Genomic DNA, 71,358 nt, shown 5'->3' on the forward strand with positions numbered 1-71,358 from the left:
TAGTGATGTTTTGTGAAACTACAAAACATCAGTACAATTGATATTGAGATAGTATGTGTTGTGAATCTACAAAACATAAGACTCAATCGTGTCTCTGATTGAGTCTCTGATTCACAAAACATCAGTACAATTGAGTCTTATGTTTTGTGAATCTACAAACATCAGTACAATTTTCATTTGTTTAGCAGAGACAAGATGCGAATCTACAAATCGTAATCTACAAACCGTAGCATTACTGTAATGTATGTGTTGTGGATGCGAATACTATCTCAATATCAGTTGTACTGATGTTTAGCAGTGTAGTGCTGCTTGCTTTTGTGAATTTCATCTCATCTCCTAGTAAGGAAGTGAACAAACCAAATGCAATGCGACTGTTTCTACTTAAAAAATTTGATATTCTGCTTATCAGTTTATTAGTGCATCTAGTGTTCTTGATAGGGTTTTGTATTATGCTGCATTTAGTATGGGTGTTCAGTTGGTTATTCAAGTCAGTGTTGTAGCTCTTGAGATTTGGCTGTACTGTAGGTTGTTATTCATCTCATCTGCTAGTAAGAAAGTAAAAAATCAATCCTAAAGCAACACTTTCTTGACTGTTTCCTGCAAATTATATGAATTTGATCCTCTACTTATCAGCTTATTCAAGTCAGTGAGCCAGAAATGCAGCTAAATTAAGCTATAGATCTTGAGTTTTGGTTGTGTTGTAGGTTGTTATTCACCTTCTGAGACCTGCAAAGACGTGGATGTAGTAACAGAACTTATTGAATGCACCAATTTGAACTCAACAAGGATGAAGCCTCAGGAAGAGTATGAATTAGATTGTGATAATGTCTCATCATCAGCTTTCGAGTTTCAAAATACCGAATGGACCCAACAAAGAGTTTCAACGGCACCCTTCTCTAAACCTGCACCTTCAAAATGGGATGATGCTTAAAAATGGATTGCTAGTCCAACTTTCAAGAGACTGAAAACGGGGGCCTGTCAGGGTGGTAAAAGGGCGAGCTATTTTCTTAGCCATGGAAACAAGCAATTGTCATTGAAGAATTTTGACGTAATGGACCAAAGATTAATTGTTTCAGAGTAGCCAAATACTATAAGGATGGACCCAAGGCAAGGTAAGAAGGAGAATGGTTCAGAGTCTCAACTTTACCCATCTGATGATTTGTATGGTCCGCTTGTTGACAAGAAATCTTTCGGCGTTCCTGCAAGTAAGTTTATGTTTGATCTGGTTTGGTGCTTTTCATTGTCTTTGTATAATAAATTTTGATGAAATTAGAGTTGCTTGTGAAAAGAATCATATATCTGGTGCTTCATAATCATACCTTAATACGATTCTTTAGTTAATGTGGTAATTGAATTAAAGGCGGTTCTTACTGCTGGATAGTTTACATCAGGTTTTGAAGCCCGAAATTCGCTAGAGTGAAAGTCTACAAGCTCTTTTAAGAAGCATAATACTGTAAAATTATATGCAATGTAGACTAGAGTTTCAACCCTCCTTGTTAGTTTTAAAAGGCAGTTTCCATGCATAAACAGTAAAAGGATGGTTTTCAGATCGTCATGATGTTGCTGAATCTGCATCTTATCATAGCTTTGGTCAAAACGGGTCTCTAGAATCCCACTTGTAAGATGCAAATTCCCACAATAACTATGGTGATGTTCCATATCAGAGAAGAATCCTTTTTTCAACCAGGAGAAATATGCAGACCTTCAGGAAAACCCAAATGAAGATTTTAGTACTTTAGAACAGGTATTTCTGTTTCTCCTAAAATATTATTTCTTACTGGAATTGAGTTTTGAGTAAAAATAGTTCTTACTTTCCCTGATTTGACAAACAATGATGTAAATCCTATACCATTCTTCCTATATTTATACTGGTTTTGTATCATTTTATAGTGATAATAGTGAATTCTGAGAGCAGTGATTATTAGCTAAGAAAAATATTTAAATGGTTTTAAAGGGGTAGGAAGTGGAACAAGTATACGTTTTTTTAAAGGGCATTGAATGAACAACCAGTTAGAAATTGTATTCAGTAGGATTAATTCCTTGAATTTCGATAATCAAATCACTAGACTAAACTTTGACTTTTTATTCTTCTTCAGCTTGAATTCGAAATTATGATTAAAGATCTATGTTGTGGATGAGTTGGCCATCAATACAGTGGTCTAGTTGTTCGTGATAGGTTTGGTACTGCCCTCTAGAGTTTCTTTTATGTAGCATGATGTGCATATGGTGGATTTCCATGTTCAGTCTAATGATAAAATTTGGTGAAAATGAGATTTCACCTTTCTGTATCTTGCAGCATATTGAAGATCTGACACAGGAAAAGTTATCATTACAACGTGCCTTAGAGGCTTCAAAAACTTTAGCAAAGTCTTTAACTGCTTAAAATTCATCTTTGACAGAGAGTTATAACCAACAGGTTGGCTTAAAAATGATGTGTAATTTCTATGTTTCTGTATTTGGGAAACACTGTTGTAACAATAATAAAATCGCTTGGTCTTGCTTCTTTAAATAATGTCTTTGGCATTACTGTACTATTGTTTAACTTTAATTCACTGTGCTCTCCTGAATTAATTTTATTTTTCCAGGATGGTGCTGTTTCCCAATTGAAGACTGATATTCAGAGTTTGCAGGTTGAAATCAGCATCTTACTGGTTTGTGTTGAACCGTTTATTATGCTTCTTTCTTTTTGTCTGTTCTTTGAAAATGATGTGTCCCTGTATTTATAGTCTGCTTGCATTCTGGTTTCTATCCAACATAACTCACTAGAGTTTATATCTAGCTATGCACAAGAGAGATATCAATATTATTTAAATGGTCAATACTTTGAGTTGTAATTGTGTAAAGCTTTTATGTCAGTAGGCTGAGCATGAGTCTATCAGGATCCAGTATATGAATGCCCAGCTAGAGTGCAATGCAGCAGATGAGGGTGCTAAGCTTCTGGCTTCTGAAGTTATTGGGATACTAGTATTTCAATATTTTCTCCAAAGAATCACTATTCGGGAGGTCAGTTGATGATCCCCTCGTATATCATTGATACCTTGAAGTTGGGTATTTTTTAAACTCATATGCACACTGAAATTGTGATTCTTTTTACTGTGCAGATTTCCATACTTCTTGCCATGCCTTTGTATTTCAGTTATTGCGTTCAGAGTTTTTATCTCCACTTTCTGGCTTGAGGTAATGTTAACCACTATGCTTGTATAAAACCGTGTATCCATCATGATCTATATGCATTATTATTTATAGTTGTCAACTTTTCAATCGAGTTTATTAGGGATAATAAAAGCTATTAAAATCGAGCATCTACTTGCAGCCATTACATGCAATCTTGTGTTATTATATACACTTCCAGACCTCAAACATAATCCTGAGCATATTATCATCATTCAAATCCTCTCGTTTTTCATAAATTTCTTGAGACTAAATGCCTCAGGACTTAGAAATTGGAATATTTCAAATGTTGCAGGAATCACTTCACAATCATCCTATATCAACATCACATGATAAATCTTGTGATTCTCTTGAGGCTGTAACTTGTCAACCAACTCCTAAAAAAAGCTTACTAAAGAATTGGCCGTTAATGTCGTCTATCATGGTGTACTGTATCTTGCACTTGTTGACATGGCTTATGGAGAGGTAATTCATCTAAACCAGTACTTATTATTCGAGTAATAATAAATTTTAGTTTTTTATTTGTTTTGTACCCTGGAAAACATCTCAATAAGAAAACTTTGAGGTTTTCTGTCTAGCAACCCGTATTGAGACAGATAGTGGATTTGTAATTTCTAATTGAACTCATACTATGTGAGAACTGTATGACAGATTAAGTATGGTAAATTATGCAGAATTTTTTCACTATGGGATGTCAGACCACGTAGTTTAGGGGGATTAAGATATTCAACTAATGAAGTTGGTCAAATTCTTTCAGTCACTGGTATGTCAACTAATGAAGTTGGGTTAACAAGATAATTATACATTGACCTGGTTAACATTCCTCTGTTTTTTCTGCTGTAAAATCAGGTATGGGGATGTTAGTATATCAGTTCTTTGGCTATCCATACTTGGACAGATTATTAGGTCCAATTACCACAGCTCGAATAGCTAGTGTAAGTTCATTCTCAAAACCCTAAGTGCAATACTATAACATTCAACTAATCAAAATCACTTTGTACAGATTCTTTCAATACCCATTTTACAAAGCTATCCATTCATAGCACTTCTCTCTGGATTGAGTCTTACACTAACACTTAACTTCGCGTTAGTGATCAAGAACATATTCTATGTATGCCTTCATTCACTTTACTCCATTTCCTCGACATCATAACTTCTTCCTCTAAGTTAATGTCATTTTACCATGTCCAGACGTCGATCATCACCAACACATTCATTCTACAAAACAGGGCCGTGGTAAACCTTCGATTCTCTCACCATACTTACATTAATATTATCTTCATTTCCTGAGTTTGTCGGTTAAAATTTGCTGGCTTTATTGGAGAACAATCCGTCAATTGGCCAACCAGAAGGTAAATTTTTGCATAAATTCAGGACATAGGAAGTTTTTTCTTTCTAGTTTCCAGACTTCATGTACTTTGTGTTCTACTTCTAATATATCAGTTTACTGAATGATACAAACCCTTTTATCCATATAAATATTTAGCAAAAGTTAATTTTCTACTTCCTGCATTGGATTTCATGTGCGATTTGTCTCAGTTTATGTCATGTTGCATGTGATTCTAATATTTGCTTGCACTGTTTATCCTGCAGGTAATTCTGGATCATCCATCAAGTGCACTGGACGGATTAATGAAATGGATATTGAAGATGATGATGAGTGGCTGAAAATAGCACAGATGCAAGGATTTTTGGATCATCTTTCTAGTTTCAGTTTAAGCTCAAAGCCAGTTTAAGGAGAGAAGGTAAAGCCTGCTCAAATTTGTAGTTGCTTCAGTATTGATAAGAACTTTATAGCCTCTGACATGCATATACATTACAACACTGCCACAAATGTTGAGATTGAGCTTCCTATGCCTTCATATGCTACCGGTCCCAATATTAGAACATCAATGGGATCTGCTTCCTATGCACCTGAAAAGGATACACTTGTCTGGAAGATTTGCTCTTGCTTATATTCTGAGCAAAAGGCATAATATTTTGAGCAAAAGCACTAAGTTATGGCTTCAAGATATTTTGGTATGTAAGATGTGCTCTTGCTTATATTCTGATTTTTTTCAAAATGCTCATTGAATATGCTACTCTAACATTATTTTACCTATGGTGTTATATATTTTTTTGGCTGAAATGGCATGCTTATGAGCTTAATAAAATACCATTCGAAATGTATGATTTGAAGGTTCGCTATTTGAAGATCATTGAAAGATTGGGTACCAATCTCTCCCATGGGTTAGATACATAACAATGGATGTTGAATATGAACTTAGACTGATGTAAACACAGTCATCACTCATCTATAATCCCTTACCAATCTACTTGTGTTCATGAGATGTTTGACTCAGTTTTGCAGGGCCTACTATATTAAGTAATGACCAATACTATTTATTTTTCTTTAAACATTTTTTATACTCATTTTTTGTTTCAAACAAGTGTTATGATCTTATGAAAACTAAATGTTATGTTTTGATTTTTTGACTTAAGTACGTCATTGTGATGTATATTCTCCGACCAAAAGAAAACACATTATCAAGCAAAAGCTGTAATAGCTTTGCAACTACGGTGTATATCATTCCCACAAAACAAAACTCATGGGGTATAAAGAATATACCTCACATTATATGGCAAAGGTGTATTTAGGTTTACCTCGGATTATATGGCAAGAATATACCCCGGACTATTTAGGTTTACCTCGGATTATATGGCAAGAATATACTATGGTGTATATTCCATATACCTCGGATTATATAGCAAAGGTGTATTTAGCTTTAGGAAATATACCCCGGATATTCAATTCACCGGTGTATATTGGAACCAGATACCCTGGATAAGTGAGAGAAAATACACCGGTTTAGTTTTATATCCGAGATATATACAATAAATATATATCGGACAACTTTTTTTTACCCTGAAGCGCGATAGAAAGAATAGAGCCAATACATCGGGCTTAGTTTTGGAATTAACCGAGGTATATAGCATAAGACTATATATCTCTATGAGCTATACACCGAAGCCGATCCGGGATATATATGGTCAAACGCCTGGGATATTTGACTCTTTTTTGTAGTAGTGACATGAGGAAGGGTTTTATGAAGGATGGACTGATCATGATGAACGTAATGATAATCCTTCCCAAAACTATTATAATATCTTATTCAAAGAATAAGAGTGGTAATATTTTTATATTATTAAGTCTTCAAATATTTTGCCATAAAGATTGAGACATCTCTATCATAAATTAATGGACATGAACATAATTCCAAAAGTGTAAATTAAGTATGATTAGATGTGAAGTATGCGTCCAAATAAAACTCACAAAAATTCTAGTTCCCCGTGTAGAGAGGACGACCGTACCTCTATGCGTAAATCACATAGATTTATGAAATTTAAATTGTGTGCAAACTAGAACGGTAAAAAGTCATTTGTTATCTTCATGATGATTGCACAAGATACTGTTGTGTGGATTTATTATGAAGGAAAGATGAAGCCTTGGACAAATTCAAAGAATACAAGTTGGAAGTTGAGAAGCAACGATGTTGGGAGAATCTCGGTTAGCTCGGAACAGGTTTGGGAGGAGAGGGGGGAATCCAAACTAATCGTCACACATGAGGTTACACCTTTAATATAATAGTTCTAGTCTTTTAATTTTCATATTAGCAATGAGAGTCTATTCAGACTCAATACACTAATTAGAGGAATCACACTTGAAACTCTAATGTACACTATAAAGATGATTTAAACACGCCTCCATGAGATAGTGATTCTTATCTTGTATGATCTATTCAAGTTTGTGCATGGAACTCTTAGTTATATGTTAAATGTTCCCTTAAATTATGTTGTATGAATCTAAACCTTATAGTTTTTTTCCCGATAATTTTATAAATTTCACTAAAAATCCTCGGGATTTACTATTCATATACCACCGGTTAAACTATGCCCAAAGCATACATCTATAACGGAGCTTGTTATAGTCTATACCGACTCACATGAAAAAGGTTACAGAGTTTAAACTTCAATGATATTATAATGTGATTGGTACTTTGGTGTGATTAAATATATATTGACTAGTTTTTTACTTTCCCAATTGTATACTGGTGGATATATAGCACTTATTTCGGGTGTATTCACGTTATCAACTTATCATATATAACTAATGAGATATTAAGCAATTTTGTTTTCATGCTGGTAATATATTAGCAATTAGTTATGCGGACACACAATAAGAAACTTCAAAATAAAAAAAAACTTTTTCACTACTCCCTAGGAAGAAAATAAACAATTCCTAGATTAAAATGTAACTATTTAATGAATTTATTTTTATTTTTGATTTCTTATTGGACACATACTAGAAACATTGAGCAAATAATAAGTTAAGGTAAGTGTACAAATTATAATATTCCCTCCAATTGAATATAAATGTTGTTTTAGGAGTTTTAATATGTAATTTATCCAATTCAAGTTAAGTTTTGTTTTAGGAAAAAAATTCACACATATTAAGAAAAAGTTAACTAATAGTTTAAAACCATTGAAATACATAGAATCATAATGAGAATCCCACATAAAAAAGCTTTTAATATTTCAATAGTCAATAGAGATTCATAAAGTAGAGGAGTAATGAAATAAATGGTATTGGAAAATATATTTGTATAATATCTCTTGAAACCTTAGAAAGAATAGTAACTTGATCTTATAAACACATAAAACGCCACTGTTTTTTTATTATATACTAATAGAGGGAATCTTCCTCAACCCTGAGGCAATCCCGCATTATCATGCTTGATAATACTTATAAAATTATACAAAAAATTAAGGAGCAAAGACTACGAAACGCGCAACCTTTCTTGCATAGCCCTGATATGACTATCAGGTACGGTACAAATGTTACAAATATACAAAAGATAATTTACGTCTATGTTCTTTACTTCCTTCGAGGCAATCAGGTCTGCATCCTTATTATTCTCTCTGTAATAGTGGAAGATTTTAACATCTTCGAAATGCCTAATTTCCATCTCCATCTCCATCTCCTTGATTATTGTTTGAATACTCCAGGGTACCTTCCAAAATTTTCTTATTCCATTTATAACCGTTAGGTTATCCCTTCTATAATATTTTTTTTTTCAAATTAGTTTCCCTAACTGATTTTAAAGCTTCAATATAGCAGCCATAGCTTCTGCTTGGATTGGAGAGGAAACATGAATTTGTTTATGATTAATTTTAACAACATTTACTCTGTTATTTCTAATAATATTGCGAATATAGGAGTCTCATTAGGATAAAATGAAGCGTAAAAGTTAATTTTATACCAATCTTCTGGTGTTTCTTCCAAGTAGAAATGTTTTTCCTCTTTTATAGGTTTATTTAATTTTTTTATTATTTAGTTGTTATTAGAATTAACAAATTTAGTAGATAAGTGAAATTGAATAAAGGCTATGTCAATAGGCGATGTATTAGAATGATTATTGAAAAAAATCCGCTCCTATCTCTCCATAATTCATACCATAAAATATATTATATCTATATTTTTGTTATTGGTATGGAAATAAGTAAAATAATTAATAAAGTTATTAGTGCGGTTGTAAATAATATTTTAACCAGTTCTTTGTTCAAGTTTATTAATCATACTTTTAGTTATCAGGCACTCAAAAAAGAAAAGAGACCATGCTTCTATTGGGCCATTACAAGGAGTACAATAATTTGGAACTCTATTAAAATGTCTATTTAATCATTCTGTGATTGGAAGTCAGTCAGACAAAGCTTTCCAAAGAAAGTTTTTATTTTTATTTTTGGAGGCATATTAAGGTTCCACATTTTATTGAAAATTGTAGTGTTTGAATTGGTTGTAATATTATTAGTTAGTTCAATAGCACTCTTTGTACTAAATTCTCGTGAGCTTGATAATCTTCAAATTAATTTATCTTCAATATCAGTTGACGGAATATAAATTTTAATTATTTGTTTGACGATATTTATCGTAAGGTGAATAGCTAATTTAATTGGATCCCTTTTTTATTATTAGTAATAAATTCTGAAACTTTCATATTATTATTAGGCGTTTTTGCACGGAATCACCCCTTATATGGCCGAATTTGCCAGGAACCACCCTCTATATCGATAATTATTCCGAACCACCCATATTTCAACATTTTATTACCAGGATCCACCCTTGGACGGATTCCGTCAAATTTCCAGTTAAAATTAGGAAATGTATAAAATACCCTTGATATTTTCTTACAAAATTACAAATAACCCCTCTCCTTTTATTAACCTTCTTCTTCAATTAACCTTCTTGGGGGTGAAATTGGGGGTGAAGGTTTGAAGCTTGATTTCCAAGTTCAATTGACCTTCTTCTTCATGAAATTTCACAAGTACTCCATTTCCAGGTTCAATTCACAGGTTCAATTCCAGGTTCAGTTGAGCTTCAAACCTTCATGAAGTTTCGAAGTTTAATTCACACTCTTCCAGTATAATTCGAATAGAATCCCTAGCTTCTTCCCTTCACCCCTAATTCGTCCTCGCCTCTTCCAGTACAATTCACGCCATTATCAGCCTAGCTTCTTCCAGTACAATTCACACGCCATTATCAACCTAGCTTTTTCCCCAAATAGAATCCCTAATTCAAATCCCTAATTCGAGTTCCTCTATTCTTCTTCGTTACTTCGATTTCCAGAGATTTGCAGTTTAAAACATTATTGATCTGATAAAAACTGCATGTCATGTTTAGTTTGGCTTGTGGAGTCCATGGAAAGGAGTAAAAGATCTGAGTCACTGAGAAACCATACACCCGCAACTTGACAAAACAGAGTCCGGAAAAACTCTTGTTGCTTCAATTTGCTCTTTTGATTGCTCAACACCAGTATATAGTTCAGGTTCGGACAATACAATGATTTTTGTTCCCCCTTAGTTCTTAGTAAAGGAATTGGTTGTTGTGTGTATCGGACATGAAAATAATATCAAAGGTTTATATAGAATTGTTGTTCAATTCAAAATATGAACATCTCTACCAATTTACACTAGATACTATACAAGCCCTTTTTTCCCTGTAAATACACCCTAATCTGTATTAGTAAATCAATTATATTCCTTTCATTATTTGTTTGCCTTATCTAGTTGTTATAAGATATTGTAGTTTCTTATGGATATTCTCCATCATTATAGGCTGATTTAGTCCTCTGTAAAACCGATCCTAAGGATATCTATTGATGTATATATTACTGTAATCTTCAATAAATACAATTATCAGTTTATCTCAACTTATATGGTATCAGACTTGATCTCGATGCTTACCTAAACTCGATCAATCAAACATGGCGGCTGAGCCATTATCAGCAAATCAAATACCCAATCCTTTTGAGCCTTTGAAACCATTCACGTTTGTAACTCTTTCCAATTTTACTCCCCTCAAAACTGTGAACTATCTCAACTGGACCAGACAGGTTGAAGCCATTCTCGAAGGCTTCGACTTATTCAAGTTTGCTGATGGGACCTATCCTGCACCTGCTGAGACGATTCTGTCTACCACCACACCATCGGAAAGAATTCCGAATCCAGCCTTCAGTTCCTGGAAACGCCAGGATCGCCTAGTCTATGGGGCGATTTTGCCAACGCTTTCCGACTCAGTGGCTTCATTAGTCACGCAGACCCGCACAACCGCAGAACTATGGTCTGTTCTCCAGTGGACCTTTGCCAAATCATCGAGGGGACACAAGAAGCAGCTTAAAGACAGGCTGCGTTCCATCACCAAAGGCGACCTCAGTATCACTAAGTTCATGAACCAAATCAAGACCATTGTGGATCTTCTCGCCCTAAGTGGCTCTCCAATGCCCGACGAAGATGTCACCGATCAAGTCCTCCGCGGTCTTGACTCATCCTATCAAGCTGTAATAGATGGGGTTAATGTCAGGGACAATCCAATAGCTTTCGATGAATTACACGAAAAATTATTGAATCATGAATTATCAATCCGAACTGAGCAACGCCTTGCTGCTGGACCCGCGACTCCGTTGGTGGCAAGAACAAATGCTCCTCCCAATTCCGCTGCCCAAACCCCCTGGTTTCCGCCTTCTCAGCTGCGCGACAACAATAGCTGGAAACCCTCGACGAAACAAAACAATGGAGGCACTGGCGGGTATTCTGGCAAAAAATCTGGACAGCCCAAGCCCTATCTAGGGAAGTGTCAATGGTGCAAGGAGGTGGGTCACATGATGCCCCAGTGTGCTCAATTCAAGGCTCAATATCCTAGTGTACAGATTCCCCAGCATCTGCAGCGTCCACTGGCAAAGAGCCCGCAGGCCAATTTAATGGCGTCTGGCAGTTTGAGCAATGCTTTCCTGGTGGATTCTGGTGCCACGCATCATGTGACACAAGACTTGAGCAACATGGCTGTCTATCATCCTTATAGCGGACCTGACTCGTAATTTGTGGGAGACGGTACAAGCTTAAATATTTTACATCCGACACTCTAAAACTTCATGATATTTCACTACCTAATGCTTTACATGTCCCCAATATTAGTCATAATATCTTATTCATCTCAAAACTTACAAAACAAACCAATAGTGCTATTCATTTTTATCCTGATTGGTTTATTATGACTGATATACAGACCCACAGAGTGAAGGCTAAGAGACCTTGTATCAACGATGTTTATGTGTGGCCCTCTGTATCACCGTTCGTCCATCACCTCCACCTCAATAAGCCTGAAGCTTGGCACCACATATTAGGCCACCCCTCTACATCAATTTTCCAATTTCTCAATAAGAATTTTTTACAATTTGATGTTAAATTTGAGCAATCTGATCGTCGCTCTTGTCAAACTACCAAAAGTCACAAATTGTCGTTCATGAATCTAGCCTTGTTTCTTCTTATCCTTTGGAGATTATATTTTCAGATGTTTGGAATAGTCTTGTTTTATCTACTGATGGTCTCAAATATTATTGTTTATTTTTGGATCACTTTACTAGATATATTTGGTTATATCCTATGAAAAATGAATATGATGTTAAGACTATTTTCCCCAAATTCCAAAAATTAGTTGAAAATTATTATTCCCACAAAATCAAAATTTTATACAGTGACAATGGAGGTGAATACATTGGGCTTCGCACGCATCTTAATGAGCAAGGTATAAGCCACTTTACCACTCCCCCCCCACACACCCGAACACAATGGTATATCCGAACGCTGCAATCGACACATAGTTGAAACCGGCTTGTCACTATTAACCCACTCTCATGTGCCCATCAAATATTGGCCTTTAGCTATGACTACATCGGCTTAACTAATTAATCGTCTACCCACACCAATCCTAAACTACAAATCACCATACTCCAAGCTCCTCAAAACTCAACTGGAATATCATAAGTTGAAGAGTTTTGGATGTTCATGTATTCCCTGGTTAAGGAAATATGCTAATCATAAATTGTTGCCAAGGTCTATTGAGTGTGTGTTTGTAGGATATGCTCAAGATCAACACAGTTTTCTATGCTTGGATCCAAAAATCAGGGAAGATCTACACTTCCAGACATGTGAAATTTATGGAGTCTATTTATCCATTTGCTCAACAGGGGGCGGTAGCTTCGGATGATCAACCCGAACGGAGGCCCAGTCTAACCTTGCCAATCATTTCTCCAACCCGTCCAATGCAAAATCCTCCAGTCCAAGCCCAGCAACAATCCACTACACAGGTGGCCCAATCCGAAATATCACCACCAAGCTCAAATAATCCACCCGCTCATACTCCCACATCACAAACATCTCCACCATCAGAGACCAGCCCTGCTCCAATTTTAGTCCACAAATTTGCCAGCCCAAATAAATATTCCGAATCCATTCCATACGGGTGTCATTAGAAGGTCGAGAAACAACATTACAAAGCCAATTCAAAAATTAAATCTCCAGTTAACCAAAGCGGCTCCTATGGAACCCCGAACCCTCGCTCAAGCGCTAAAGGACCCCAACTGGAGGAAATCAATGGATGCTGAGTTCGACGCGTTAATGGCTAATCAAACTTGGGATCTTGTGCCGGCTACACCAAATCAAAATCTCGTAGGATGTATGTGGGTTTTTCAGGTCAAGCAAAAGGCGGATAGATCGATCGACAAATACAAGGAGAGGCTCGTTGCCAAGGGGTTTCACCAAAGGCCCAGGTGGGATTACAACGAGACTTTTAGTCCTGTGGTCAAACCAATTACAGTACGCGTTGTCCCGACACTTGCAACGCACAATCAATGGCCTCTAAGACAACTTGACATCAACAACGCGTTTCTCCAGGGAACTCTCAAAGAGGACGTCTTTATGCATCAACCTCCGGGCTACGAAAGCAAGAGTCAGCCTCACAATGTTTGTCGTCTTCGAAAAGCCATCTACGGGCTCAAACAAGCCCCTCGGGCTTGGTATACCGAGCTTAAAGAGTTTCTACAGTCCACAGGTTTTATTAATTCAGCTTCGGACTCTTCTCTCTTTGTTCGCAGGAAAGACGGGACCATTCTTTACATATTGGTTTACGTCGATGATATCATAGTTACTGGCAACTCTACTTCATCGGTCACCAACACTGTTGCCACACTTGCCCGATGATTCTCCTTGAAAGATTAGGAGAGCTTGCATATTTTCTGGGCGTAGAAGTACAAAAGAGTGCGGATGGGCTATTTCTGACTCAACGCAAGTACATTACAGACCTGCTCACCAAAGCTGGCATGCTGGACACGAGACCTACTTCAACACCACTCTCCCCAACAACCTTGCCCAGTCGTGACATAGGTGATGCCCTGCCAGTACCCAAAGATTATCGTGCCATTGTCGGGAGTCTTCAATATTTGAGCCTAACGAGACCAGATGTTGCCTATGCAACGAATAAACTTTCGCAATATATGCAATCACCCACAACTGAGCACTGGAGCACCTTGAAGCGAGTTCTGCGATATTTGCAGGGACGGCCAGTAATGGAATTCGCATATCTGCCACAGCGCCATTGCACTTTCATGCCTTCTCCGATGCAGATCATGGAGGAGATAAGGACTCATATGTCTCCACTTCTGGCTACTTATTGTACCTAGGACCGACACCCATTTCTTGGAGTTCACGGAAACAGAAATCTGTGGCAAGATCCTCTACTGAAGCCGAATACAAGGCATTGGAGGACACAGTTGCGGAGGTAATCTGGACTACTTCGTTGCTATTTGAACTTGGTCAGCCCATCCAAAATCAGCCAGTAATTTATTGTGATAACTTGGGGGCGATAAGTCTAAGTGCAAATCCTGTTTTCCACTCCCGAATGAAACATATTGCCATCGCATATCACTTTGTACGTGAGCTTGTTCAAACAGGACAACTAAGGGTCTCGTACATTTCAACGGATGATCAACTTGTCGATGTTCTCACCAAGCCACTCCATGGGCCTCGTTTTCAAGAACTCATAACCAAGTTGCAACTCCATTTTGGGTCGTCTAACTTGCGGGAGCGTATTAGTAAATAAATTATATTCCTTTCATTATTTATTTCCCTTATCTAGTTGTAAGAAGATACTGTAGTTTGTTAAGGATATTCTCCATCATTATAGGCTGATTTAGTCCTCTGTAAAACCGATCCTAAGGATATCGATTGCTGTATATATTACTGTAATCTTCAATTAATACAATTATCAGTTTATCTCAACTTATAATCTGATGAAAATTTGCCATGATTTGGTGTCTGCGCATCAGATTTGCGTGATTTGGTGTCTTCGCTTCTATTTCTCCTGTTTGTTCTTCGTTTCTTCTTCGTTTCATTTCTTCGTTTCTTCTTCTTCACTTCTGTTTCTTCTTCGCTTCTATTTCTCCTGTTTGTTCTTCATTTCTTCTTCTTCGCTTCTATTTCTCCTGTTTCTTCTCTGTTTCTACTACTTCGCTTCTTAGATTCATTTCTTCAATTTCTCCTGTAACATTGTAGGTTTTTTGGGTTATTTTAGAACTATGTCAAGGGTAAAATGGTCATTTAACGGAATTGGATGGAATAACTAACGGAATATGGGGTGGGGTGACTCCAAATAATAAAATGTTGAAATCTGGGTGGTTCAGAATAATTATCGATATAGAGGGTAGTTTCTTACAAATTCGACCATATAGAGATACTTCCGTACAAGAAAGTCTTATCATATACTAGTGGATTATAGTAATTTTTCACATAAAACGCCATTTAATTTGGGTGAGAGTGAGTGCAATGTAATAGATATTTTAGATTTTTGGAAGATAATATATGGAGCAGTATAGTTTCCAATCTCTATATAATTACTATACTTTTCAATTAGCATTGATGAATACCCTCGTCTCTTCGTCGAATTTCTAATTGCAGAGTTGTAATCTAATCAATCCAAAATAATATCTATCTAATTTCTCTTTTTTATATATTATAATTTTAACATTGTTCAGAAATATAAAAAAACTATTAATAATTACACAAAGACTATTAATAATTAAATCTAAAATAAAAGAATAAAAAAATAATGCTTCACCCATATACATAAAACTGCACTTATTCTGGCGTTACTAAACTTAAGCACTTTCTCCCGCATTTATTCGGGTGTTATAGAACTTAACGACTTCCCCATTGGATGGCTAATTCATTATATAAATAATTCTACGTCGAATGGAGAAATTCAAAGATTATCAGCAGGCACTGAAAATTGGGAATCACGATTCTAGAAATTGAGAATCACATGACATTCATACTTGTCAGGTTCAGTCCAATGTTAATGGAATTGGTATTATATATGATTGACTAGTAAAAATATTTAGCAATGTTGTCAACATAGATATTAAATTAATTTCAAACTCATAGTTTTATCTCATAATTATAATATATTTTTAATAGCATTAATATTATATCAAATTTCTTATTAAATTTATCAAATTGTCTAAATTATTTTTATAGTAATATAAAATCAAAATATATCATTTATCACTTATGAGTAATTTGTTTTATGAAAACAAATATGCAAAGGTTTTATTATATACATTATTATAAAGTTTATATTATTTTATTTACTTTCGAGAGATAGGGTTATTTTTATTACAATTGTCGGACAAAAAGGCTTGTGCGAAGCACAAACTACAAACCTCTAGTCCTATTCTACCTATATGCTATAATTTTAGGGTATAAAAAAAGACTAAATGATTATCCTAATAGTCATTATTTACACATCTTAGCATATGAGATCACCACTAAATGCATCATTAATTATTTTAAGTTACTTATATAAACCCTCTGATATATATATATATACTAAAATCCTGTTGCTCGTGCTTCGCACGAGCCTTATATATGTCAATATTTTAGCTTATGTGATGAGTTAAGTTTATATTTCATGTAGGTGTAATTCTAGTTTGTTTCATACAATGTTAAATATGTCTAATATTAATACTATAAATATATTCATGTAGGTCTAATTCTAATTTATTTTATACAATTTTAAATAGGTCTAATTATAATATGATAATCATATATTTATTGTATACACGAACATATATTTATATTATATAATATACTCTCATATTAGATGATTAAGTGATATATATAGCTTGTATGATATAGTTGTGAATAATTAAGCGTTCCAAATATTTGAGACTCAAATATTTCGATGATTGAATTATTCATTGAGCCTACTCTTTTTGTTGGGCTTAGGTGGATGATACAAATACGAATCTATTGATTTTAATTTTGATTATTAGTTTGTTTTAGATTGAATATTAGATGTGAGCCTTTTACATAATTAGGGTATAATTAATGTGTATTAGGATCACATTTAGTGATTTTTACATCCCCTAAGATTATAGTATATATATCAATATTTTATCTTATGTGTTGAGTTTAATTTATGTTTCACGTAGGTGTAATTATAGTTTATTTCATACAATATTAAATAGGTCTAATATTAACACTATAAATATATTAATGTAGGTCTAATTCTAATTTATTTTATACAATTTTAAATAGGTCTAATTATTATATTATAATTATCTATTTATTGTGTACACGAACATCTATTTATATTATATAATATACTATCATATCAGATGATTAAGTGATATAATATCTTGTATGATATAGTTACAAATAATTAAACGTTCCAAATATTTGAGACTCAAATATTTCGATGATTGAATTATCCATTGGGCCTATTCTTTTTGTTGGGCTTAGATGGATGACATAAATAAGAATCTATTGATTTTGATTTTGATTATTAGTTTTTTTTAGATTGAGTATTAGATGTGGACCTTTTACATAATTAAGGTATAATTAATGTGTATTAGGATCACATTTAGTGTTTTTTACATCCCCTAAGATTATAGTATACTAGGACCTTCGGGCCCCTGCGCATTGTTGTTCTTTTATATATACTTTGTTGTTTTTTATCCCATTTTGTGTAATCTACCAACTTTATCTCATTACGTTCATGTAATGACATTTTTCACGTTTTTTTACCACATGCTACTTCGATTCCGTCATTGTTGTCCTTTTATATATACTTTGTTGTTTTTTTATGCCATTTTGTGTAATCTACCAACTTTATCTCATTACGTTCATGTAATGACATTTTTCACGTTTTTTTACCACATGCTACTTCGATTCCGTAATATATTTGTTTACTAATTATCATTTTTCCCGGTGAATCAAATTATGTACATTCTATCCATCCTCTCCAATTTTCTCCAAAATGTTGTTTACATTTTTATATTTTTAATTTTTTTTCTATTAAGTTTTTTTCTCTTTTCCCTTTTTTCCTATGTCTTTTTTTTATTTTTTTATTCGTGGCATAGTTGTCTTTTTGTATTCTTTTCTTTTTTGAAAATACTATATTTTACAAATCCTCTTTTATTCTATCTTTATTTTGAATAATCCTGCAATCTTATGTATTTAAGTCTATGTAAATGATATTCATTTACTTTGTCCTTTTTTCATAGTGTTTATATTTTTCACGCAACACTAAGAATTGACTCCTATTTGTCATTTTCATACCGTATATTTGTTGTTGGCATGTATAATTTTTTCAGCCATTTCTTTCTGCTACTTTAAAAAAAATACTTAAAAGTAGTAATTTTTCTTCAAAATTAGAAACACCAAATGTATACTTTTAAATAAAAATATAAGTACTCATTTGTTTTCTCAAATCCTTTCTTCCCCAAAATATATTCCCACGCACTGTCTCTCCCCGATACCCATAACCCTTTTGTTTCTCTTAACTCAAATCTCAGTATTGTCCTCTTCATGTTTTTCAGCTTCGGTTGCTATGAGGTTTCTTTTATCCACACAAAAAGGCTCATCTTCAAGGTTCAATCTCTTCAGTTGATGGTCTTCAATGCCAACACCAAGACACAGTACACACCACGAAGGGCGGATCCAGTATACACTCGATTTCCATTATCTAAATAAAAAATCTTGCCCTAAAAACATAGCACACAGGAAGAGAAAACTTTCCTCTTCGCAAGGCGCATCTCCTCCCTCTCCTCTCCTCTCCTCTCCTCTCCTCCTCCTCCTCCTCTCCTCCGGCATGGCTTTGTTGACACGGTGACAGCCAGGTGATAGACGGGCGTGGCTTCGACTTAGCTTCGACTCTTCCTCTCATCTTCGATACGGTGATAGCTCTTCCTCTCGTCCAACCAGCTCGTCCTCTCCTCCGGCTAGCTCGTCCTCTCCACCTGCCAGATCTTCCTCTTCTCCTGCCAGAGCTGCCAACAGGTATTTCAATCTTTCAATTTCTGTTTTGCAATCTTTGAAATTTTGTTTTTCAGCAACAATATGCAGTAATTTTGTTTTCGGATCTTTCAGTTTCTGTTTTTGAATTTTCCAATGGTGTTATTAATTTCTGTTTTTCAATATCTGTTTTAACAGTAATTCAATGGTGTTGTTGATAATTGATGGTGTTGTTTGGTGTCTTACTGGTGTTTTTGAGGTTACTTGGTTCTTAATGGTGTTATTTGGTGTTTGTACCGGTGTTTTTGCTGCCTGTTTTGTGTTTCTTATTTTCTGATGCTTAATGGTGTTATTTAGTGTCTATACTGGTGTTATAGATACAACAATTCTATTTCTGTCTATATTGGTGTTTTTGCTGCCTATAATGTCAGCAGAAGGGGAACGGGTAAGATTACCTTAGCTTCATTGGACAGTATGCAAAAATTTCCTATTTTCTGTTATGTATTTGGTGTTATACAGACTTTTGTAGTATTTTGCTGAACAGCTCTGTATTTCAGGAGAGTCTGAAGTATAGACTGCTAGGTATTTTGATGTCTTTTTTTGGTTGTTGTGTGGATTTTTTTTCTCTGCTGCTGTTCTTTCTTTTTTACTTTCTTGGTTTTTTATCACAGTATTTCTTCATTTGTTTGTCCTGCTCCTAATCCAGTCAGACCCAGTCCAGTTCTTTCTATCTTCAACCTTTACGTTCATGCTTTGTTGCTATCCTTAACCAATTCCTTCCTTTTTTCAAGCATTTATTCTTTTCCTATCTCTTTTTTAGGTAGACTATTGCATTTACAGTCATTTTTTGTTTCATTGTTTGTCTTTTTAGTTGTGTTATTAATAGTTTGCAGTGTTAATAATATTTATTTCCCTTTCTTTATTAATCCTATAATGTGTCCACTTTGTTTAGCCTGTTTTTTTTATTTTTTCACGTGTTCTTTCCTTTTTTTCTTTTTTTTCACAGAGTTGTACTCTAACTATATTTTCCAATGTCTTTTGTTTTTCCCCGCTTAGTCTTTAGACCGGCCCGAATGTGCAATTCGGTTTGGTTTCCCGGTTGATAATTTTTCTTCTCTTGCATTCCATTTTCCTTGCGGAATAAGTGGTTGTCTGCTTCATTTGTTGTGATTGTTTTTCATGTTTGTTGTAATTGAGTGTTACAGATTCTTCGCTGTCGTGTTTTTTCGGCCGTTTTCAATGCGTGGTTTATAGATCATATGTGTACCCATATGATCCCGTGTTCCGTCAATTGTTGAATAATTTATATTTTCCACTCTCTTAGTTTCTTTAATTTGTTTATGGTTTTGGTTTTGTATTTTATGGGTTCTCTATTTCTATCTACTTTGCTGGTTTCCCTTTTTTTTTGGTTTCTGTTTTGAACTGTGTGATTTTGTGTTTGTGTTTTATGTATTCACCTAATTAAACCGAACTGTGTTTCCACAAAATTATGTTTGATGTCAAATGCAGAACACATTTTGTACATTTTTCTCTCGTTCTTTTCCCTGTAGTTATTATCGTGCAATTCGTCGTCTTTCAGCGCCTATGTTCGTTCTTCTTCCTTTATTTTTCCATCTACAACGAAACTGCTGCGAAATTCCTTCCGTCCTTTAGTGTTTCATGTATTGTTATTCTTTATATTTTTTTGCCCCCTTTATTCGACAACGTTGTATTTGCTTCAGTTATTGTTTCTAATGTGGTCTGCCCGGTTTGTCTTTTTTCGTTTAAGCTTTGTTGCACTTTGATCTGTTGTGAACTCCAATTATGTTTCATCCTTTTTGTTTGTTTTTTGATTCTTCACTGGTACGATCTTTTTTTCTGTTAAATTTTTCATTACATTCAGCCGAACAATGTAGAATTACTGCACAAAAAATGATTTGCAGTCTTCTCCCAGTTGGTTCCTTTCACCCTCCTGTTTCACCAGCTCCTAATACAGTCAGACTCCGTCCAGTTCATTATAGTTTCACCTGTCCCCCAACTCAAGATAAGCCTACTATTAAACTCATTTGATTTGTTGAACAAATCATACATTACGAAACAATTCTGTTTACCTTTACTATTTATACCATTGTGCATAAGAACCTCTGTAGATCTGTCTGTCACCATCCAGGTTTTGGTTTCCTCTTTCATCTGCAGAATGGATTATATGATCCATTAGTCACTATCTTATTTCCATTTTACTGCAAAGATCCCCCGTTTGAAAACCCCCTCCTTTGCAGAATAAGTCGACATGCAGTTTATACCCTGTTCAATATCAGTAAGTTTTTTGAACCCTTAACTCGACAGTGCTGAATTTGTGTATGTTTTTTTTTCCCATTATGGATCCTTTTTTCTGAGTTTTGTTCATGTCTTTTGTAATTGGGGGTTTATAGAATATTCTCTGTCTCGTTTTTCTTACGTTATTGTCGTGGTTTTTGTAGATCCTATATGTCCCAATCCGATCCCGTGTTCCGTCCTTTGTTGCAAATTGTGGCCTTTTCCCCGTTTTCCGTTTCTCCATTCTGTTGTGTTTGTTTTTATTTAATTCTCTTTGTTGCTCATGTACATGTATTATGCTGGTTTCCCCCTTTTTATTTTTGGGGTTCTGTATTGAAATGTGTTATTGTGGCTTTGTGTTTTTTTTATGCATTAAATTAAATTTTCCCTGTACCGAACTATTGTTTACCTAAATTTGGTTTGATGTCAAATGCAGAATACATTTGATAATCTTTTCACAGGTTTTTTCCCTGTAGTTGCTATCGTGCCATTCTTCATCTTTCAGCGCCTCAGTTCGATCTTCTTCCTTTATTCTTCCATCTACACGAAACTCTAGCGATATTCCTTCCGTCCTTTATTGTGTCATGTACTGCGTTTCTTTAAAGAGTTTAGAACCCATAAATCGACAGCGTTGCATTTTTATTATTTATTGTTTCTTATGTGGGCTGCCAGGTTTCTCTGTTTTCCTTTTAGCTTTTTTGTAATCTGATCTGTTGCGAGCTTCATTTATGTTTCATACTTTATGTTCATGATTTGTTGCGATCCTTAACAAATTCATTCCTTTCTTCAACCATTTATTCTTGTCCTAGCTCTTTTTAAGGTCGACTATAGCATTTACAGTCATTGTTGTTTTAATTGTTTGTCTTTTTAGCTGTGTCATTAATTGTTTTCAGAGTTAATCCTTTTTTTTCCTTTCTTTTACTAATCCCGTAATGTGTCCACTTTGTTTAGCTTGTTGTCCCTTTTTTACCTGTTATTTCCCTTTTTTACATGTTTCTGTTGTGTTCTTATCTTGACGTTTCATCTGTGTTCACTTAAAGCAACACTCTTTTTGAATAACACTGCTTGTTATGTTATTAGATTAATTATTGAGTTGGTTGATTTTGTTGTGCCTATTTAGTACCCCTTTTTTTTCCACGTACCAATCAGATCGATGTTGTATGTTTTTATATTTTCCCTCCATAGTTTAGTGTTTAGTAGTCGATTATGTCTTTCACATTACCTTGTCCACGCTTATATTATTGGTTTTATTTTTATTTTTTTAACTATTGTTTGAATCTGTGTAAACAGTCAATCACTCACAAATATTTAATGTGCATAGTGATTCAAAAGAATGAATACAGCAATGAAGCAACAACATAATTTTTAAAACCAGTATTCCCATCCTAAACCATTGTTGGCTGCTCAATTCCATGTTGTTTTTCCGGTCAAGCAGTCCTCTACCAATCCTCATGCCAGGTGCGTTCTGTCTGTCATTAAATCTATTTAATTAAAGACTCAATCATCCATGTTTTTATATATGTATTGAATTAATGTTTTTTACCTGTTTTGGGTTGTTCAGTTTGTTGAATGCCTCCTTGAAAACAATGTTCATCGTGTAGTTTTCTTTTTGTTCTCCTCCCGGTAGCAACATAATCTTTAATCCTTTTGGGTTTGTGACCCTTGAAATTGCAACGTATAATTGTCCGTGACAGAACACCGGTTTAGGTAGATATAATCCAACATAGTTAAGTGATTGGCCCTGACTCTTATTTATTGTCATTGCGAAGCATGGTTTGACCGGGAATTGCCTTCTCTTCATTATGAACGACCATTTTAATTGTGGTGATGTTAGTGCGATTTTAGGTAATAACACTCTATTTCCGGCGCTGCTTCCTGTGATTATTTCTGCTTCGATCACCCACTGTCCCAGTTATTATTATTAGCCTTGTTCCGTTGCATAATCCCTTTGCCGGGTTGACATTCCTTAAGAGCATTACCGGCATTCCTTTCTTCAGTTTAAGTAGGTGGCGTGGCATTCTTGTCCATTCAAATTCAGAATTAGTTTTTTTTTGGCTTATTTATGGATTTTATTTTGGTACCTGCGAACTCTAGCGTGTTTAGAAACTCTACTGGGAACATTCTTTACTGATCCTCGCCGTCTGTTGATGCCATACATACATCATCAAAGCTTATATATGTTTTCACCTCCCCCTTTATCATCTCAAACATTTCGTCATTTATTCTTTCGGCATCTTCATTTAGCGGTGTTAATATTGCCCTTTCTTTGAGGTATTGATGATCTGTGATCCTTTCTTTGAATCGTGGGTAGATTTCGTGTATTAGTTCCTGTACGGGGTTCTTTGACGTCTTAATCAAGTATTCGTTTGGTATTTCAATCCAGGTTGCCTCGTCCTCATTTTCCAGTTGTATTTCCTTTGCCTTCCCTTCCCCTATTTGCCTAATCCACTCGTTGAATTCCTGTTTCGCTACATCAGTTTCACCGTTTGCATTTGTTTCTTTTACCCTCATGCTTCTTGTGAGTATTAGGACCTCGCATTGGTCCCATAATGGTGAGTTGTTTATTGCCACATCCACTATCTCTTGCCTTCTCCCCTTTGTAATTACCGGTAGTATCTGACGAAAATCACCACCCAAGAGTACTGTTATTCCACCAAATAATCTATTCCTATTTGTGATATGGTTGATGCCCATAATATTCTGCAGTGTCCTATTGAGTGCCTCAAATGCGAAACGGTGTGTCATTGGTGCCTCATCCCATATAATTAGCTCCACTTTGTGCATAAGTTTTGCTAGGTCTGAATTCTGGCTGATTCCACATGTACTGTCCTCCATTAGCTCTAGTGGGATCATGAATCTACTGTGTGCTGTTCTCCCTCCCGTTAGAAGTAGCGCTGCAATTCCTGTAATATTGAATTTCAATTTTGATTGTCAGTTTTTTTCCGATCTTTATAATTTTTTTGTAGCTTTGATACATTATGGATCTGAATTCTTACCCGATGATGCTACGGCTAGTACTATTTTCCCCTCCGATCTCATCCTCGCCATTATTGTTCTGTAAAGGTATGTCTTTCCCGTCCCACCTGCTCCGTATACAAAGTACATTCCGTCTTTCTTTTCCATCACGTCTCCTATAATCTTGTCGTAAATCAGTTTCTGTTGTTCGTTTTGATTGACCACCCATTTGGCATGTATTGTCTCCATTTCCCTTGTGTTGTATGAAAGCTCTTCCCGTATTAGCCTATTTTCCATTTCATTTAGTATCGAGTTGTCTGGTGTTGGCAGGTCTGGATAGTCTTCTAGCTTTTTTCCATGTTTTGCTAGAATATCCTCAATGTGAATCAGGCAGTACGTTTTCTGTTGTTTCTCACTCAGATGTAGTCCCGGGATTCTAAATTGCCTTCTCTTTAGGTATAAGCTGTCTTCTGATAACACTTCCCAATTCTCGTCCCATAGTTTTCGTGGTGTTGACACGTCACAGAAGAGTAGGATTGTGACAAACAACTCCCTTAATTGTTTTCCCGTAGCCCACACTTTTGCCTCCTTGATAGCATCTGTCCATTCTGCATCATCATTCAGCATTCCACGTGCATAACATGCTTGTCTGTATGTGATGTAGATGACTCCGTTTACTGTCCTTATGTCTTCAAACGATTCGGCACCCCTTACCACGTTTAGTAGCATTCTTAGATAGTATTTCTCTCCTCCGGCCGTGTGGCAGTAGAAAATTCTCCCAATTGGTTTTTGGCACACACGGGCTCCCCATCGTCTTTCCTTCATGTGCCACACATAGTTGTTTGCCACCTCTGCATAAGTATACTTCCTTTCACTTTGGTCTCCTTTATTCAGGTTCAGCCATTCCGTGAACATCGTTTTCTTGTTGGTTGCACGACCTATTGTGTTTGTTAGTGATTCTGTGTCCGTGATTGTTACTGTATTCTGCCCTTCCAAGTGGAACGATAGTCTGATCACCGCTGGCCATGAGATGTCGAATCCATATATTCGCCATATTACCTCACATGCCGAAATAAATCTACACATCAAGTATTGTTTAATCTCATCCATTCCGTTTCGACCAACCGCTTTGTCATGACCTTCTTTATCACTAGTTTCTATAAACTCAATCGTTGCCCGGTCCGGTCCTTTGCTTATGTACTTGAACAGGTACTTGATCGCCCTTGATTGGTTGCACCATTCAACGTTTATGTGGGCATCGTACTTTAGTAGCAAGTATCGGTTGTAGGGCACCACATAACGGTTGTCTAGTTTTGCATTTCCCTTTTTGATATTTCTGCCATTGTTTCTTCTCCGGTACACCGGGAATCCCACTTGGTCAAGTGTTGTTTCCCTGTAAAATTGCTTAGGGAAGTGTTTGCTGCATTGTTCATTGTTCATGCATGGTGCGTGTTTGTTATTCTCACCACATGGACCGTGAACCATGTGGTCCTTTACGACACGATAAGCTTCCGGGTCATTCTCCTCACACGGTATTTCAGCACATATGAAGTCGTCTACTTCTTTTCCCATCTTAACCTGGTTGGCGTCGTTTATCCATATTAGAATATGCGCATGTGGAAGTCCCCTCTTCTGAAACTCAATAGTGTATATGGCTGCAATAAAACATAGTGATATGTTTAGTTTCCGTATTAGTATAATTCCCTATTTCCTATCCTTTAGTATTGATTCTATTCTTCTTTTCCTTTTCTATTTGACTTTGAAACTTGTATCATGTTTTCCAAGGTGTCATTGTTTCTTTTGCTCATGTTTTTAAATCGGATGTAATGTTTAAGACAATGATTACCTGCTTTGATCTTCCCAAATACCTCCTTATTCTTAATGTCGTCCATGAACTGCCCTAATTTGAGCCTGAACAGTCTTGTCATCATCTCTGGCCTGTCGTTTGCCGTCATCCATGGAATGTCGTGGATGACCTCCATCATTTCTGGCCATTTTGGATTAGCTGTCATTGTTATGAATAACGACGGGTTACCGTATGCCCTACATAGAGCCATAGCATCTTGATAATTTTGTGCCATATATCGTGGACTCCCTGTGAATGTTGTCGGTAGTATTATTCTTTTCCTGACAGATGTTGCATCTGTATCTCCCCTTACTACTGCATCATAGATGTTATTGTAAAGGTCTGCACGCAGCTCCTTTTGGTTGAAACATATCCATCCTAGCCTTTGTTCTTCTATTGCTGTGTAAGCATCTACATTGTATTGGTGTAGCAATCTCCCTGCTTGTATTAGCGTCCCTCCTTCATTACACTGTTGTTGTAGCCTATAACAATAGTATTCTTTCATTTTCATGTACCCTGTTTTGGTTTTTCTTGTGCCCCCATCCTGCTGGTACTCAATCTTTTCGTTAAAACCGTCTTCTCCGTGTGGGAATAGTAGTGGATATTGTAGTGCCATGTATAGTGGGTGTAGTTCAGATATCCTTTTTGGAACACCACTCTTGCTTTCAACATATACATCCCTTGGTGCGTTGCTCTATCCTAAATCCCCTATTATTAGACCCGCTACTTCTGGCATTTTTGGCGCGGTATATTGCTGCATTTGTTTTGATCGATGTCCAATCAATCTGATTTTGAAATCTAATTCGTGATTCTGTCTTGCCCACTCCCTTGCCATCCTAAATACTTTGGCTGCAACGCTATGTTTGTCTAGCATTTCGATCAGCCCTTTCACGATTTTAGGATCGACATCTGTGTCTTGAAGTTTCATACACCCCATCCGCTGCTGCACTTCTCCCTCCGTGTCATAGAAGTATAATTGGGCATAAAGTGGTGGTGTTCCTTCTTCCGGTATGAGACTGCCAATTTTGTGGTAGTTCTGGCCGTTTATTCGGAAAGTGTACGGCCCCCTAGTTTTGTTTATTTTGTCGTCTATATTGGCACCGAAGGATGTGAATGCAAACATGCTATGGTATATGCGTATTTTTTCCGGAAATTATCAGCATCTTTATTCGTACCCGATAGTAGCCGTGTCAAAGGTTGAGGTGTTCCTGGTATGAGAGGTAGCTTTACCCTTCCTTCCTTGCAGCATAATGGGAATCGCGGGTTTTTTTGGGCGTGTCTTTTACTCTTTCCTCCACCCACATTGTTGCACGACATTTGGTACATTCTGTTGTTGGTGTCTCCAGCTTTTTGTAAGCAATGTTTTCCCCTGTTGACATTTGAATTATTTTTTTTAATCCAATTCTGCAGTCTTTATTGAGAAACAATCATGTTTTTCCTTACTTACTATTTGCGTTAGATGCCGGTATTACATTCCTCTTTTGTATCAATCTAACAGGTTGCGTTATTCGCCCTGTTTTCACATAGAATAATTGTCAGTATTTATACATTTTAATAACAGACTGCATAATTAAATTGTTGTTTGTTTTTTAGTTAAATTTAAGTTTATTGTTTCTACCTGTTTTTGTTAGGTTGAGCCCGCAGAATGTGTGCTGATTTCCGTGAACATCAGTGTGGGTGGCTGTTCTGATGTGCAATGGAAGCTGGAACCCCCCAAAGTCAGTGCATTCAACTGCATATAAGTTAAGTATTGTTTTTGATCAAATTTTTTTAAATTTATTTCAAGTATACTGTTTTACGCCTAATTCTAGGATTCAATTTACTATATTTTATTCTGCTGTTTGTACATTATCCTGTTTTTCAGTTTCATTTGCATCTAATGCGTTTGTTGAAAGTCCCCATTGAGTTTCTATCAACATTGCGTTTCATATGTTGTTTGCTGATTCTGATGTGAAGGTATTAAGTGATTTGCTGTGCATTCCTGAATTAATTATCTTAGCCAGCACATGTTGCCCTTTCTAACTCTGTGCGTATGTTTGTCATATGTTGAAATTGTTGGCCGACACCCTTTCTTTTTTTTATCCCTGACAATGTAAGCAGAAGGGGGACGAGTAAGATGAACTTAGCTTCATTGGACAGTAGGCTAAAATTTCCTATTTTCTGTTATATATTTGGTATTATACAGACTTTTGAAGTATTTTGCTGAACAACTCTGTATTTCAGGAGAGTTTGAAGTATAGACTGCTGGGTATTTTGATGTCTTTTTTTTGGTTGTTGTGTGTTTTTTTTCTCAGCTGTAGTTCTTTGTTTTTAACTTTATTGGTTTTTTTTATCATAGTATTTCTTAATTTGTTTGTCCAACTCCTAATCCACTCAGATCTAGTCCAGTACTTTATATCTTCATCCTTTACGTTCATGCTTTGTTGCTATCATTAACCAATTCCTTCCTTTTTTCTAGCATTTATTTTTATCCTATCTCTTTTTTAGGTAGACTATTGCATTTACAGTCATTTTTTGTTTCATTGTTTGTCTTTTTAGTTGTGTTATTAATTGTTTGCAGTGTTAATCATATTTTTTCCCTTTCTTTTACTAATCCTGTAATGTGTCCACTTTGTTTAGCATGTTTTTTCTTTTTTACCTGTTCTTTCCTTTTTTCGCAGAGTTGTAGTCTAGCTATATTTTCCAATGTCTTTTGTTTTTTCCCAGCCAAATCTTTAGACCGTCCCGTACGTGCAATTCGGTTGGTTTCCCGGTTGATAATTTTTTTCTCTTGCATTCCGTTTTCCTTGCGGAATAAGTGGTTGTCTGCTTCATTTGTTGTGAGTGTTTTTCATGTATGTTGTAATTGAGTGTTACATATTCTTCATTGTCTTGTTTTTTTGGCCGTTTTCGATGCGTGGTTTATAAATCATATATGTACCCATATGATTTGTGTCCCTTCAATTGTTGAAAAATTTCCATTTACCACTCTTTCAGTTTCTTTAATCTGTTGTTGGTTTTGGTTTTGTATTTTATGGGTTCTCTATTTCTATCTACTTTGCTGGTTTCCCTTTTTCTTTAGGTTTCTGTTTTGATCTGTGTGATTTTGTGTTTGTGTTTTAGGTATACACCTAATTAAATCTACCCTTTACCGATCTTTGTTTCAACAAAATTATGTTACATGTCAAATGCAGAACACATTTGGTACATTTTCCTCTCATTCTTTTCCAGTAGTTCTTATCGTGCAATTCTTCATCTTTCAGCGCCTCTTTATACTACTATACATCCCTATATTATGATGCTTCAATATGAGCATCATAATGTGTTCAATATTGGGACTGTTAAATCATTACCTTTTTTATTGCGTTTGCTTCTCCTATATTATGATGCTTCAATATTTCCCAGAAGGTAAATGTTTGCATTCTAATACACAAATTGTTCCAAAACACTGTTTCTTGTTAATCTAATCTGAGCATCTACTATTCTTCTAATAAAGTTGTAAAGTTGTAAACTTAACTTCAAGATTTTAATTTGTGCAATGACGGATATATATATTTCTTTACTTGTCTCTTCCCGTGCTCTTTTCCTCCCCATATGTTAGATGTAGATAGTGATGATGTTGGTGTGTGTTTGTGTGACTTTTTCCCTTCTTCGTTGTTCACCTCTTTCTTCTCTTTCTTCCAGCCTCTGTTTTTTTTTTGGAGTTTTTTTTGGGAATGTTTTTTTTATCGTTGTCTATGTTTTTCAACCATCCCCTCACAAATAACACACATTACTTTGAATGCACTAACTTCTGTTTGGGTAACTTCTTTTGGCCTTTTGTTGACTTGTCTTTGAAACCACCTACTCATAAAATGTTGTTATAACAAAGGCACATTTACTTTTTCAAGAACAGCTTTTTTGAGTACCATATTTGGGCTAACCTAAAGTATACATTTAGATAGTAAGATTAGGTTGTCTAATTTATACTTTTAAACTAAATATCCCTGCAACAATAAGATTTCAATTGTTGTAGTATCAAAGGTGAAAATAGCACCATTCGTAAGGCTTGGAGAGTCCTTGCTGTACAATAATAATATCATATGACATACTAAAATTAGCTGGACTCTCAGGGAATGTAAATACTTGTTGTTCTCTTTAAAGTTTAAACCAAGTTTAAACCAATTCCTTGTATTCTTATTTTATAATTATTTTATCAGATAACTATAGCAATCTCATTTTGTTTTAACAGCCTTAAACGCATTAGATAGCCTGCCAGAGGACACCTGTGCAAGCACCTTCAGGTTAGTGTATTCTGTTCTATAGACATGATACCTAAAAGTGTCTACATTCTGTAATTCATTTTCTACTCCATGCATATTTATGTTACTTTTCTTGAGTTTTCAGTTTTGATTCAACTCTTATTTCATTGAGCAGCAAATTAAGTACATTATATAGACATTATTTTATGATGGAAACTCAATCTCATACCAGTTTTAAGAGTTTTTTTAAATTATGCTTTGTAATTGAGTTTATATGATTTTTCTTCAATCTGAAATGAAATAGAGTTTTAATAGGTCAAAGATTAAATTAAGAAAATTATCCTGAAGTTGTAAAAAAGGTGGTATAATGTCTCACCTTTAATTTGAGGTTTTTTTGGGGATCTTTGGTTTGACTCCAATTGGTTTGACTCAAATTCAAACTAAAAAAGGTATCTATATTTTGAATGGGATGAAAAACTGAAATTGGAGAAACAATTTTTCCAAATCACCATTGATTGCTTTGTTGTTAAATTAAGAGGCTAAGTTTCAACCATTTAATTTAGTCAAAGTTATTCTAAAATAACATGTATTTATATAGAGAGAATATTAAACTACTTTAAGTTACTGAATTTTTTGGTTGAACGGAGGCTAAATCCTATATCCAAAATCAAAAAATTGCACTAATAATATAGTAATGGAGTATACCATTATTCGGTTCTAAAACATTCTAAGTTGAAGAATAAAAGAGACTTTATGTTTAGTTTTTAAAGCATATAGAATAACTGGGACAATGCTAACTCATTCTCTGGACAGTTTAAGTAAATGGACATTTGATGCTATATAAATTTGAATTTCCAAATGCACATTTGATTGGCAATTAACTCATTCTCTGGATAGTTGAAGTAAAACAGACTGAATAAGCCTTCCTAGTGACTTTAATTTCTTCTGTACAAATTACTGAACCACAGTACATCATTTCAATAATGGCAACGTCAGATATTCACTCAATATGTTATGTGGTCCAAACAAAAGTGAAGTGAAAATTTCAACAGCACTGCCAGTGCAGTGATAGTGAGGAGTACAATAAGAAGGTTGAGGGAGCAGACTGAGAGTTAGGCAGAACGATCAGGTTGTTTGGTTCTTGTAGTTTTATAGTTTGGCATCTTTCCATTGTACTGAATACATTTCTATCCGGATTTGCAGTGGCAATTTTTGATTGATGGGTTATTGTTGCAATCTGAAGTTCAATGTTATAATGAGAGATGAATTGGAATGTTTTTCCATCATTTTGGGCTTTACACCAGCTCATTGTTATATTATATATGGAGTATTCTATTGATTGAGCATTGAGCCAAGGTAGAATAGCTAATGCCAATATGCCACTGCTGAGTGTCTCCTGGTTAAGCTTCGTATAATCTAATCTTTACTCACATATAACTTCAAATTGGCCATGGTTAGTCATTTTTGCTCCATTTCGTTGAAGGTTTAAGTGTAGGTATTCTTTGAAATGTTAGTATATGCTGAAAGCGGTAGTTAAGTATCTAGTTAGGGTTATTAGATAAATACTGAAAATAAGGTCTCTTACGTGCTCATTTGGTATCCTACCTAGGCGCATATATCCGAATTTGGAATATGCGCAATCCGAAATCTGATTTGAAACATCCGATCGATTTAGAAAATCTGAAATAAAACAACCAGAGGCTTACTACGGTTGATCAGTCATTTAAGACTGGACGTTATCTAGTTCCACCCGATTAACTGATGTTTGTGTAAACATCTAACGTGATAAGAGTATCGAGAACGACTTATCAAAAGTGTTACAAAAAGTTTCAGTGATATGCGCTTAGATTGTCTTTATAGAAGAGAGAGACCGTTGTCTTGAGAGGCAAGCACAAGCTACAGGAAAAATAGTCCCTCCCGTTTATTGTGAGAAGACTTTTGTGCGGTGGATAAATGTACCTATTTTGGCAGCCTATTTGTATGGAAAGCATGCCGATTCTTGTTCCTTTACTTTTAATCAAGGTCCGAGTGAAGCAAGCAAAGCTAGCCCCACATTGAAGGAGAAAGAGGGTTGCAATTGAATTAGACTACCAAAAGGATGTGGGGGAGAATTGCTAAAGGTTCCATTTTTAATTCCTCTTTAACGGTTAACTCAAGGGATTCTCTATTTTCAAGGTAACAACTACGGCTGAAGCCTTAGTTTTTTCTAGTGGTGGAGGAAAGGAGGAAGTCATTATGTTTAATTCAAATAATTGTTCGGATTAGTCTCGTAGTGTCACTAAAAGAATTAAAGAAATTCCAGCGATACTAATAAACCATTCAGGAATTTAGAGGATTCGTAATAGAAATTTAAAAACTCAATGAGATTTCCAAAATAGTCATATAATTACATTTTCAATCTTATTAGTATTGGAGTTGTATATAATACAACATTTAGTAATAAAAGTGTTGATAATATTTCAGAAGTCTATGAAACACTTTTCAGATTTCTAGTGGTGGAGGAAAGGAGGAAGTGATTATGTTTAATTCAAATAATTGTTTGGATTAGTCTCGTAGTGGCACTAACAGAATTAAAGAAATTCCAGCGATACTAATAAAGCATTCAGGAATTTAGAGGATTCGTAATAGAAATTTAAAAACTCAATGAGATTTCCAAAATAGTCATATAATTACATTTTCAATCTTATTAGTATTGGAGTTGTATATAATACAACATTTAGTAATAAAAGTGTTCATAATATTTCAGAAGTCTATGAAACACTTTTTAGAATTAAAGGATAAGATAAAGGATATGTCAAATGAAATGGACATTTGATTGGCAATTAAGTATCTTGAATTTGCAAATACCTAAATGAGATTGAAACGTAATTCTAAACCGTGACAATAGATTATTAAAACTAAAAAGTGTTAAAGATAACATTAATAAATAACATAGGAGAGTGAGTTGTATCTCGTATTTATGTATACGAAATTGAAAACTCAACTTAAGCTTAAACTGAGAAAAAGGAATTGAAACATGTTCACTCTTCCTCAATTAGGTTGGTAACACTCTTTCGTTTCACCCCGACTACGCTCTTTTCAACTTCATCCCTGCACATAAACAATGGGTGTGGTATAAATAATATGCCTATAAAATATTATTTTAGTAAAAAGCATTAATGGTAAGAACAAATTAAGTAGTTTTACAATTAAAAGTGGTGAAAATGTGGACTTACATTGAGATATAATAATAGACTTGATTTTATGGGCATATTAATCAAGGTGTGTGTTGTTGTAAAAGTTGTAGGTGATTCTTGACAAAGGGGTAAATAGTGTAATGTCTTTAAATAGGTAAATGATGTCTATGAATTCACCCTCTCAGATTTGATGGCTCAGCAATGGACTCAGACAGCACAGATGTGTCAGCTTGGACATTGCAAACATCAGTTAGTAAGCCTCCAGTACTTGGCCCACTTGTGCCATTTTCAACATTGTTGTTCAGTTGTGCATCCTGTTCATAGTAAAAGAGTAACTCTATATCATAAATGATACACACCCACATATGTATTATTATAGATAACATACAAATAAACAAAACGGAATATGAGAAATAACTTCCATGTCCAACGTGGATACACTGTTGAACTCTACTCACAGTGAATGTCTCATAATGTCCATGGTTGTAATATGTATGGGACTTCATCTCAAACGAATGCTCAGAACCAACGAGGTTTAGTATTTCATTTGGGATCTTGTTTTCTAAAAGACCTTCCTGCAAAGTATGATGCATATGTATGTAAACATAACTGAACTCACTACATGTTTTGTCAATCTATTTTTACAAATAAAAAAACACACACCAACTGGGTCAATCAAGACGGAGGCTTTCTTCTTCAACAAAAACTCTGCAACATCATCAAACACAGTAGCAACCAGGGACGTGCTGTTATCCTGGATTTCGAGTTGTAGGTGGTACCTACAAAACGTGTTTTAAATGGATTAGGTTTACACAACAAAATTATTTATCAAACACTTGGCAAAAACAATTAGAACGCAAAATGAGTGGAGCAAAAAATATGAACAAAACCTAACAAAGCTATTAATTGAAGCTGGATAGCAGTTCTTATAATTGAGAAAATTCCAATAAGTGTAATTGGAATTCAAATTATAAATCAATGTTGCATAGATAATTAGAGCATGGTTCAAAAACCTTATTACTGGAAAGTCACAACGAAGGTCACACGCATCGCACCAGAAATGGTCTTTTTGTGGCTTCACACGTTTACGACAGCCACCTATTCCACATGAATAGTAGTTCCAACTGTCTTGTGGACGCACACCTATGATCTTGACCTTGCAAGTAAGTGTGGCTGACGGCTGTAGAATTGGAGATGTGGTTAACAAAACAAAACTACACATGTAATATGATGAGGACTTATTTTGAAAAAGGCACGATGTACCAATGTTGGATCTTCCTTCTGCGTACGTCCAAGTTGAAGGAGTGTCAGTAGACTGGCTGCATTTGTTGTAGGCAGTATGGCTTTGGCACTGCATGAGTAGAAATCATGTTTAAACATTATAGTATAGTAATGCTTTTAGATTATCAGATTAAACAAACCCAATTAGATGTCGTAATTCAGCAATCCGTGGTATGTTTTCATTGTCAAAAACATCAGTTCTAGATGTACTTGAGAGTTGCAAAACACCTATTTCAGGAGAACACATGAATGATAACGGTTAGAAATGTATGTGTCTGTAACAATTACACATGTCAAAAAGTTTTTTGGTGGATTTGTACAGGAAAATTAATATTGTAGTTAAGATTACATGGTATATTCCAATATGTTTGAAAATGAATAACAAATATAAAAAAGCGTTTCAAATATGAGAATGTGAAAAGACTTCAAGTGGATAAAAGACACAATAAAGCATGGTAAAAAATCAAGGAATGAAGTGGCATAATTTAATTGTACAAACCATTGTAATCTTTTACATTCATTGCTGGTAAAATGATCACATACAGAAAACTTGGATCAAAACAATTGTTGAGTATCTTCGTTGATAAATCACCCCACACGGTTACCTTTATCGTAGCACCACTACAAAAGTGCAAATTTATATCGTTACAAAATAAGGGGACTCCTACATGGTTACTCAAATTGGTATATAATTTGTTTAAAGATGAAACATGTAAGATGAAAAAAGGAAAGGCAAACCTTTCATTTAGTAGGTGGAAATCAAGGAATTGAGAACCATTCTTAGTGGGACAGGCTACACCGACATTAACAACGCGACCAATTACATCTAAAGAGCAAAACAGGTTATTAAGTCATCCAGTAACGTGGCGGTTAATAATATACTCGGATTGAATACCTATTAGATACTAGCTTCCATTCACCGAAATATCAGCAAAAGGCTGAAGAATAAAGGGATAGGTTGAAAACCATCAGGAGGGCATTCCAGCCGGCGGATGATGGTGTTTCCCTCCAGTTGAATCAGGAAAGGGTCGTTACGGCGTACTCTATAGGTTTCTTTGTTATTAGCCAAGGTAAACCTACTAATAGAGTAGATACATCCAACTTCAAGCTTCGGTACAACACAATGTGCAATACTGTTCCTAGCGATACAATGGAGAGCATCACCCCAGAATAGTCACCAATTTCACGTCGAATTAGCAAAATAAAAAAAAATAAAACATGATTTAAGGAAAATGGAGAAAGTATTTTTTAATTTTATACTAAACACAGAAAAATGTAATGCATCAATGAGATGGGCACACATATCATAAAAAAGTGTAAAAGACAAACATGTAGAAATTAGTTCAATAAGCCAAGTAGGTAACATCTTGAACAAAACAAACATTATCGTCGCTCAAAATGAACTCAGACCCCAAATACTTTTCGGAAGGGTTCTTTGCATCCCATGTACGGCAAACCATGGCTTTGATGGTCGCGCCTTCAATACCCCCAAGGAGAGAGAATGGGACATAAACATCATCGGGACGGTCGACTGGACCCATATCCATGCTCAACTTCTTCTTCTTCAGATGTGCAACAGAAAAAAGAAAAATTAGATGGGAAAAAACAAAGGCTAGGAAATGACTGTATATAAGTGTAAGGAGGACCATGTCTACGTTTTGTCTTCTGCGTAATTGACAAACCACACAAACAAACAAACAAACAAAACAGTGAGGAAAACCGGGTGCATACACAAAAAAAAAAAAAAGTAGATCTAAAGGCAACGATTAAACTCGGAATGAAGATGGAACAACTACAAAACAAAAACAAACAGCCCTGCAACAATCGTGCTATAGAATAATAATTTTAGCCAATAACCAAAAATCAGATGTGCAACAGAAGAAGAAAAATTAGAAGGAAAAAAATTAGAGGCTAGGAAATGACTATATCTAAGTGTAAACCAAAAAAAATAACATCAAAGGCATATTCACAGAATTGCAGATTCAAAAATATCAGCAAACGCTACCAGAATTCGGATGTGCAATAGAAGAAAAACAAAGACATCCCTAATGAGATCTTTAACCTTATTGACAGATTTTCAAATAAATGCAGATCCAAAAATATCAGCAAAGGCTACCAGATGGCACAGACCCCTTTAAAATTGGTCAAGAGCACAAATTTTGCAAACCAAAAAAAATAACATTAGCAAATTGTTTTTTCCAACTTTCATGCAGTCTTTTATCTGGCAAGGATTCATGATATGCTACAAAGTGCCACATAGGATTTACATGATAAATTTCCACGAAGTTCAAGTAAATTAAAAAAAAACGTGATGGCACAGACCCCTTTAAAATTGGTCAAGAGCTCAAATTTTGCAAACCAAAAGAAAACTTCCATGCAGGCTTTTATCTGGCAAGGATTCATGATGTGCTACAAAGTGTCACATAGCATTTACTTGATAAATTTTCACATACCCCTTTAAAATTGGTTAGGAGCTCAAATTTTGCAAACCAAAAAAAATAACATCAGCAAATTAGCTCAAATTTTGAAAACCAAAAAAAATAACATCAGCAAGCAAATTGTTTTTTCCAACTTTCATGTAGGCTTTTATCTGGCTAGGATTCATGATATGCTACGAAGTGTCACATAGCATTTACTTGATAAATTTCCAGGATGTTCAAGTAAATTAGAAGGAAAAAAACCTGATGGCACACACCCCTTTAAAATTGGTTAAGAGCTCAAATTTTTCAAACCAAAAGAATAACATCAGCAAATTAGCTCAAATTTTGCAAACCAAAAAGAATAACATCAGCAAGTTGGAAACAGAGGCTAAAAAATGACTGTATATAAGTGTAAGGAGGTCAATTCTAGTTAGTTTTAATCATGCTTTCACATTAGGTTTTGTTGTTTGATTTTTATACACAGATTTGCAAACAAATACAGCTTCAAAAATATCAGCAAAGCAAAAGGGGTAGAGGACGTCAACAAAAATTAATTCGCAGAAGAAGAACACAATTCAGATGTGCAATGCGTATGAAAATCAATCAAATAGGGAGGAAAAAAGCAAAAGGGGCAGAGGATGTGGACAAACCTTAATTCGCGGAAGAAGAACACAGACAAGTTAAAAGTTGAACTGGATGCGCACTGTAACTTCCACACATCGTCAAGCAGATTTATAGGCGGTAGATATCAGGAAGAGGCGGAATAAATGGAAACCGAATGCCTAGGCATTGATTGGTAAGGACGAAGATCAAATTGAGTGCAGCGAAAACGCAAGTCAATGGGGAAACGCCTAGGCATTGATTGGGAGGAAAGAAGTGAGGGGAACGACGTAACGGCGGCATTGATTGGTAAGGACGAAGATCAAATTGAGGGCAGTGAAACCGCAAGTCAATGGGGAAACGCCTGGCATTGATTGGGAGGAAAGAATTGAGGGGAACGACGTAACGACGGGTCAAAAGGGCCAAAGAAAAGAACGGGTGAGCATTGAAATTGAGGGGGAAACGAATTGAGGGAGTAAATGGGTGTTGAATGAGTGCATTTATTTTTTGAGAGTCCCCCTAATCTTTTATTATATTAAGATTAGATATTAGAAGATTAGATGCTTTGCACGGGTCTTATATATGTCAATATTTTAGCTTATGTGATGAGTTTAATTTATGTTTCACGCAGGTGTTATTCTAGTTTATTTCATACAATGTTAAATAGGTCTAATATTAATACTATAAATATACTCATGTAGGCCTAATTCTAATTTATATTATACAATTTTAATTAGGTCTATTTATAATATTATAATCATCTATTTATTGTATACACGAACATCTATTTATATTATATATTATACTCTCATATCCGATGATTAAGTGATATATATATCTTGTATGATATAGCTGCGAATAATTAGACGTTCAAAATATTTGAGACTCAAATATTCCGATGATTGAATTATCCATTGGGCCTATTCTTTTTGTTGGGCTTAGGTGGATGATACAGATAAGAATCTATTGATTTTGATTTTTATTTTGATTATAAGTTTGTTTTAGATTGAGTATTAGATGTAGGCCTTTACATAGATAGGGTATAATTAATGTGTATTAGGATCACCTTTAGTATTTTTTGCATCCCCTAAGATTATAGTACACTAGAATCCTATTGCTCGTGCTTCGCACGGGCCTTATATATATCAATATTTTAGCTTATGTGATGAGTTTAATTTATGTTTCACGTAGGCGTAATTCTAGTTTATTTCATACAATGTTAAATAGGTCGAATATTAATACTATAAATACATTCATGTAGGTCTAATTCTTATTTATTTTATGCACTTTTAAATTGGTCTAATTATAATATTATAATCATCTATATATTGTATACACAAACATTTATTTATATTATATAATATACTCTCATATCAGATGATTAACTGATATATATATCTTGTATGATGTAGCTGCGAATAATTAGACGTTCCAAATATTTGGGACTCAAATATTTCGATGATTGAATTATCCATTGGGCCTATTCTTTTTGTTGGGATTAGGTGGATGACACAAATAATAATCTATTGATTTTGATTTAAATTCACTAGTACAAAAAGGGGCTTTGGCTACTGTCGATTTACCACGGTTTCGTGTATTAGGGTAGTAAAATAGCATCACACGTATTATTACTATAGTTTTTAATATGACCGTAGTAATTAAACAATGTATTTACCATATTTTTATAAGAACCGAGGTAATTGACCAAAGTTTTGCTGGAATACCACAACTCTTCATAACCGGAGTAATTTTATGGTAGGTTTACTACGGTTTAAATTTTGAGGGAGTAAATGTGGTGTAATTTTACTATAGTTAAATTATATAGAAGTAATTATGTGTAATTTTAATACGGTTTATGATCACACAGAAGTAATTGTGATACTATTTTACTACCGTTTCTATATGAGTTAAATTAACACGGTTTAATATACATTTACTTCTATTTATGTAGAACCGTAGTAAATCATGTTTATCAACTACAATATACTACTACTAACACTTATCAAAAAGTTACCATTATAATAATATATAGTCTTGATTATTTTCTACTAATTAGATATCTTAATTTATGTAATATATTCTGCATTATTTTCAAGAATATCATTTTTTTATTTGAACTTGTAATAAAATATTCTATTTTATACAAGAAAAATGATTTATTATTAAAAATATAACATTATTTCTTTATTTAATTATAAGGATACTTAGATGTTTAACATTTGAGTATACAGTAATATATATCTTGTTAGAAAGTCATATTTATATATTGTAGTTATTAAATGATTAAGTAACTACAATATAAAGTCTAAACCTAATTCTTAGTTGTTTTCCGCCTCCATCGTCTACACGCTCCCCTGAAAAGCGCTACCTGCAGGTCTTCTCGGTTGTTCCGGCCACTCGAACTCGAAGGCCTCCTCTCTTCTCTCCTCGTTTCGTCTCCGACTTTCCTGTTGCTCGTCTTTGGTATTCTCTGCACGCGAACTCAAAAGCGTCGTCGGTCGTCTCTGCTCATCTCCTCGTCGCTCTGCTCGGCTTCAGGTGAGTAGCCTCAAAATCGTGTGTCGTCTCTGCTCATTTCCTCTTTTGTCCGCGCAAACACAAATTTTTCTGAGTTTTTCCTCCTTTATCAAACTGTTATGTGTAAACTCTGCTGAACTGTTGCTCGTCTCTGCTCTCTGCCTCTTGGGTTGTAATTGTATAACTAATTTGAACTACTTCTATATGTGTGCGGTGTCTCTAGATTTCTATATGCTCGTCTCTTAGTTGTAATTGTAGAACTAATTTGAATTACTGTCTACTGTTGTCTCTGAGTTGTAATTATAGAACTAATTTGAACTTCTTCTGCTGAACTTCTACTGTTGAACTGCTGCTGAAAATTCTGCTGAAAATTTTGCTGCTAAACTAATTCTAGATTTATATTGATAGATGGTTCAAACTGTATCAATTTTATTTATATAAGATACTATATATAGAAGTTCTGTGTGCGGTTTCTTAACTATATAGTATTTTATAAATGATTGAATTAATATCAAACTATTGAACTATGTGCATTTATAAAAATATTTGAATTGTATCAATTTGATGTGCGGTTTCCCAATTTGAAGTTTGAACTAATGTCTACTGTCTACTGCTAAATAATTTGAACTACTGTCTATTGTTGTCTCTGAGTTGTAATTAATTCAGTTTGAACTACTGCCTATACAATTTGATGTGCGGTTTCTCAGTTTGATATTAATTCAATTTGAAGATAAATAGACAGCAGTAGACAGTAGTTCAAATGATTGAACTATGCACATCAAATTAGTTCTACAATTACAATTTAGAAGCAGTTCAGTCCTTTTCAAGATGTTCTTCTATATGTGAATTTTATAAATTATTGAATTAATATCAAACTATTGAATTATGACTAACTTATCTATTTATCTTCTAAAATTACGGAGAACATCTTGAAAAGGACAGAAGTCATTGAAAAGGACAAAAGTCATGGAAGGTGCTTCTGAGAATGAACAAAGTACTCCATCAACTAATCCAAGTGTGGGCAACGAAAGCAACCAGTGCACAACAAAAGGGAAAAAACTCAACATATGAGAAGGGAAGCTAGTCCAGATGGAATTATCAAGGCAACATGTAATCACTGTAAGTCGTAGTTAAGTGGAAAGTCATCTAATGGTACTTCTCATTTAAAACGACATCTTCAATCTTGTCATGCACGTCGTCATCATGATATTACAAATTTTTGCGTTTCTGGGCCTGCTGCTGTTGCTGCTACTGAATCTGGTGTGAATGTTAATGTTAATCGTATGTCTTTGACTAATCCCTTACCAAGTTTAGAAGCGATTCTCCAAGCTTTGTTTCCTATTCTTGTTTCTTGTGCTTTGCCATTTACTCTTGTTGAGGCACCTGGCTTCAAGTATTTCTTGCATCTAGTAGTCATAATGGCGGGAGCAGTTCAATTTCTAATGTTATTGATTGTGATGGAAGTGATTCTGAGTGGGATGAGCAGATTCTTCGTGATCATATGAACAAGAAAAAGAGGATTGAAATGAAGTGTGAGTTGGATCTTTATCTAGATGACAAAAATGTTGATTTTGAAGAGGATTTGGACATTTTACAATTCTGGAAGCGGGAGTCTAAAAGGTATCCAGTACTTTCTACTTTAGCTCGAGATATTCTGTGTGTTCCCATCTCTACTGTTCCTTCAGAATCTGCATTTAGCTTGGGCAAGAAGATCATAACTAGTTGTAGAAGTTCTCTTTCTGATGAGACAACCGAAGCCCTTGCGTGCTAAGAGGATTGGCTACGTAGACAAGGTTTGGACTAGCCAGGTAATTCTTAAAATGAACTTATTTTGATATATTTGATTCAGTTTTATAAGTTGCTTTGACTAACTATATTTTTTCTCAAATATTACAAGGTCATACAATGTTCAAGATTGGTGATGTATCGGCTGGATATGTTAGTGATGCGGATGGAAAAGGAGAATCTACAATTACCACGGCATAAATATCCAAAGATTGAAGCTGTTCTTATGACTATCATGTTTTGCTTGTGTCTTATTATTTTTGGTATTTTGAGTCTTAAATCGTCTTTGTAAGGGAGTATTTATGTCTTGGTTGCAAATTTTAAGCATACTTCGAGTCTTGTAACTTTATTTTGGATGTTGGCACTTGACATGTTTCATTAGAAGTGTTTTAATCACTTGAATCATTTGGGTTATTTGATGGCAGTTTTATTGAAATATCCAGGATTTTATGTCTGATTTTTACAGGTAAGATAAATATGGGTAAATGGGCAGCCCGTAGGACAGCCCGTTGGTCAAAATGGGTGGGTATGGACACGAGAAATTTCCCATTTAATATGGGCGGGCTTGGCCCGGCCCGGGTAAATGGGTAGAATTTTTCTTTTAGCCCGGCCCGTGACCATCCCAAACCCGCCCATGAACAGGTCTACTATTAGAGTAATCACCACGGTTCGAATATTCGATGAATATTGCTCTGATGTAAATTAACCACGGTTGACACAAAATTACCACGAGATGATTTATCACAGTTAGATGTGTTACTGCGGTTCAATCATTGACGGAAACATTACCATTTTACTACAGCTTGACATATAACACGGTTGCATAACCGTGGTAAGTGAGTAACCGTAGTAAAATGATTAACCGTAGTAACACGTTTACTACGGCCAAGTTTACCACGGTTGTCAAACCGTAGTAAGATTTTCCAATTAACCGTGGTAAAAATCTATTTTTGTACTAGTGATTATTATTATTATTTTAGATTGAGTATTAGATGTGGGCCTTTTACATAATTAGGGTATAAGTAATGTGTATTAGAATCACATTTAGTATTTTTTGCATACCCTAAGATTATAGCATACTAGAATCACGAAGCACGAGCCTTATATATGTCAATATTTTAGCTTATCTGATGAGTTTAATTTATGTTTCACATAGGTGTAATTCTAGTTTATTTCATACAATGTTAAATAGGTCTAATATTAATACTATAAATATATTCATGTATGTCTAATTCTAATTTATTTTATACAATTTTAAATAGGTCTAATTATAATATTATAATCATCTATTTATTGTATACATGAACATCTATTTATATGATATAATATGAATAAGGATCTGGTGTGAAGTTCCCTTATGGTGTGAAGTACGAAGTTTCTCGGGTACACATATAACACGCTAATGTTCACATATAGCACGCAATCGTTCAGTTCTAAGGGGATAAAAAAATCACCCAGAAAACGTAAAAAAAAGAGAAAAAAAGTTAACCATTAATTACAAAAATAACACCACGTGGATTCATTTAAAAAACCATCTTTTAATCTCAGCCCTCCATTTTCTAATCTAATGGCTCAACATTCTTCACATTTCAAACCATAAGAGCACTTCAGACCGGAACCCACCTCTATGTAATATACTCTATTATCAGATGATTATGTGATATATATATCTTGTATGATATAACTGCGAATAATAAGACGTTCCAAATATTTGAGACTCAAATATTTCGATGATTGAATTGTCCATTGGGCCTATTCTTTTTGTTGGGCTTAGGTGGATGATACAAATAAGAATCTATTGATTTTGATTTTGATTATTAGTTTTTTTTAGATTGAGTATTAGATGTGGGTCTTTTACATAATTAGGGTATAAATGTATTATTAATGTGTGTTAGGATCACATTTAGTGTATGTCAATATTTTAGCTTATGTGATGAGTTTAGTTTATGTTTCACGTAGGTGTAATTCTAGTTTATTTCATACAATGTTAAATAGCTCTAATATTAATACTAGAAATATATTCATGTAGGTCTAATTCTATTTTATTTTATACAATTTTAAATAGGTCTAATTATAATATTATAATCATCTATTTATTGTATACACGAACATCTATTTATATTATATAATATACTATCATATGAGATGATTAAGTGATATATATATCTTGTACGATATAGCTGCGAATAATTAGACGTTCGAAATATTTGAAACTCAAATATTTCGATGATTCAATTATCCATTGGGTCTATTCTTAAATAGGTCTAATATTAATACTGAAAATATATTTATGTAGGTCTAATTCGAATTTATTTTATACAATTTTAAATAGGTCTAATTATAATATTATAACCATCTAATTATTGTATACACAAATATCTATTTATGTTATATAATATACTATCATATCAGATGATTAAGTGATATATATATCTTGTATGATATAGTTGCGAATAATTAGACGTTCGAAATATTTGAGACTCAAATATTTCGATGATTGTATTATCCATTGGGCCTATTCTTAAATAAATCTAATATTAATACTATAAATTTGTTCATGTAGGTCTAATTTTGATTAATTTTATATAATTTTAAATAGGTCTAATTATAATATTATAATCATCTATTTATTGTATACACAAACATCTATTTATATTGTATAATATACTATCATATCAGATGATTAAGTGATATATATATCTTTTATCATATAGCTGCGAATAATCGTTCCAAATATTTGAGACTCAAATATTTCGATGATTGAATTATACATTGGGCTTATTCTTTTTGTTGGGCTTAGGTGGTGACACAAATAAGAATCTATTTATTTTGATTTTGATTATTAGTTTTTTTAGATTGAGTATTAGATATGAGCCTTTTACATAATTAGGGTATAATTAATGTGTACTAGGATCACATTTAGTGTTTTTTACATCCCCTAAGATTATAGTATACTAGGTTTCTAATACCCGTGCTTCGCACGTGTTTTTGTCTTTTTACGAGATTATATATACGTTGAACATTCTTTAAATTGTATGTGTTTAATGTAAATTGTTAAGCAGCACACACATCTGTTATCCTCATGTTATGATAACCTAATATTGTAGTTTATATATTCTACTTAGCTTTTTGGCCAGTTGAGACAAATTTTGGTTTATTCATGTAGAAATTTTAATCGATCTAAATATTTATATACGAAATATAGGAATGAAATGAGAATAATATTTTTACAAAAATGAATAGGATATAGATTGTGTAACATGAACACGACAAAAATGCCCACATACCCGTCTACACTCGGATACGAAAAAAACCAAATCAAAATATTGGAAAATTGAAAATTGAAAATATGATTATTGAACTTCTATTATGTTAAGCTCAACTTGAATAATAAGACACACATAAACACCTAATTTAATCAAGGGTATTGTGATCTCTTTTTATGTACCTCAAAGTGAAAGGAAACTACATTAAGTTTCTGATGTGAGAGGCTAAAAAATCTCAACCTGTAACATGAAGTTTTATACATATCCAATGGTAGACAATTTCATTGAGTTCGGAGTGGGAGAATAATTGAACATGTGTTAATGTGGACAATATTTACTTCTTTTTTTGGTTAAAGTCGGTAGTTTTAATTATAATAGACCACTTTTTAATTGTATATTTTTCATAATTTTAGTGCTAAGAGTTATATTTTTATAAAAATATCCTCGTAGTCATTACTATATGAAAATTCTCATAGTTATTGAATATTCAATCCAACTTTTATGAATTACATGTGCTAGAAACAATGGAAGAAAAAACGTTTGAAAATTAAAATTATTATGAAACGATCGTTAGTATCTGAAAATCCCATATAATCCAATTTGGAGAATCTAATTGTCATGATAAGATGTAAGAAATAAAAATTTTAAACTGGAAAATTGATAATTGGAATTCTATTATTTTAAGTTCAACTTGAATAATAATAAGAGAAACATAAAAACTCATTTTTACTGAAGGTCTTGTGATCTCCTTTTGTACACCTCAATGGGAAGGGAAGTTAATTAAATTTTCGATGTGGGAGGTTGAAAATCTCAATCTATAACATGTTTTTATACAAATTAGTGGTAAAAAACTTCATTGAGTTTCGATGTGGGAGAGCATTAATACATGTGTTAGTACGGATAGTTTTAACTTATTTTTGTTTGATTGGATAGATTTAATTATAATAGACTACTTATCAATTGTACATCTTTTCATAATTCCAATGCTAAGAGTCTGATTTTTACAACAAATATTCCCTTAATCACTACTATATAAGAAGTCTCTCAATTACTGATTATTCAATCCAACTTAATGAAGTACATAGGCTAGAAAAAATAGCACAAAGAATCGTAATTTTTTTTTAAAATTGATCGTTAGTAACTGAAAATCTCACACAATCCAATTCATGAAAATCTAATTTTCACGATAAAGCGTAAGAAATAAAAATTTAATCTAGAAAATTGATTATTGGGCTTCTATTGTTTTAATTTCAACTTGCATAATACGAGAAACAAAAAATCTCATTTCTACCGGGATCTTGTGACATCTTTTTATACACCTCAAAGAGAAGGAAACTTTATTAAGTTTCCTATGTGGGAGGGTAAAAAATCTCAACCTGTAACATGATTTTTATACACATCCAATGGTCGAAATTTTCATCGAATTTTGACGTGGGAGAATAATTGAACATGTGTTAATATGGACAGTTTTTTACTTTTTTTTGTAAAAGTGGATAGTTTTAATTATAATAGATTACTTATTAATTATATATTTTTCATAATTTTAGTACTAAGAGTTAGATTTTTACAATAATATCCTCGTAGTCATTATTATATGAAAATTCTCTTAATTATAAATATGCAATCTAACTTTTATAAAGTACATAGGCTAAAAAATGGAAGAAAAAATTGTTAAAATTTTAATAATTTAAACAAAGATCGTTAGCAACTGAAAATCTCACATAATCCAATTGAAAAAAATCTAATTATCATGATAAAATATAAGAAACAAAAATTTTACACTAGAAAAATTATTTTATTGAACTTCCATTGTTTTAAACTCAACTTAAATAATAAGAGAAACATAAAAAACCATTTTACCAATGGTCTTGTGATCTCTTTTTATATACCTCAAAGGGAAGGAAACTTCATTAAGTTTTCGATGTGTGAGACTGAAAATCTCAGCTTGTAACATGACTTTTTATACACATCCAATGATAAAAAATTTCATAGAGTTTTGATATGGGAGAATATTTACACGTGTGTTAATATAGATAGTTTTAAGTTTTTGTTAAAGGGGTAATTGCAATTATAATAAACTACTTATTAATTATTATTTTTTCAAAATTTAAGAGATAGGAGTAAGATTTTCATAAAAAATATCCTTGTAGTGATAACTATATAAATTTTTTTTCTAAATTATTGAATATTCAATCAACTTTTTATGAACTACATAGGCTAGAAAAAAGGAAGAAAGAAATCGTAAAAAACAAAAGAAAATTGAAGAGAGATTGCTAGCAACTGAAAATCCCACATAATCCAATTCGGTAAATCTAACTTTCATGAAACGTAAGAAATAAAAGTTTTAAACTGGAAAATAGATTATTGGCTTCTATTGTCTTAAGCTCAAATTGAATAATAAGAGAAACATAAAAACCCATTTCTACCGGGGGTTTTGCGATCTCCTTTTATACACCTCAAAGAGAAGGAAACTTCTTAAGTTTCCGATGTGGGAGGTTGGAAATCTCAACATGTAACATGGTTTTTTATACACGTCCAAAGGCCAAAAATTTCTTTGAGTTTTAATGTGCGAGAACATCTGCACATGTATTAATATGAATAATTTGTACTTTTTTGGGTTAGATTGGATTGTTTAATTATAAAAGACTACTTTTTAATTGTATATTTTTATAATTTTAGTAATAAGAGTTAGATTTTTACAACAAATATCCTCGTATTCATTACCATATAATTTTTTTTATAAATTATTGAATATTCAATCCAACTTTTATGAATTACATTTGCTAAAAAAGTGGAAGAAAGAAATCGTATAAAAACAAAAACAAAAATTAAAGAAAAATTATTACTATTCGAAAATCCCACATAATCCAATTCATAAAATCTAATTATCGTGATAAAACGTTAGGAATAAAAAACTTAAACTTGAAAATTGATTATTTGGCTTCTTATTGTTTTAAGTTCAACTTGAATAATAAGAGAAACATAAAAAACCATTTCTACAAGGGGTCTTGTGATCTCCTTTTATACACCTCAAAGAGAAGGAAACTTCGTTAAGTTTCCGATGTAAGAGGCTCAAAAATCTCAACCTATAATATGACTTTTTATACACATCCAATGGTTGAAAATTTCATTGAGTTTCGGCGTGGTAGAACATTTACACAAGTGTTAACATGGATACTTTTAACTTTTTTGGTTAAAGGGAATAGTTGTAATTATAATATGCTACTTAATAATTATATATTTTCTCATAATTTTGGATACTAAGAGTCAGATTTTCACAAAAAAAATCCTCGTAGTTATTATTATATAAAAAAATTCTAAATTTTTGAATATTCAATCCAACCTTTATGAAGTACATATGCTTGAAAAAATGGAAGAAAGAAATCGAAAAACAAAATTGAAGATATATTTTTAGTAATTGAAAATCTAACAAAATCCAATTCAAAAAATCTAATTGTCATGATAAAATGTAAGAAATAAAAATTTAAAACTGGAAAAATAATTATTGCGCTTTTATTTTTTAATCTCCACTTGAATAATAAGAGAAACATAAAAAATAATTTCTACCGGGATCTTGTTATCTCCTTTTATATACCCCATAGAGAATGAAACTTTATTATGTTTTCGATGTGGGAGGCTCAGAAATCTCAATGTGTAACATGGCTTTTTATACACATCCAAGGATCGAAAATTTTATTGAGGTTCAACGTGGGAGAAAATTTTCACATGTGTTAACATGGATAGTTTAAACTTTTTTGTTAAATTAGATTGATTTAATTATAATATATTACTTATTACTCATATACATTTTCATAATTTTATTACTAAGAGTCGAGTTTTCACAACAAATATCCTTGTAATCATTACTATGTAAAAATTCTTTAAATTTTTGAATATTCAATCCAAATTTTATGAAGTACATATGCTAGAAAAAATGGAAGAAAGAAATCATAAGAAAATAAAAAATTGAAGAAAAGATTATTAGTAACTGAAAATCCTGCATAATCTAATTCGAAAAATCAAATTGTCATGATAAAACATAAGATATAAATAATTAAATAGAATAATAGATTGGGCCTCTTTGTTTCGTTAATGAGAAGAGTATAAATTACTTAAATTTGGCCTATAAGAATGAAGGATAGGGCAATTAAATGAGTAAAGAAGAGGGTAGTTAAATGACTAAAGGTAAGAGAAAACCTAAGTTTATATAATTACAAATTTTTTAACGGAAAAAGGGCAAGAGGTGTGACTTTGTTAATGGAATAGATTTAACGGGTGTTTTAGAATCAATTGTCATATAAGGGATGGTTCAACGACAAATGACCCATATAAGGAGCGGTTCTTAACAAATTTATATAAATTTTACTAACTTATATGTTATGAAAATATTTTAAAATTTTGTGATTTATATTTTTAAAATTATTAATTTTGTATATATTAATCTATAATTATAAGTGTATGTTTGACAAAACCATCTTATTTAACAACTTAACACAATATTCAATATTAGAAACATAAATAACTATTCTTCACCTTAATATTATAAATTCTTTTGGTTTTGTTGCAAAACTTAATTAGCACACATGCAAATAAAAGAAGTTGACAAGAGTCATAAGTGATGCATTCAATGACTAAAGGAGTAGAAAAATCTAAATTTATAAGATACTAGTGATGACATGCCCGTGCTACTCACGGGCTATTGTGTCTTTCTTTTTTTTTAAGGAAAATTACTTTTATAGAAGTGTTGTGTGCTTCGCAAGGGCTTGTGTTTGAATTGTTGGATCTTTGTATAGGTGAAAACATATAATTTAGGCGGCATTCTCCTTAGAAATTAATAGAATAATTTGTTACTTTAACATACAATGTGCATTGTCGGTCAAGCACATACTTGCAATTGAAGCTTTTTTATTACGTAACTTGTGTGACCATGTGTGATACTCCATGGATTATTGTACATTGCATTATTTTTGATTAGGTATGTAACCTTTCGTTATTATTATTTGAGCCTATTTTTTAAAGTTTTAAATTCCATTTCATCCACTATATTAACTAACATCGTAAAATGAAAATAAACTATATACACATATTAAGAATTGAAGGTACTAGAAAAGATGGAAGAAAACATGCAGAAGAATAAAAATTTATATGAATAAATTGACATTAAGTTTGATTTCGCTTTGATATTGATCATCTTTTCCCAATCATAAATCACTCAATTTTTGTATTCGTATGTATATATTCATGGTGATGGCCGCTCTTATGGGACTGCATGCATGCATTCATTTCTGTATTTATAGAGTGATAGAGATTATGCTTTCACTTCTGCAAAGAAGGGTCGGAACATAAAAAGAGTAAAGGTTTAAGGCGGTTTTGAGAATGAGAATATTTAATTGTACTAAAGGATATGAAATGAATTACTTTGAGTCTTGGAATTCTAAGAGACATGAAGTTAAATTTAATTAATTTGACTATTTATCTTCCATAATCAAGCAGAGGGTTAATACAACTTCTATTTTATTTGAGAGTTTTTGGTTTTTCTTTCGCATTTATTTCAAAAATGATCAATAATAAAAATAAGGGTATGTTGAGAAATATGCTTTAAAAAACTCAATTTAAGGATTATGATATGATATAATGTATAGGTTCATGGTGATGGGCTCTCTTATAGGAATGTATGTGTGTGTTCATTTATTTATTTATAGAGCAATGGAGGTGATGCTTTGACTTGTGAAAAGAAGGGTCGGAACATAGAGAGAGCAAAGATTCAATGCGGTTTCAAAATAAGAAAGGACTTTTATTTAATAGTAATAAAGGATAAGAAGTGAATTATGTGGACTCTTGGAAGGCTAATGCAATTTTCATTTTATGTGAGAGATTTTAGTTTTTCTTTCACATTTATTCTAAAAAGATGATTAAAGAAAATAAGGGCAACTGAGATATTTAAACAAAATCCAAGTTGAGTTTGAGGGTATACTTCTCAAATCAATTTAGATCTAAGAAGAAACTCGATTTTCTGATGTAGAGGATCCCGTATGTGGGCAACTATAGAGCATACTTCTCAAATCGATTTAGATCTAAGAAGAAAATCGAGTTTCTGATGGAGAGGATCGCGTATGTGGGCAACTACAAAGCATACTTCTCAAAAGAGAGGAAGAGAGATGAAGAGAGGATGAGAGGAAGATATTCTTGCACAATGGAGAATGTCTCTATTTATAGGCTAAGGAGAAGGGATTGGGCCAGCCAAATTGGGCTTAACAAATTGGACCGGGTAATAGGAATTCTAGTGGTCAATGATGCCAAACAATAAGGAAGGTATTAATGATGCCAAACAATGCCAATTTTATAGTATATTAAGATTAGGATTAAATTAGATATATATAAAAGTATATGATTATCAATTTTCTTGAGTTCAATAAGATAGGATTCTTGTACTTTTCGGAATATAACTCGACTAAAACTAGACTACTAATATTCATATTTGTATTGTATTATTATTCTATATGTAAATCATTTTTTTGGGCTCAATTATATAAGATTATTGAACTTTTTGAAATGTACCTCGACTAAAACCATACTAATAATATTCATATAGTTTTTTTATCGTATTGTTATTGTTTATATAAAATATATGTTTATAATATAATTTCAGTTTCTACAATTATAAATCAACTCTATAAATTAGGGAGTACATTGTTCTAGATCCTTTATTACAAAAACTGAAAATATATCGAGATAAAAAAAGTAATTCATTCGTAATAATGAAAACAAAGTATAATAATAGGATTAGACAAAAGATGTATTGATAATACACTATAGAAAATATATAATAGGGAACGAATATCATTTATTATTTATTATTTATTACTAATCCCTTTTATGAATACAAATATGTAAATGCTATTTATTATTAATTCGTTTTATGAATACAAGTCCTCACTATAGTTGGTGTTATTTTATTTACTTTCAAAAGATATGGTTATTTTTATTACAATTGCCGGGTTAAAGGCCCGTGCGAAGCACGGGCTATAAACCTCTATCTAATATACTATAAAGTTGGTTATTCTTAAAAACCGTAAATAACCTATTAATGGCTAATAATAAATCTAAAGACTATATCTAAAATAAAAGAAAAAATAATAAATCAGGCATTATTATCCAGGTGTTATAAAACTTAACGACTTCCTCCCGGATTTTTTTAGCGTTACAGAACTTAACGACTTCCTCCTCGAATGGCTAATTCAATTTATAAATACCTTTATAATGGAGAAATTCAAAGATTATCAATAGACACTGCATAAATGAGATGGTTAATTTAAGAGCTCGATTAAACTGTAAAGGTAATGGAATCGGGTATTGTGCCTTGACGTGCTTAAATTGCATATCTAAATTTATCAAAATTATTTATATAGTAATATAAAAATAAAAATATATCATTTATTACTTGTGATTAACTCGTTTTATGAATACAAATATCTAACAATACTAGTTTGACCATTATTAAAAAGTTAGTGTTATTTTATTCACTTTCAAAAGATAGAGTTGTTCTTATTACAATTTTCGGACGCACATCCTACAAACCTCTAGTCTATATAATTATTAGGTGTGTGCCAATTAAGTAAAGGAAAAGTATCGGGTAATAATACATCCATAAAGTGATAAAAAAGAATGAATCTCAGCCGTTGATTTATTGCCAGCTGTCCACAATCTAACGGTTAGTACTGCGCGCGTGGGTGGAGCATTTTTCCCCCTTTTCCGTTCCACTCTTTTTCTTCCTCCTGATTTTGTTGGTGAACGTCTTTCAATACATTGTTGAACATTTAGTATTAAATTGATGAACATATAGCTCAACATTGATGAACATTCATCTCAATAATAGTGAACATATAGCTCACAACTGATGAACATATTTTGAAATACTTGATGAACACATAGAGCGTGGATTGTAGCCGGGTCTTTTCTTCCTCCTGATTTTGTTGGTGAACGTCTTTCAGTACATTGTTGAACATTTAGTATTAAATTGATGAACATATAGCTCAACACTAATGAACATTAACCCTAAAATGTTTGATGAACATTCATCTCAATAATAGTGAACATATAGATCACAACTGATGAACATATTTTGAACACATAGAGCGTGGACTGTAGCCGGGATTGCCAGCGTGGACATATGCGCGTCCCCTGCCATTAGATCAAGCACAAATCAACTCCTCAGATTCATTCTTTTTTATTATTTAGTTATTTATTATCACCAGATTCGGACCCTTAAGTAAATACCCATTTATTTGATGAAGTAATTATACTTTCAAACAATAAATACGCCCTTTATACCTAATAAAAAATTTAAAATATGATTAGGTTAAAGAAATTGGGTGTGATGTAGTAATGCAATAAATACCCATTGAATTCCTTAAATATAATTAGCTCAAAGAATTTAAAATTAATTAAATCTTAGTAAAATATACTATGTGAAAATTTTACACACTTTTAAAATTATAAAAACACTTATATTTTAATAAAATGATGATATAATGATATTTACCAAACAATCAGTAGGGACTTAAGTTAGTGTAGATCAGGAAAATCTGTTCGGATCAAATGATTATGATAGATCGACTATTAAGAAAATAGTTTTTGATACATATTATATAATTATTCTTATTCAGTTATAACCTTATTAAAAGATATGTTTCTCTTTTATTTTACAGAAGCTATATTACGGATCATTGTGAGTCTAATTCTACATGTTTTTTACGTATTCTTCTTTTCTATCATTTTTCCCCTTGCTTATTATTTATTGTCTATTAAATATTTTAATACATAAAATTATAGAATCCTATTAAAAATAGAGCTTCAGGATCCTTTCCCTATGGAGATCAAATTTTCCATACATTATGCGAATGTCAATACCTACGATTTAACCAATCAATATTTCTTAGATATATCTTAAATGAAATATAGAGATTCAGAGAGGAGAGGAATCTGGATTTAGTGTATAGTGTAAATAAGTCGATAACATACTTAGTTAGATTGGAAACTTAGATATTAAAAACTGAAATATATCAGTGCAATAAATGTAATGGTGTACCTTCGATAAACATACAAATGAATTAAGTTAACAGAAATATATTACGGAGTATACCGTTTTTCACTATTTTATAAAGTACTACAATGATCGATAGATAGAATGGCTCGTGCAAAGCACGAGCCACGCATGCCTATTATCTTATCTTCCTATCTATCTATCTATCTATCTATCTATCTATCTATCTATCTATCTATCTATCTATCTATCTATCTATCTATCTATAAAGTTGGGTATCCAAAAAATACAAAAGACCTATTAATTAATATTAATGAATGTTTAAAAAAGAAATAATAATAAGTAGAATAAATAAGCACCCAAATACCATTCATTAATACTTAATGCTCTTTCACTTATATATATCAAGTTTCACAAATAATGTAATTAAATAAATTTTTTAATACAAATCATATTTTTATTGACATAACTAAATTACATTTTTTTAAAGAACGTAACTAAATTACATAAAAAAACTAAACATATATTTTTTTTAAAAACTGTTCAGAATAAATGAGACGATGATCTTTATCCAAATCACCAAAAGACGGATACATAAAGCGTTTTCGATTTTGCTTATATAGATAGATTCAGACGTGTCCACATAAACTATAATTAAAAAACAGATTACTTGATCAAGATTGTAATGCTGATGTAAGTGAGTACGCCATCGATCATATAGCTCCAAAATATTCAACCTTATTATAAACAACTAGTCAAATCCTTCGTTTGAAGCTTGAGACAAAACACATCTTCAATTCTCTGGCCTATTAATACCGTCAAGGTCTAAATCAACAACTACAGAAGAGAGTTTCTTGTCTAAGATTAAAACCTTATTGATCAATAATCATTTATCAGTCCGTCTAAATGGTTGACAAGAAAGTGAAACTACACGCCGCCATGTACAGTTCGTACAGCAACAGAATAGAGATCGCCCTTAAACTTAAGGGCGTCGAGTACGAGCGCGTTGAAGAAGACCTCACTAACATCAAACCCGGTTCATAAGAAGGTCCCTGTCCTGGTTCATGGCTCCCACGTCATCTCCGAGTCACAAGTCATCCTCGAGTACATTGACGAGACTTGGAATTCAGATATTCCCATTTTGCCCCGCGACCCTTATGAAAGAGCGCAAGCCCGCTTTTGGGCTAGATTCATCGATGATAAGGTACTACAGTTTCCTTTTTGTCTAGCTTATATCTGTGATCAGCTATGGCTCTAACTAAATAAGGACAACCAGAGAGATGTAATTCATGTCGAATTAAATCATCCTTTATAACTTGCAGGTGTTCTTAGCTTTATATAGAGGAATTATAAAGGCAGAAGAGGAGGGACTAAAAGAAGCAATGGAGAACTTGAAATTTCTAGACAAAGAGGTTGAGGGAAAGCGGTTTTTCGGAGGAGAACAAATGAATCTGGTGGATATTGTGGGCAATACAATTGGATATTGGGTCCTCATTTTCGAAGAAGCTACTGAAAAGGTGTTGATAACCTCCGAAGTTTATCCCGTTGTTTAAATGGCGTCAAGAGCTCCTTAATCATGTCATTATACAAGAAAGTCTCCGTAATACAAAGGAGAACTTCGTTGGCTTTTTCAGAGATCGCTTTAATACCTTCAACAAATGAATCCATTGAGTTCTGGATGTGGTCCAACTCTAATCTTTGTTTCCAATTTGCTATTGTTTTCTTTTTTACTTCGACTATCTTGTCAACCTTAATAAGATTTTGATATTTTGTAATTTATTGTGTAATATTATTGCTTACGATCGTATTCGCAGTCCATTTTGTTTTTTGATTTTTGTCCGAAAAGAGCGCAACACCCTTGCGAGATTTTATTTATTTGAAACATTCAGATTCACTCCTGAAAAGGCTACAATATCATTAACTAATAAACTAGAAATATAGCTAGGCTTCTCCTCAAGGACAACAAACTCGTCTGGTGTAGTAATGGCCTAGTTCGCCATGCAATCTTACGCAGAATTGGCAGTTCTCTGCACATGGTTCAATTTAATATTATCCCCCCAAACGCCTATGAGCTGCTTGCACATAGAAATTACATGAAATAAGGGTGTGTAGTGATGTCTTCCGCCCGTAGTGTTTGAATTGCCTGTGCCGAATCTGAGTTTACCTCAATGTACTGAAATCCTCGACTTTGTGCTTGTTGTAGACCCTTATAAGTTGCCAAAAATCAGCTTGTAGGGCCGAGCAGGACCCGCATCTAAATAAATATCTTCCTAACAATTGCCTCTTATGATCCCTAAAGATACCCGCACCTCCTGCCATGCCCGGATTCCCTTTCAAAACAACATCAGTGTTTAGCGCCACCCACGTCGGTGCCGGACAGGCCCAAGCCCGTGTGATTGTGCTAGTTGCTGCTAGCATTTGCTGCACAGCTGAAGCCCCTCGCAGCTTGTTAGAATCTGCTGCCCCGTAAGCTTCCGTCAAAGCTGTAACAATTGTTGATAGTCGTAGGTGTTCGTCTGTATTAGTAAAACTCAGTGCATTACGACATTTCCACGTATACCAAACCATGTGCCCAAAAATAGATTACCAATTACGATTTGCTTATGCGTTTATAGCGACCCATTCCTTGACGTCATTAGTTGAAAAGAAACCCTATGGTAGTTGATTATTACCGCTTAGAGCATGCCATAGACTATTAATAGCCGGACAGTCACGTAACAGATGAAGGATAGAATGAGCAGTAGGACACAGTGGACAACTGCTTGTTGATGTAAGATGTCTGTTCTGACGTTCCTCATTGCACATGATTCCTGAATGAGCCACCAGAAAGATGAAATTACGTGCTCGCTGCTGAACTGGCAAGCGCCATATCCTACGCCAAATATTGCTTCTCATGCTTTTTGTGTCATTACGTAGAAGACTTACCGCTGATTTTGTCGTGAACAACCCCGATGAAGTTTCTTCCCTAAAAAAGGAGTCCAAATCCGCTGCACGTTTACTAAGTGTAACCGAACGAAGCTGTTCAAGAATGCCAGAATTCAGCAGCAACTGCAACAGTGGCAGTTCCATCCATGTTCAAACCAAGAATCACTCACCACCATGTTTCGAATGTTATCTAGAATGTTTTTGCAGCACATGGTCCGATAATTTGCTATTTCCAACCCATTTATGATCCCAAAATAGCGTTGACTAACCATTCCACACACTTGTTTTCAATCCTGCTAACAAGAGTTCACTCCCGTGGATTATGCTCTTCCAAACATTAGAAGTCCCTGTTCTGGACACAAACATATCAACATCACATCTATTCTCACAGTACTTACCTCGAATAACCTTGCTCCATAAGGTGCTCGGTTCTTTGAGTAGTCGCCAACCCAGTTTGGCTAGAATCGCGTTGTTCGATTGGCGCATGGATCAAAGGACAAGACCCCCAATTGGGCGGGGCTGCGCAATAACCTTCCACGCAAGTAGATGCATCTTTCTATTCTCTTGCGTTGAACCCTAAACGAAATCCCGTATTTTGCGATCAATCTCATCACAAGTTTTCCTGGGCAAAATATGCACCTGCATGGTATATACCGGTACGGATTTTAGGACGGACTGAGCAAGTGCTACCCGGCAAGTCATTGACAGCGTTTTGAATTGCCACCCATGAAGACAAGAACTTATTTTTTCTAGGATGCAATCGTAGTGTCTTGCCTTCATACGGCCGTAGGCAACAGGTACTCCTAGATACGTACCAAAATCAGACACCACTAGAATGTTCAGAATCTCCTTAATAGAATCACACAGCTTGTTATTGACTTTTGTCGAAAATAACATGTTGCTTTTATCATAGTTTACCTTTTCTCCTGAAAATTTGCAGAAAAGAGATAGACAGTCTTGTATAACCTGCGCTTGCTTCCACAAACAGAATCAAATCATCTGCAAAGAATAGATGTGAGAGCTCCACCCCCTAAAACTACTGGCTTCCATCTCCCAATACGAACTGCACCCCGGATAATATGAGATAAGAACTCCATTCATAGTACGAATAGGTAAGGCAACAAAGGGTCTCCCTGGAGGATCCCTCGAGATGGTGAAAACGTGCATGCCTTTCCACCGTTCCACAAAATTTTGGAACTGTTCGTCATTTGTGTGGTCATAATGAGATTCACAAGATGTTGCAGAAGCTGTGCGCGGTTTAACATTTCCCGCACGAACCTCCAGCAAACTCTGTCTTATGCCTTCGCGAGGTCGACCTTGATCATCATCCACTTAGTAGCCAACATCGTATCAGCCATAGAATGTATCACTTCTTAAACAATCACAACGTTGTCTATAACTTGTCGCCCGGGGATGAAACTTGCTTGAGCCGGATGGACAAGTGAGGGAAGAATCGGTTTTAATCTATGTACTATCATCTTTGACATGATTTTAAAGGTCACGTTTAGCAAAGAGATCGGTCGAAACTGCGCCGCAGTAGCTGGTGTGGCAACTTTAGGAACAAGGACAATAAGGGCGTCTCCCATCCCATGTGTGGGTATTGCCTCATTCATAATACTCTGAAGAGTTCTGCTTAGTCTGTCACCAACAATACCCCAGTTCTGTTGAAAAAACATTGTCGGATAACTAGCGAGCCCGGGAGCCTTATATGGCGCCATAGACATTAGAGCTTGATAAACTTCATCCTTAGTGAAGCTGGTCATTAAACTCAATTTATGTGCCTCGCTGAGAGCAGGGAAATTCACTGTGTAAATCGGTATGCTTGCAGCGCTTGAGAAAATCGGTTCCGCCGTATTGAGGTAGGAGAAGAACCGTGTTACCATACTAGCGAGGTCAGCAGGCTCAGATACCCATACTCCAGCGTCGTCGCGCAATTGTGTAACCCGACTTGCTCTGCGTCTGATTACTGTCGACAGGTAGAAATATCTAGTGTTTCGGTCACCCTCAATTAAGAAATTTGATCTTGATTTTTGGAACAAGAGTGCATGTTCCTGGTTGAGGACAGCTTCGAGCTTGATCACTAGGTATCGTTCAAGGTCAATGAAGTTCTGGGTAGTCTCCAAGGAAAATTTCTTACGTGCACCGTTGAGTCTGCCCACAGTTTACATTTACGATAGAAATATTCTCAAATGAATGCTTGTTCCACTCGCACAGAGAATTGGTAAGCCTGCTAAGAGAGCTACGCACATCAGTATCCATCGAATCCCAAGAAGCAACAAGTATATTACAGAAATCAGAATGTAGGGACCAAGCTGCCTGAAATCGGAAAGGTCTTGGGTTACATGACCCATTCAACGGCTGAACTCTGAGAAGCAAAGGTTGGTGGTCTGAATGTGCTGCCGAAATATGGGAGATCACAGCTTCAGGAAAACTAATACGCCATGAGGGTGAGCAAATAGCCCGGTCTAGTCGACTTGCATGGAGGTGTGTAATGATTGTCCATATCGCCAAGTGTATTCTGGTCCTGAGAATCCCAAAGCCACCAAATTGTGATTCACCCATTCTGCAATGTTTCGGGTAGCTGCGTCTGCATAATCAGATGAGTAAGTTCGCTCAGATGTTGTTAAAGTAACGTTGAAATCACCCCTGCTAGCCAAGGTCTACTGTTTGTTCTTGCAAAATTTGCCAAATCAGCCCAGAGCAAGTTCCTACGTGTGATATTTGGTGATGCATAGATTGCCGAGAGGACCCAAGGTTCCTCCCCTATTCTCGATATTTCAACTGTTACATGATGCGAATGAAGCCGTAGCAGGGTCACACAAATTTTTGATTTCTTCCAAAGTAACCAAATACCTCCTGCAAAACCTTGAGCATCTACTCTGAGCACCCCATCAAAACCAATACTGCGACAAACCAAACCTACTCTGCCATTACTCACATGTGTTTCAACCAGTGCTACTACATTTGGAGAATGTAACCTAATTAGTTCACGAATAGCATTCATAAAATTGGCGCCCCCGCACCCCTCGTGTTCCAGAAAAGAATATTAATGTTATTCATTGGGAATAATCCATTAAGAATATGTTCGAACCCTTCCACATTCACCCCATTGGCGCTTGAAGCAAATGCTTCGTACATCAGCTGTATTGCTGCATCAGTTTGTTGTGGGATCGATGCCCAGAAAAGAACCGACATTGATGTTGTTATCAAAGGTAGAATTTCAAGAAATACTGACCTTGCCAATCTGTGTGGTGATGCCAAGAACGGATCGTCTGGTTGTTTGAAATCAACAAGCTCATTCTGCGTTTGATTCTGATGTAAATAGGCTCCGAGAATTGGTGTTGCAACAGACTCGTCATTGTTGGCTGGCATTTCCTCTCTTGAAGCAGAAATAGGTTTTTTCGGTCGTTTGCCACTGGAGGAAGATGATAAAATTGCTTCTGAAATTAGAATAGCTTTTTTGGTCAAAGCCTCCTTAGATGTATTATTGAACCGGGCTGCAAATTTTCCTTTGGGCCTTGTGAAAGTGAAGCCCGTATCCTTGTGTTCCTTTTTCCCTTTCCTCTGTTGCAGCCTAACTCCACTAAAAGATAAATCTTGGGCCGGCCCACTTGAGTGTTTGCCAACATGGTTCGTCTCCACATCCGTATTAAGCACTAAGCCATTGGTCCTTGCTGGAATTTATTATTGTTGGACCTGTCTGCCAAATTAGGAGTAGGATTCAAACCGGTCTTCCCATTATCTTGACCCATTTCAAAATCTCCTTATTGCTGAATATCTGGGCCTGATTCCACATCTTCCGCCAGACTTGGTTTTTCACCGGAATTAATTTCCGTCTCCTGCAGTTGTGCAAACCGTGAACCCTGCATTACCGTCGACACTGTGATCTTGGGCCTGACCTCTGTAGCCTGGATTTTAGGTGCTGATCTTCGTTTCTGCTTGACCACCAGGTTCCAAGCCCCAGCCCCGTCTGGGGCGTCTACCGGGTGTCGCACTGCGGTCGAACTCTCTGCGTCAACTGGAAGGATATCTCCTTTTTGGCAATTTTCGGATACATGCCCAATGCTCAGACAATTAGAACACATCATACGTATGCCTTCGTATTGTATCACCCAATGTCTCCCCATGAAACGAAATTTTGGCAAGATTGATTTGTTGAGATCAATTTCTATTGCCGTCCTCACAAACTGTCCTCTGTCCGCTTTCAAAGTCGTGTTGTCAATGCGCAACACTTTCACTATCAAACTGCCTAATCTCTTCATGAAACCATAGTGGAAATATTCTAAGCTTAACCCCGGAATACGCACTCACGCAGTCAGTATCTTCACTTTATCCGAGAAAGGATTGAAGTCCGGGATCCACCGCCGAATCAGTAGGTAATTGTCTCCTACCATCCATGGCCCCTCAGAGTAAACATGAGCATAATCTTGTGCATTTGGAAATTTTGCCACATAATGTGCGTTTCCAATATCCACTAAAGTCAATGAAACCTTTAACATCAATAGTTGTTCCATCCGCTTCTTTAAGAAGATGTACCCTCGTCCTTTATCAAAAAGGTTCACAATTAGCAAATTCTGCCATGGCCTTCGAAGCTCACACTTTTCCGCCTTTGTCAGTCTGATAGCCGGGCATGTAGACTCATCTTCGTTGAGGTCATCCTCATCGTCATCGGTGTCGTAAAGCTCCGGTCGTTTCTCCAGACGAGGTGATGCCATGTTGGTCTTGGATCGCTCTTCTTGATTTGCAACAATGTCCTTAAATGACTTTGCCGAACCAGTATTTGAAAAATTCTCAGGTTGTGAGAATAAAGGATTTAACATTATCCTTGTAGCCGATGGATCAAACTCCATCTGATTCGACCCCTCCTCCGGGGAGGGCATTCGTACTTCTTTTCCGATGATCGAACATGATTTAATTTTATGAAGCGCTTGAGCATTTGGTTGTATCTTGTATATTTTCCTACAAGTCTGTAGTGTAGATAAGTAAATATGCCGTTGAGAATGGAATTAGGTTTCTTAATCAAGTGTACCATTATTCGTAGGAAATGAAGATTTAGGATCATCATAGACGTTAACAATGATTTTTCATTTTAAAAAGAATGTTGATCACGAATTATAGGTTTGAGTTGTTAAGGCTATTACTAGAACAAAGAGGTCCTATAAAATCACATACTTAGAGTTGTGATTGATTTAAACATATCAGAGACCATTTGTAGGTTTCATGGTGGTAGACAAAATTTATTATTATATGGCTGGCTTTCTTATCATGTAATAATAAATGTTATGTAGAGACTTAGAAGATATATAAGATATATGTGGTTTCTAATGAAACGTATATAATAATATATAGGTACTTGCTCCGATGAGAATGGTATTTTATGCGAGAAATGTGAGCTTGTCATGTAAAAAATTAAGAATGTATAAAATGGGTTCATTTAATAATTACAAGATTCATTTAGTTTTCCCGTTTCAAAGATTTTCCGTCATCTTTTCAAAGATTATTTCTTATTTTGTGAGGTTACATTTTTTTTTTGGGCGGTTCACATTGTGCGAAGAAGGTTCATTTATTGATTATGATGTTTATTTTCTTTTTTGAGCGATTCATATAAGAGGTTCATTTGCTTTCTAAAGGTTCAATAGTCATTTTTTACCCGTGCTTTGCGAAAACTTTATCATATAATATATTGCAGTTTGTTTTATATTATAAAAATTAATTTGTATTATATACATATAAATCATGGTAATATTTTTTGTGTTTTATGATTTATATTTATTAATTTATTTTTAATTGATATTTATTAACCTATATTATTCATGTCAAATAAGAATCAGAGTTAAAGCTTAACACAATCTCAAATAATAAAAAACAAATAACTACTATTCACCATATCATACCATTACTATTGACCAACAAATCAATGAGTTAAAGTTAAATTCTATATCTTGTTGTTTGAATTACTAAATATGTACAAAATAAACAATATCATTCAAAATGTTCCTCAATTTTATCTAGTTATAATTACTATAGATGACAAGGTTGCAAATAACCAACATACATTAATATATAATTCCAATTCCTACAAATATGAACAGTGCACTACTTAATAATCCATCATCTAACCATTCACCGATTAATGAAAAACACATCAACTCAAGTTGAAATTAAATGATGACTATATCGGAGTCCCTTTTATTTCCAATCAAGTGTATGTACCTATTTAATTTCAAAAGTTAGGATACCTTCAATCAATCAAGAATCTCATGATGATGCTTGGTTCATTTTTACTTATCCTAATATCTATTTCAGCTTTAGAATTTCAGTTAAAAAACTTGAACTAACGGTAGAATAATTTATTAGAATCTGAGTTAGAAATTTGAATTTCATTATTAAAAGAAGACATTTATAGAGGAAAAATATTCAATTTTATAATGCATAAAGATTTGATTAAGATAAGAAGATTGGGATGAAGAATAAGCTAATAATTTCTATTTAAAGAAATGGTGAACTAAAGGGGAGAAAAACTAACTCCCCTCAATATCATAATAAGCTTCCTATTAGTTTTAGCTCATTTGTCGAGGTGAGTACTCTTTCATAAATATGTCCAAATATACGTTCACAAAAAATATAAAATTTACATATTATTAATGTACTCGTTGAAACGAATATAACAAGACTAAACATGACTAATTTTTCTATATACATTGAGAGAAATTGAGAATATCCTATACGAGTGTGAATAATATAAGAAAAAGAAATAGGAAGATCATTATGGAACATAGGGAGTAGTAGATTTATTTGTTATTTTAAGTGAAAGAGGTTGTATTGAAAAATAAAAGAAAATATGCCCACAAGATTACTCACCCTCAAATGAAAGAAGATGCATTAAAAGAAGAAGATTAGTATATGTTATTTTTATTCAAAAAATAGGGATTAAAATAATGAGAATAGAAATGAGGCCATTAATGATTCAAGGAGTAAAAAAAGCTAAACTTGTATAGGATATATTAGGATTAAAATGAGAATTGAAACGAGGTAACTAATTAGTGCTCATTTCTAAATTACCTTGTGGATTTTTGGTGAGATTCATTCGATTTCCTAAACATTCGTTATCTATTTTTTAGTTGATAAACATATTTTTCGAATGGAAAAAATTCGAAAGTTTTTCCCACCAAAATATTTTGGCGAAAAAGTTTGAAAATATTGAAATGGAAAATAGTTTTAAAGAAAAGAAATAAATATTTTGTCACGTGGTGAGATTTGAGTCATATTAGAAGTTTTTTTTTTCTCTAACTTTTGGGTAACCATGTGTTAGGCTCCAACCATCATTGACTCTGGATTGTGGGAGTGTTGGCTTCTTATACGCGAAGACTTACTTGTAGTATGCTCGTACGATAAATTCGTGTGCTGACTGAATGAGAAATGAGTGTTTAAAGTTGCTTGCTTGCAAAGTAACAACTTAGGTATTTATGTGATTGGCTTCACAAAATAGATATGTGGTAGAAACTTCAATGGTTTATAAATCCACTTCATCCCACTAAAGATAATTATTAGTGAATGTAGGGAGAGGAGACCTTGAGCATAAGCGCGTTGTTCATTCAGTCAGGGTGTGGGCAATGGGTCGTTAGACTTGTGAAGTAGTTGAATAGGATGGAAGGCCAAGCAGCATCTAAACTCTTTTTGAAGCTAGCCCAAACCTACAACATTGAATGCTTTGGGTTGTTCTTTGAATCATGTGTTGGACGATAAATATGAGCATCTAATGTCCGGGATTCTTCTCAATCTCTTTATTCCGACACAATCAAACCCATTTTAATATACACGGATTTTTGTGTAGATATGGAAACCAAATATTAAAAGTTCTGGACTTTTTCTCCCTCAAAGGATCGTCGTCAACCTATATAAAAGCGATGCTTGCTTCATTCTCAAATACACAGAACTCACTTTCCCCATGGTCTTTCTCTTTGTTCCTTCATCTTCTTTTCGTGTGTAAGAGTTTTTTGTTACAACATAGGTTATCAAGCTTCGTTCTTGAGTATGTAAGTAGAATAAGTTCACAGTTCCATCATTGGATACTAAACACAGGTAACCATCTCACTCATGATTCAAATTTAAGGAAAAAGTTTTATACTCGCCTCTACAATTGCTTCATTTTGGTATAGTTCTTTGATTCAAATTCTTTTAATTCTGTTTATTACTATTCATATTTGTAGTTTGTTAAGCGTTCAAATACAAGTTCCTACAACCTTAAATCTGAGGAAAATTATGTAACTCTATTTGTCTCTCATGAAGCTTACCAGAACATTTGGTGGAATTGAAGAAAATAGTAATTACAATTGTTAATCTATTTTGAGCAGATCCAAAATTATATATTATTTATTTACGAATTGTTTTAGCTCTATAATATGCAGATTAAAGTTTATTTCAATCTCTTGAAAGATGAATAATGAGAAGGATCTCACCGTTGCATCAACATCTAAAAACACAATTGAAAATCCCACTGAAAAATTCTTTGATGACAATGTTGAGAAACACTCTAATTCGACACCTTTAACAAATAGGTTTGGAGATGGTATGCCAGAGATGACTTTGTCAAATATTCTTGGAACATCAAGAATATATTTTCTTTTTGACCAAGACGAGTCTAAATAGGGTTTTTAGAGAAACCCAACATTTGTTGTATGATTAAACGCCAAAGAACTATGGGAGGCTTTGGCAAAGAAGTACAAGTCAAAGATACCTGTTTGAAGAAATATGTGGTAGTACAGTTTTTGAACTTCAAGATAGTGGACTCAGATCCCATCATGGATTAGGTTGAACAACTTAATTGGGTCATGCATGAGATTTTTGTGAAAAACATGGAGATATGTGAGACCTTTCTGTTAGAAAATTTCATTCAGAAGATTCCACCAAAGTGGGACCAGTTCAAGAATTATCTGTCCACAATAGGAAAGCTGAAAGTTGAGGACTTGGTTGTCAAGTTACATGTTGAGTCAAGAAACCTTCTAGTTGATCGTGTCTTCTCAGCAATAGGGTAACTTAACTGAACACAAAGAAGTGGTTCTATGACATTGGCGCCACAAGACATATTTGCTCAAATAAGAAAATGGTTACTACCTATTTGACTAGTCAGCTTGACGAGAATCTATTCATATGATTCTACATCCGAGGTTGAGTGTGTTGGAAATGAGTTACAAAGGCTCACTTCAGGGGAAGGTCTGGCTCTCACTAATGTGATGCATGTTCTAGACATTTGCAAGAGCTTGATCTCCGGGACTTTGCCTAGTAAGAATAGGTTCAAGACTATTTTGTATCGAACAAGCTAATCATGTATAAGAATGGAGTGTACTTGGTGAAGGGTTCTATGAAGGATGGACTAATCGTGATAAACATAGTGACAGTCCTTCATAAAACTATTATAATATCTTATTCAGTCAATATGATTAGTAACATTGCTTATGTTATTGAGTCTACAAATATTTTTCCTGAAATATTGAGACATGATAATTATAAACCTTATCGTAAACTAATGGACATGAAACATAATTCCAAAAATGCAAATTGAGTATGATTAGATGTGAAGTATGCATCAAAGTAAAACTCACAAAACACTAGTTTCTCGTGTAGAGAGGATGGCCGTACCTCTATGCTTAATTCACATAAATTTATAAGATTTAAAATATGTGCAAACTAGAACGGTAAAAAGTAATTTGTTATCTACTGTTATGTGGATTTATTACCAAGGAAAGATGAAGCCTTGGATAAATTCAAAAAATACAAGTCGGAAGTTGAGAAGCAACAATGTTGAAAAAATCTCGGTTAGCTCTGAACAAGTTTGGGAGGGGAGGGGAGAATTCATACTAATTGGCACACACAAGGCCACACCTTTAATAGAATAGTTCTAGTCTTTTAATTTTTCTATTTGCAATTAGAGTCTAAGGTGATCCAGATCCAGACTCATATGGGCTAACTAGAGGAGTTGCACTTAAGACTCTAATGTACTCCGTAAGGATGATTTAAACAGGCATCCGGAGATATTGATTCTTACCTTGTATGATCTATTTAAGTTTGTGTATGGAACTCTTAATTAGATATTAAATGTTTCCTTAAATTATGTTGTATGCATCTAAAACTTTATAGTGTTTTTTTTCCATGATCTTGAAAATTTTATTGAAAATCCTCGTGATTTACTAGTCATATACCACCAGCTAAATTGTGCCCAAAGCTTACATCTACAAGCGAAGCTTGTTATAGTCCATACCGACTCACATGAAAAGGTTACAAAGTTTAAACTTCAATAATATTATAATGCGATTGGTAATTTGGTGTGATGGAATATATAGACTAGTTTTGTACTTTCCCAATTCTATACTGGTAGATATATAACACTTATTTTGGGTGTATTCAAGTTATTAGATATAACTAATGAGTTATTAAGCAATTTTGTTTTCATGCCGGTAATATATTACTCCCTCCGTCCCCTTTTAAAGATCTCATTTAAAAACATAACACTATTCATAGTTTATGATTCCCATTCCGATTGCTCTCAATGTATAAGAAATAACATAGTTATGTGTGGTCTAGTTTTATTCGTCACAATAAGCACTTTAATAATATTAAAATTTTATAATTTTTGGAGTTGTATTATTAGAAATATTAATGAAACAAAACACGTCTCGGCGAGTTTGTCGTGTTGAAATTAGATCTTATTTAGGGATAGAGAGAGTAGTAGTTACTCCCTCCGTCCCCAAAAGTTCTTCTCACTTTTTTTCCGGCACTATTCATCGGTTAAGGGAATCTAGTTAATAACTTCCAATATATACGTAAAAGTATAGTCATTAGTGATCTTTTTTTATTCGTCTCAATAAATACTTTAAAAATATCAAAATTTTAAAATTTTTAGATGAATATATTTAGAGATACATACGATAAAAAACATGCATCAACAAATATGAAAAAAAAAACAGAAAACAATATGTACCTAATCTTATCTTTCTTATATACTATAATTTTAGCATTTGTTCAAAACAAAAAAAAATATTAATCACTACACAAAGACGATTAATAATTATATCTAAAGTAAATGAATAAAAAATAATAATAACAATGCTTCACCCATATACATAAGACCACATTTATTATGACATTAAAAACTTAACGACTTTTTTCCACATTTATTCAGGCGTTAGAGAACTTAACGACTTCCTCATCGTATGGATAGTTCAATCGATAAATATCTCTACATCAAGTGGAGAAATTCAAAGATTATCAGCGGGCACTACAAATTGAAAATCACGATTCTACAAATTGAGAATTACATGATATTGGTACATGCCAGGTTGACTGGTAAAAGCATCCAACGATGTTGTCAAGATAGATATTAAATTCGTTTCAAAATCATAGTTTTATCTCATAATTCCAATATATTGTTAATGGAATTGGTGTTATATAAGATTTTTATCAAATTGATTCAATTGTCTAAATTATTTTTATAGTAATATAAAAAATCAAAATATATTATTTATCACTTATGATTAATTTTTTTTATGAAAAATATCTAAAGGTTGTATTTTATATATTATTACAATGTTTGTATTATTGTATATACTTTCCAAAGATAGGATTATTTTTATTACAATTACCGAACAAAAGACATGTGCAACTCACAGGCTACAAACCTCTAGTCTAGTATAGTATATATAAAGTTAGGTGTTCTAAAATACAGTAAATACCCTATGAATGGATAATAATCAATCTAAAAACTACATCTAAAATAAAAGAATATAAATAACGATTCATGCATTATTATTCTAGGATTATAAAACTTTACGACTTCCTCCTGCATTTATTCTGGCATTATAGAACTGATGACTTCCTCCTTGGATGACTAATTCAATTTATAAATACCTCTATAATGGATAAATTCAAAGATTATCAACGAGCATGTAAAAATGAGATGGTTAATTCAAGAGTTCGATTCAGCTGCTCAGGTAATGGAATTGCGTATTGTGCCTTCACATGTTTAAATTGCATAATAGTCTAAATTCGTCAAAATTATTTATATAGTAACATAAAAATCAAAATATATCATTTATTACTTATGAAGAATTTGTTTAATGAATACAAATATGTATCGGTAATATTTTGTACATTATTAATAAGTTGGTGTTATTTTAATTACAATTGCTACACATACATGCTTCAAACCTCTAGTTTATGTAATTATTAGGTGTGTTCCAATTTATTAAATACCCACTTATTTGATGAATTAATTCTACTTTCAAAACAATATAAATACGCCCTTTATACCCAATGAATTTTAAAATCTAATCAGTTTAAATAAATTGTGTGTGATGTGGCAAAATAATAAATACACATGGAATTCTAAAACATAATTAGGTCAAAGAAGTTTAAAAGTAATTAAATCTTATAGAATATATTGTGTGAAAAGTTTTATACACTTTTAAAGTTGTAAAAGCGCTTCTATTATGGTAAAATGGTATTATAATGACATTTACCAAACAATCCCTAGATGATAGATCGTCTATTAAGAAAATATTTTTCAATACACATTTATATAATTATTCTTAGTTAGTTATAAACTTATTAAAAGATATGTTTCTCTTTGGTTTTACATAAGCTATATTAGAATCACTATGAGTCTAATTCTACATGCCTTTTACGTATTATCCTTTTTTCTCATATACACCTTGCTTACTGTTTCTTGTCTATTAAACATTTTAATACATAAAATTATGAAATCATATTAGAAAAATAGAGCTTTAGAATCATTTATCTGTGGAGATCAAATTTTCCACAGATTTGATTTATGGGAATGTCAATGCATATGATGTAACTAATCGATATTTCCTAGATATATCTTAAATGATATATAGAGATTTAGAGAGTAGAGAAATCTGGATTTAGTATATAGTGCAAATACGTCCATAACATACTTAGGTAGATTGAAAACTTAGATATTAGAGACTAAAATATATTAGTACAATAAATATAATGGTGTACCTTCAATAAAACGTACATATGAATTAAGTTAACAAAAATATATTACAAAGTATACCGTTTTTCACTATTTTATAAAGTACTACAACGATTGATAGATAGAATGGTCTGTGCAAAGCACAGGTTGTGAACGCTATTATCTTATCTTATTATCTTGGTGGATATATAACAATAAGTATAGAACGGTTTGTTTAAGTTATTAGATATAACTAATGAGATATTAAGCAGTTTTTTCCATGCTGGTAATAGATTAGTAGTTAGTTATGTGCTCACACAATAAAAAACATCAAAGTCACGACTTACGTTGATTTTATTTTGATTTGGCCATCCATGACATCCATCTCAAAGTCACGGCTTTCATTACACCAGATGCACAATGACATTCACTTTGTTTGGCTACCCTTCTGCCAATAAACATAGTCAACAACATGTGCGGATTTATATCCCTCCTCCGACATAGATGACCGACTCATTTAGAGGGGGAGCCATACTAATCGACAAACACGAGGCCACACCTTTCATAGGATAATTAAGGTCTTTTAATCTTCATATTATCAAAGGGAGTCTAAGATGATCCAAATCCACACTCATATGGAATAATTAGAGGAGTTACATTTGAGACTTTAATATTATTTATAAGTATGATTTAAAAACGCATCCATAGATTCTAAGTGTGTATGGTTTATTCAAGTGTATGCATGGGAGTCTTATTTAGATGTTAAATGTTCCCTTAATTATGTTGTATGCATCTAAAACCTTATAGTTTTTTCCCCCGATTATTTTGTAAATATCAATGAAAATGCTCGGGATATACTAGTTATATACCACCGGTTAGACTATGACAAAAGCTTACATCTATAAGCGAGAGGTGGGTTCCGGTGTGAAGTGCCCTTATGGTGTGAAATGTGAAAAATGTTGAGCTATTAGATTAGAAAATGGAGGGCTGAGATTAAAATATGGTTTTTAATGAATCCACGCGGTGACATTTTTGTAATTAATGATGAACTTTTTTTTTTACGTTTCTGAGTGATTTTTTTATCCCCTTAAAACTGAACGATTGCGTGTTATATGTGAACATTAGCATGTTATATGTGTACCCGAGAAACTTCACATTTCACACTATAAGAATACTTCACATCGGATCCTTATTCCTACAAGCGAAGCATGTTATAGTCCAT

The 71,358-nt window shown here is 33.8% G+C and overlaps 1 pseudogene; it reads right to left on the reverse strand.

Moving 5' to 3' along the window:
- Nucleotides 1-20,790: 20,790 nt before the first annotated feature.
- LOC141248517 (uncharacterized) lies at nt 20,791-27,077 on the reverse strand (annotated as a pseudogene).
- Nucleotides 27,078-71,358: the final 44,281 nt, after the last annotated feature.

The sequence above is a fragment of the Phyllobates terribilis genome, unplaced genomic scaffold (genome assembly GCF_046119375.1).
Source record: "Phyllobates terribilis strain yellow unplaced genomic scaffold, ASM4611937v1 Scaffold_3730__1_contigs__length_71357, whole genome shotgun sequence".
Taxonomy (NCBI): Eukaryota; Metazoa; Chordata; class Amphibia; order Anura; family Dendrobatidae; genus Phyllobates; species Phyllobates terribilis.